General features: G+C 43.9%; 1 long non-coding RNA gene across 3 annotated transcripts; it reads left to right on the forward strand.

Moving 5' to 3' along the window:
- The first annotated feature begins 763 nt into the window (after positions 1–763).
- On the forward strand, positions 764–35,319 carry LOC110351230 (uncharacterized). Of its 3 annotated transcripts, none has more exons than XR_011811959.1 (4): positions 764–1,173; positions 24,177–26,582; positions 27,160–29,979; positions 30,605–35,319. It is a non-coding gene; the product is annotated as an uncharacterized lncRNA (long non-coding RNA). The 3 variants fall into 3 exon arrangements; XR_003499840.3 differs by lacking the exon at positions 764–1,173 and having other exon boundaries at positions 17,074–26,582; positions 30,605–30,693; positions 33,729–35,319; XR_002398360.4 differs by lacking the exon at positions 764–1,173 and having other exon boundaries at positions 17,074–26,582.
- Positions 35,320–72,089: the final 36,770 nt, after the last annotated feature.

The following is a 72,089-nucleotide window of genomic DNA, read 5'->3' on the forward strand; positions in this document are numbered from 1 at the left end:
TCTTTGCTCTTATTCTCGTGCTTGGTGTTATTATTATTATGAAACGCGATATTCAGCTCGGTCCCTGTTTGTCCTCGCCACCAGCGTGTTTCAGAGCGATTATCTCATATCTTTCCTCCCGAAGTAAGCTATCCCTCAGCCCTGGGTCAGGCATTGATCTCCCTGCAATGTAACAAACGGCCGGGTTAATTTTCCCTCATTACCATTTCCATAGCTCAGGCTCCACACACAGGACGGAGCCCTGAGCCCGAGCCCCGGCTGCCTCCGTGTGCGGCTCCCAGGCGGGCAACCCCCGCGCAGACAGACGGACAGACCCCGAGACAGGCGGACAGACAGACAGACAGACAGACCCCCGTGTGCCATGCCCGCTCCCCAGACCCTGGCAGTCCCTCTCCGGGCACCACCACCTCCTCTGCTCCCTTTCTCTCCTGCGTGTCACCTTGCCTGACCCCCCACCCCCTTTGTACGGATTTGTTTTTTTTGGGGGGTATTATTATTTTTTAAACGTTGTTCTGCTCGCTATAAATTAGAAGGATTTTTTTTTTTTTGCTCACCCCGTTTACTTCTTAATCTTTTTTTTTTTTTTTTTTTTTTTTTTTTTTCCTTGAGTCTTTTCATTCACTGGTTGCAAAAGAAAAGGGGGTTGGTCAACACCAAAATGGCAAAGTTCAGCTTGGAAAAAAAAAAAAAAAAAAAAAAAAAAAAAAAACCTCCAGCTACCTACAAAGGGGCTCAGGGCTTTGTAATGGCAGAAAGAAACAAAAATGAAAAGAAAATTGCAGTTGAGGCTAAAGTGTGAGAGTGTGTTTGTGTGTATGTATATCTGTGTGTATTTTTAAAGGTTTCTTTGAACTGCCTTTGTGCTGACTAGGCAAAGCTCCTTGCCAATGCTAGTCACGGTTTAAGGAACTTTGAGTTAACCTCTTATATCGAATGAATCTTTTCATTTGGAAACCAATAAATCTCAATCTCTAGCCACCTTTTGTAGAACAGACTGGGGCTTACCAAGGCAAGGCTGAAGCTTATAATAAAGAAGAGATAAAGTTTGCCAAAGTTTTTTTTTTTTTTTCCTCCCCTTCTTCTTCCTCTTCTTCTCTTGTAAATAAAAGTTTTGGAGATGGCAGCATTTGGAAGCAATCCGGAGAAGGACTTGGATCTATGCATTGTTTCACAGTAAGCCTATTTACTTAAATAGAGTCTTCAGGGATTCAAACACGAAAATGATTTATAGTTTTCCAACAAGTCATTATTTTGGTCAGTTGTTGAGGGTGGGGTTGTGGAAAAGGAGGGGGGTCCATACAGTCTAATAATCAATGTGTGTCTATGGAAAGTGAAAAGGGAGGGGTGGGGAGGGGAGTGTTCCGCAGATAAGTAGGGTTAACACTATAAACATTACAGACAATTGAGTTTTCCCATCTGAGCGGGAGTTTGGGAGAAAAGGGGTCTTCACATTTATCAGGCATTGAAGAGAGTGTGCGGGGGTGAACGAGAGAGAGGGGAAAACATTTCTCAAATCAGCTTCGAGTCACTCCTTTGGTTTCTAACTTGCACTTTTGCATATTGGGTATAATTTCTTTGAAGTACTTTGAAATCCAGCATCGCGTCTAATCTCTGGATGGGAGATGTGACCACAAGAATCAATGTTTTGATTTATTTTTCAGTACTTATTTCCTGTCTAGTCTCCCTCGCTCGCTCGCCCTCTCTCTGATTATGCCATATTTATACGTGTGTATACATTATATACATATTATACGTATAATGCCCCTGTAGACATCTTTTAAAAAATCATTTGCAATTTTTCTTTCACAGAGGCGCAGTTCACTTTTCAACCCCTCTCTTTATCCTGTTTTATTTCAAGACGCTGTCTTCTTTCCTTCTCCAAATTGTTCCCATCCAGGAGTTATTAATTACTCTTACAAGGCGGGAGATTCTTAACTAATAACAAAGTTGTAAATTACCACCTTCCTTCAAATATTTCTCATTTGTCAACCCTGATTGATTTGATTAATATTCCACCGGCTGAGATCATTTCAAGTTGCACTATATAATCAGCAGCACCAGGCTGCTCAGCAGAGCTTCTGCTTTCGGAGAAGATTTCTCTGCAGCCTTTAAGCAGAGGTGAATTGTCCATTTGCTCCAGGGGAGGTAAAAACGGACCTATCTCTAGGACTTTAAGGCACAGAGTCCGAAAATGGTGTCGGGGAATGAAACGAGCCAAGCGTGTCCGTTTGTTAAAAAATAATAATGATAACAAAAAAGAGAGACAAATCCGAAAAAGGGAGGAAAAGGGGAAAGAAACGAATGGTACCCCCCCATGTAAGCCTGGAAGAAAAGCCGGCTGGCAGCCCTGCTTGTGGGGCTGCTTTCAGCGCTCGCTGAACTCTCCCACAGTGCCTCCTCGCCTTGCGCCCGCACTGTCACGTTGCCTGGAATAATACCCCAGCACCTCGATTTCTGTTTTGCTCGTGGCCTCAGACGCACAGAAATGATAACAGCGCGTAAATTAACCCCTTGAAATGCTAGACAATAAACTTGGCTCCAGCCCCCCCCCACCTCCCTCCGCGAGTGGGGCCGCAGTTGTGGTTCCAAACCATCATCTTGCCTTCATTCGGAGCTGTAAATAACGGCGAGCATCTTTTTTTTTTTTTTTTTTTTTTTTTTTTTTTTTTTTTTGTCCTGCTCTTAAGGAAAAAAAAAAAAAAAGAAAAGAAAAAGTCAGCTTTCTGCCCAGGGCCAGAGCCGCACCTACGCCCACGCTGTGCATATGCGCAGCCCGCACCTCGGGGCGTATAGGCACCTATGTATATGTGCTATAGACACCTATATCTATGTGCTATAGGCGCCTATATATGTGTGCTACAGGAGGAAGAGGCTGGATTAAAAGGTGACCCCTGCCCGCCCGAGCTGGGGCGTTGGATGGCGGCTGCTGTCCTTGCGAGCCATCGATAGACGGGCCCTCCGCCACCACTTGAGTTTTAATCTTAATTATATTAAGTGAAGTACCGGGCTGCCGTGGAATTGAACATGATGCATGACGGCTGCCTGGTAAGCGATCGATTGTGACTATCGCCTTTCTCCCCTCTATCGATATTCACAATCCGCCTTATCTGCGGCCGGGGAAGGCAGCGCCGGTTTGGGTGGAAATGTAAAAATGAGAGACTCGAGTGAAATAACATTCCGCCCAGTCACCTGCAATTCAATATGCACACAAGAGACGCCGATGTATATGAGACGATTTTAATTATGATTAGAAGACGCACTCGGAGCGAGAGAATGGATTTGGAGGGAGGGGAGGGGGAGGGGGCCGGAGGAGCATTAATGAAATCTTTCCCCGCGCTGCTAAAAGAAACAAGTGGTTGGTGCCGCCGAGGTGATTTGTCACCCAGCTCCGAAGGGGGGGGCGAGCCGAGCCGAGCATCGGGACTTTCCAGCCCCCCCGCTAAGCGCCTGCCGCGCCGTGCCGTGCCGCGCCGTGCGCGCCCCGCCGCGCCGTGCCACGCCGTGCGCTCCGTGCCGTGCCGTGCCGAGCCGTGCCGCCTGCCTAACAGGCGGCTCCCAGACCACGCCTTTGCCGGGCGCTCCCCCCGGTGCGCCCCCCCTCTCTCCATCCCTCCCCGTTTCTCCCCGGAGCAGCGGCGCGGCCGAGAGCCGGGACGTGAGGCATCAGAGCCGAGCAGCGCCGTGCTTAGGCCCTAAGTAGATTGTATTTGTGCACATGAAACCTTTTGTCTCGGCCTGCGGATCGCCTGCCTTTTCAAACACAGCCGAGAAACAGTTCAGGGTCACTGACAATTTCCAGCCCCGGTGGCAAGGAGGGGGTGGGGGGGGGACGACAGGAGGAGGTGACCCCCGGCCAGCCGCCTCCCGGCCGGTTGTCGCCTCGCCTCTGGGTCGCATTTGGAGCTGGAGAGGAGGCGGGGGGCAAGGAGGGAGCTCGGCCCGGGGTGGGGGGAGCAGCGGGGTGGGACGGGGCGGGATGCGCTGGGATCCCCCCTTGCAGGGCCGGGCTGCGGGAAGTGCTGGCGGCAGGACCCTCCCCGCGGCCCCCTCCCCACAGTCCCGCTCCGGGCAGCCCACCCCCTCCCCGGCGGCCCCGGCCCCGCTGCCCCGGCCGGAGCCCGCCCGTAGCCCCCCCGCCTCCGCGGCGCGGCTCTGTAGGAGCCGGCTATTTTTCTCAGGATGTGACTTCCAAGTGGCATAATCTGTAGGAGTGTGAATCTGTTCGCGTTATGTTTGTCCCTTTCGGTATTTCTACAGGCTCTTTTTTTTTTTTTTTCCTTTTTTTCTTTTCTTTTTTTTTTTTTCCCTCTCTCTTTTTTTTTTCGGTATAAATTAACTCCGACTGAAACCACCAGATTGTTCCGAGGAGACTACCTCCCTAATGACTTCATCTCCAAAAGTTGACTGACACTCTAGCGAACTGCCAACACCTGTTTCCCAGCACCCAGACTCCAGAACCCACCAGACCTCGTAAATTTAGCTTCTCTCTTCTCTCTCCCCCCCCCCCCCCAGCTTAATAGATGACGTGAATATCTAAAGGGAAGGGGGAAGGGAGGGGGAGATGGAACTAGGTCACATTTTAAACTTTTTATTTTTCGTCTCCTCCGAGCGAGATCTGGAGATAAAAGGGCCGGGCCCCAGGGGGCAGAGGGGCCGGGGGCTGCCCGCGGGTCCTGCGGTCTCTGGCTGGGATTTGGGGGCAGAGCTCAGCCCCGGCCCCAGCCCTTTGCTCCCTGGAGGATGCTCCGGGGCTCGGGCCCTTTGATCCCACCTGGGCGGCCGCGATGCTCCGCATCACCTCGACCCGCACACCCCCTCCTCTGCTCGCTCCGGACCTGATTCTGTCTCTCTTCGGGGGTCATGCCAGGCCGGGCTGAGGAGGTAGGGACGGGACGAGGGAAACGAGCCATGCCAGGAGGGGTGCGAAGCCCTGGGACGGATGGGGCTTCGCAGCCGAGGCCTGCAGAACTGCAGCCCGTAGGTGCCAGGACCAGGGGGTGGCGATGCCCCGGGCTCTCCGCCCAGCCTGGGGTCGGGGACAAGACGGCCCCCCGGGCTTCAAGGGCACTGCCCGGCCACATCCCCGCCCAGATTTCCGAGATTTCAGAAGAAATAAATAATTAACCGAACAAAACCGTAATGACAAATGTTTTATCAAAGGATGCGGGGGAATCTTTCCCAGCCGCAGCTTTGCCTGGGGAGGCCGCGGAGTGAAGGGGCCGAGCGGCTGCCCGGGGCCAAACCTTTCCATCCCTCCCCTCTCCGGGCAGGTGGCCTCGGGGGTACACCCCCTTACACCCCCCCATCTCCCAAACCACCCACCCTGCCACCGGGCCCAGCGCTGGAAGAAGGCGAGGAAAACCCCGCGGCGTCCTGGAGCATCTCTGCGGGATGCTCCTTAATCTCAGGAAAATCCCCAGCTCCCTCTTCATCCCCACTCACAGCCCGGGAGGAGCAGGCTCTCTGCCCCCCGCACCCCGGGCACACTCTTTGCATGTCTGGGGAGTCGGGACCTCTCGGGGTTTGGCTCCAGCCCAGCACCCTCGCAGCCGTCTCCATCCCGAGTGGAAAGCCCCGGGAGATTCCCCCCCACATACACACACACACACAAAGTTTGAAGTTTTCTTCTCTAGGAAAGAGCCTCCTGAAATGAATAGGCTGTAAACATAATTAATAGGTGGAATATGCAAAACGTTTGCGGTGTTTAAATGGCTCATGGCAGATCCGCGTGTCTGAGCGAGATACTGAGATGTTGCAAGAGCTGGATATTAATGGGTAGGGTTTACGTAGCTTTAAAAAAAATGAAACCAGGTTTTCTTTTTCTCACTTCTCGCTCTCCCTCTCTCTAATCCAGGAATCATTAGCAACCCCCTCTGGCTACATGTTTTGCATCAGTGAAACATTATGACATAGTTGTAATACAAACTCCGCTGACTTGCTCTGCATCTTGTGGTAGGAAGTGCAATAGCAATAAAAGCATTTTAAAAAAGACTCCGGGCATTAAGTTGTCTACCAGAAACACTCCTTTCTGAACCAAAAAGCAAAAGGGCAGGACGGGCAGGGGGAACGAGGCAACTTCTCAGCCCGTGGGAACTTCCGCCCGCACGGGGCAGTGGGAATTTCTTCCCGATCTTTTTCTCCCTCCTGTTTTTTCCATAATTCTGGCTCAGGGTTCTGCTTCTTCCTCCCTTTGCCCCCACACTGCCCCTTCGCACCCCCGGCTCTCAACAAAACGGGAGCGGGGACGTTATCTCCCTGTAATATTAATTGTCAAAAGCAGCCTTTGCTCAATTATCTCTCTTCCACCTGTCGCAGCTGTTGGGTTATATTGTTCCCGGTACAAATTCTCGCTGGAATTAAAAAATAGAGCGATTTTTTCTCTTCTCTTCTGCCTTCTTTGAAAGAGTCCAATTGTGCTAACTCCGGGCGGGGGCCCGGCCGCTGCGCGTTTGTGCTTTCCCCATTACTCATTAACTAATATTCGCTACTTTCTGGTAAAGTCAAATGGCTCTTAATAGCCCTTTATATTCTCGGAATAACATGTGGATGCTCTTAATCAATACTTAATAGCACGTTTCATGCTAAACACCCGCCATGTGTGACGGTGGGCAGGCATCCCCTGCAAACAGGAGGGCGAAGCGGACCCAGGAGAAATTCGCCCTCCGTTGCCACCCGCACCCAGCGCTGGGCTCTGGCTGCTCCTTCACCACTTTCCTTCCAGCCGGTGCCGCTGCTCGTGTCCCAGGGGAGGTCCCCGACCCCCGACCCCCGGCTCCCGCTCCCCGCCTGCCTGCGAGCGGCCGCGCACGGACCCGTAGGGCGCCGGGCAGCTCCTGGCCCTGCTCCGAGCCTGGAGGGTCTCTTTCTTTCCCATTCCCCTTCTTTTATTTCTTTTTTTTTTTTTTCTTTTTCATTTTTTAATAATTTTCAGTTGAGTCTTCGCAGGGCTCAAACTGTTTTCGAGACTTCATGCTTTCATCTTATTTCTTACCTTTGTTTATTCGCTGCTTTTTATTCCCTTTATCGATACTAGCATTTCGAAGTGTATCAGCTAAGGCTCGTGTATTTTCCCAGCTTTTACTCCCCTCTTGCCCAAAACAAAGGGATTAAAAATATAAAAATATAAAAGTATTCAGGGAAATTTCACAGTTCTACGTTTTCCTTGTAGCTAAACAAATGACTCTGCCTGCTAAGGGCCATTTTGATCAACAGAAGCAAAGTAGTTAAATGCTATATATATTTTGTTCGTGCAGAAATTACGGCAGTGCGACTGTGTCATAACCGTGGAAAGCGATCCTTCGATTTTTCTCATTTGAACCGAACCTAGAAGCCTGTTGTAGCTGTTTGTGTTACAGGACACTTTTGAGGTCAACCCCCCTTAAAGTTTAGGCACCAGAACAAAATAAAATAAGAGAAAGAAAGAAAGAAAAGAAGGAAAAAAATAAATGGTGTTGCAGGGCAGGCGAGAATAGCCATGTGTCCTTTTTTACAGCTCCCGCGGAAGGCCGCAGCATGGGTCACCCCGGGGCCCGGTGCAAACCGAGCCGCCGGTTTTGCCCTTCCCGCGGGCTGCTCCGCAGGTGCGGCGGGGGGCGCGGAGCTCTCCGCGGCTGCAGTGCCCCCGTGCGCAGCGAGGTGGCGCTCGGCGGCGGGCGCGGCGCCGCAGCCCTGGGGCGGCGGAGGCGCGGAGAGGCAGCGCAGAGCTGCGCGGCCGCGGAGCGGCCTCCTCCGAGCATGGCTCCGAGGACCAAAATTGACCTCTTTGTATTTATTTATTTTTATTTTTTTTTATCGTTAAGAATCCCGGCTGGAGGCGGCGAGGAATGTACCTCGCGAAAGGCATCTGGATGCTCACCATCTTTCCGCAGCCGCGGGTTTTACGCGCAGCCCGCACCCGCAGCTTTGGCTCCGCACCCCTTTTTTCAGCTGCGGAGCGCAGCCGGGCCCGGGCAGCTCCCTCCCGGGGCAAAGCCGGGCACCTCTGAGCCTTTTTTGAATTATTTTAGAAGGCGAGCCATCACGCCCACGGCATTAAGTGAAACCAAATGCACGGGAACAACCTGTGTAGTTTGTTTAAAATAATTCCTCCTCTCCCACTGCTTTGCCCCCTGAAAGCGCACTGCTTCGGCTGCGGATTTATTAATAACCGCGTGTTGTTGGCAGTAGTTTGGGATTAAAATACACTACGAAAACCTGAACACGCAGGCAGAAAAACTCCTACAAAGGTGAATTCCCAGCATCGCAAGCAAATCCAAACTAGCCAGTTTTCATGTGGTTGAAGTTCCTGAACGCTTTGACGAATGCTCTCCTTTCGGGTTGAATTTCTGTGATTTGGGATTTTATTTACTATTTCAGCGTCACTAAGGCAGGAAAAAAAAATAATAAAAAGGATCTTTTATGGGTCTGTTCTTTCCCTGAAATACCTGCGTGATCTTGTAACCTTCTCCAAAATGAAAAAAAAAAAAAAAAAGCCTTTCACGGGATATGAAAACCAGTCAGTGAGCTAAGGGGGAGAGATCTTTTCCTGTTTTGCTTTGCTCTGTTTTGTTTTGTTTTCCACATTTTAAACAGCCGCGATAGGGGTGCGGGGAGGAAACGAAGAGTTATTTACTGCTCAGTGCTAACTTCCACCTCTGGTGTGGGCAGCGCCTGTAGGATGCCTCCTGAATGCGTGCGTTTCATCTCTGTCCTCCTCTTCCTCTGTCCACTGACACTTTCTCACCTTCTCTGTAACTTTTGGAGCCTCGTGTGTTGATTTTCTTTTTCTTATTGTTTTTAATCTCCGCGTTAGGCACACAGGTTCCCAACGCAGGTCAGGTCATTAGGAATGTTAACGTCGAGACAAAGAATTATAAACACGATCTCCAAGTCTCTCTCAATTCATTTCTTCAACCGTTTTATTCGGTTTAAGTGATGAAAAGTGACAGTTCTGAAATAGACAGCTTTTAAAAGTAATGAAGTCAGATGACGCTTTAACCTGTCGATTGCTATAAATCAACTTTGAAAAAGATGAATGAACAATATTATTTGCTGGCTTAACTAGGAGTTAATACAGTGTCGCATTAGGAGCTGCAGGAGTCGAGCCGGCGTTGGGTGCTGCAGCCCTGTCCCCAAGCCTTGTCCCCAAGCCTGTCCCCGATGCGCCCCCTCAAAAACAAAAACAAAACCCCCATAACAACAAAAACTAACACTAAAGCAGCAAATATTCCACGCTGCACGAGAACCAGTGTCATTTTCACCGCTTTTATTACGGACCCTTTAAGGGAAAAAGAGGTATTTAAACGATCCCCAACATCCAGCTGGGAAAGGGAGGCATCTGCTATTTTCCTTCATTTCTAGAGGCCTTTTTAGGAGCAAGTCTCGCCGCGTTACTGGTTTTTAAGGCCACACTGATCCGACCACTGACCCCACGTCCGCCAGGCAATGCACGCAGGAACAGTTTCAAAATAAATATGGGCCATTTCCTCTTTTACCTGATTAATTTATTACCTGCGTGCAAATAGGCACGGTGTGGGGGAAAAAAAAATAGGATGAAAAACAGAGGAGGAAAAACAGAGAAGGAAAAGGTCGATCCCTTTCGGAAAAAAAAAAAAAAAAAAAAAAAAAAAAAGCCAATCTGTGCTGGCAGAGGCTGTCTCGGAGAGGGATGGACATCGCTGCTTCCTTCCCTGCGCCTGCAACCCAAAAATATACCAAAGGAAGTAATTAATGCTCCTTTCTAATGAATTATTAGGAATGAATTAACGACGGTGATTACACGTGAGGGGGATTCGCTCCCGCAGGCTCGCCCTGTGCCCTCCTCGAATCCCGCTCCGGGCTGCGGGGAGCGCGGGGGCCCCGTCCCGTCCCCCGCCGCAGCGGGACGGGGCCGCCCCGCGGAGGTTCCGTGGCTTCTGGGAAGTGGGGACACTGCCTGGCTATTCAAAACAGTGGTGTTTTTTGTTTGTTTGTTTGTTTTTTTGAGGTTGGAAAATAGGTTTAAAAGAGATGTGATAAGGAAAAGAAATGACGGGAATTTCGTCTGTATCATAGGGCCGGGATAGATTTTACTTTCTCCTTATATTATTTATTTTATTTTAATATATTTTTCCCCCGAAGACAGGAAATCAAAGCGCTTGTCTTCGGTCGTTCCCCACCCTTGTTAACTTCTCCTGGTGTTGCCAGTGCCCGTTTTGTTCCGGGATGGTCGGGGGCAAGGAGCAGCCGGGCGTTGGCAGCGGGTGCGCGGGGCATGGCCTCGCCCCCCGGCCAGGGGCACCTTGTGCCCGGGCTCCTTCTCTAAATTGCTATCGATTTTAGGATCTTCGGAGCCCTCATCCCCAGAGAAGTCGAGAGAGAAGTTTGTCTGCTGCTTGAAAGGTGACCTTTGGGGAAGTTTCCACACTTTCTCTTTTTAGCGCTCAAGGACTCCATGTGAAGTTCTTGGGCTGACTACTCTCTCTCCAAAGCTGAACCTGTCTCTTCCACTGCTCTTCTCAAGTCCCCTTATCCTTGAAAAGATTGAGACGCAAATAAATTTTCTCCCTTTTTTAAAAAACAATTGATCCCTCTGCACGACGCTCTTCCTCTCTCGAAAAATAATCACCTCTCTTTAGAGAGGAGCTTGGGAGAAAGGCAAAACACTTCTATACCTGTTGCAACCCCCAAAGTGCAGTTTTCCTACTCATTTTCTGTGTCGACCCTCCCCTCACTCCCCACCCTCCCGCAGCGTAAAACCCCAGCCGGTGGCTGGAGGCTGCCGCTGCCTCCCAGACTCTGCCCGACGAGTCCCAGCCTGGGGAGGGGGGGGTCCCGGGTCGTGCTCAGCCCCCCCTCCCGCCGTGCGTTTTTCCAGGCTCTGCGGGGAGATTTCCCCCTTTTATATTTTTTATTTTATTTTTTTATTTTCATTTTTTTCCCACGGAAGATGCAGAGGCAGCGGAGGGCAAAGATTTATTTCTACGGTAGGAGTGTGCGGGGGCGACCTCGGCCCAGTTTCTCTTGTCCGTCCTCCCCCCCCTCAGCAGCCCCTATAGGTGCCCCCCTCCTGCGCCACGTCCCCTGCCCCTGCCCTCTCCAAGGTGCCCGGCCCCGGGGGAAAGGCCACAGGAGGAAACTTTCCCCTCTATGATTGTGTTACCTTTGGCTGAACGTGTAATGAAAATCCTCGGAAAATGTTACACAACACGAGGACAGCCTTTTGGAGCAAAGTTTCCAGAAAAGCCTGCCCGCTTCCCTGGGGGTGACGCTGGGGGCGCATCCTCCGCGGTTCCCCCGTTCCCCACCCGGGGCGCATCCGAAACGTGAGCCCCAAAATACCACCACCAGTCCGCGGCCGCAGACCTCTCCCTCGCCATTACAGTGTTACAAAAAGCATTTAAATTAATCAGGGCGCTCCCCACGGCTGCTAATTAGGCTGGGAGGGAAGCGAAGGGAGGGCTGGCCGGGGCCGCCGGGCAGTACGGCCGCGGGATTTACGCACCGGGAGGCGCACACGGGTTGTGCCTCTCTTCCCTCCCCCCTCCCCCCCATCCCAAATCGGGGCTGGGGAGGTTCTGGGGGTCGGTGCTGAGCCCTCGGGGCGGGCACCTTACTCTGGCGGTGCTGCTCGCAGGAGCGGAAGAATGAGGGGGGTGGCACTGGGGGGGCACACGGGACGCACCGCTTCCCCCGAGCTGTCGCGGAGATCATGCGCTTAGCGAGGGCATTGCAGTTTGGGGTGGGAGGGGAGGGTTGCCATGCCCCCCCCCAATCCAACTCCACCAGGAGCCGAAGCGTGGCTTGATTTCATTTCATTTTATTTTATTTTAATTGCCCAGATCTCGCGATAAGGCAAACCTGGCGAGAGCTGCCTCACTTTCCCCCCGCCCCCTCCCCTCCCCGACCAAAGTTGTGATGAAAAAGCAGAATAAACAAGTCCCCCCCACCCCGCCACCACCCGCTGCCGTGGCAGCACCTCGCTCCGTAGGAGTCGGGGCTGGGGGAGGGGGGGGAGCAGGGGGGTCGCTCCTAAAGCTGCAGCCGAAATCACCCGGAGGGGGTGATGGAAAGAAGCAGAAAGCCCCCAGCAGAGCTCTCCCTAAGTGTCAGGAGCTGGGCATGGCAAGGTTTAAAATCCTCCCTGCCCCACTCCCCCCAGGCTCCAACTCTCCCATTCCCAGCTACAAGGAACCTTTCTCCTCTCCCTTACCATATTATTATTATTATTATTATTATTATTATTATTATTATTATTATTATTATTATTATTATTATTATTATTATTATTATTATTATTATTATTATTATTATTACTATGGCACTCCGGCGCTGCCAAGCGGCACAGCAGCAGGACTATATGTCCTGCTATTTTTTTTTTTTGGGGGGGGGGGGGGAGACATGGCAAAAGGAGGGGCTCCCGGGCGAGGCGGGCTCAGGTGAAGCAGCGCAGCCGGAGGGAGCCGCAGCCCCGCGCCGCCCGCAGCTGCCTCCCGCTCCCCCGCACCGCAGCGCCGGTGGCTCTGCGCTGCGCCGGGTGGGTGGGTGGGAAGCAGGGCGGGGGGGGAGGGCTCGGCGAGCCGTCCAATTTTCCCGTGAAAGAAAAGAAAATAATCAGGGGGGAGAGGGACTGTGGTGAATTGGTGTGAAGGAAGTGGGATTATTGCCTTAATTTTGGACAATGATAAGCGAATGAGGTAAAAACAAAACTCGCTTCATTATATACAACAAAATGTAATTTATACCCAGGGATGCCTGTCCACTGAGATTTACATCATTTGCTGATAGCGATCACACTTATTACTTTTCTTCAAAGACTTTTTTTCCCCCTTAAAAAAAAAAAAAAAAAAAAAAGAGGGCATTTGTGCTAAATTGCCCAATGCTAGTGTGATAACTGTCAAAAGTTTGACATCAAAGGGAACTAATATTATTCAGTTACCAGAGGAGCTGTCTGTCCAAATAAGAATATCTTAATTACTGAATCACAACGGTAGAAAAGGGAACAGATCTGAAAAGGAGAGGGGCTGTGGAGGAGGGGGGGGGAGCTTTCAGTCTGTTCCTTTTTGATGAACCATCTATATTAGGCCACTGTGCGATTCTTAATCATGTTTAGTGGTTTATACCCTTTCTCTCTCCCCACCGGTCCTCTGAACTTTATAACTATATGTAAACACGTTGTCAGTTTGAAAATAATCTTCTCTGGGTTCTTGTTAGAAGAAATTTCAATCTTCTTCAGTTCTAGATTAGGCAGTCTAGTTTTCTCTATCAGTGAATGGACTGGGGTTTCTTGGACAATAATGTGCCAATTGTTGATGGTTTGTGACCCATAAAATGTGAGGGTGACTATTCTGGCTTTGGTATGTAATTATGCAAAACACTTTCTATAAAGGCTTGCCATCTGATCTAATGACAGTCCCTGCGGTCTATTTCAAAAAGGGAGGGTCTCTATATACAGCTCCTGAGAGAAAGAAAAGTAACATTTTGTTTTAATACAAGTTTTATGAGAAAAAATGGATAAATACAGAAACATCTGAACACATAGGCAGGCGTTTTCGGGGCAATTTAAACTAATGACGCGTTATTTTAATAAGTTAATCATAGCAACACCACGGATCTATAACATAGGGGTAAGGGCAAATTATGGGAAATCCCTGTACAAAAAAATTACACTCGGCTCCCGAGCACCTTGGCAGGAAGGGGAGGTAGACCTCGGGTCCACAGCAGCCCGGCGGGCTCCATTCCTCCGTTAGAGGATGCGAAGCAAGGCGGGATGCTGCCCCGGCAGGGCTGTGCCAGTGAGCCAGGCAGTGGGAAGGACACCTCCCATGCCATTAACCAGAGGCTATTTCACCTGAGATCTCAACGCCAACAAAATAAACTAAAATAACCACGACAGGCATAGCCAGCTCTCCAAAGAGTCTGGGGAAAAGGGGTTTCTTCTAAACAGGTGAACGGGAAGGCACGAAGGAGACATGTAAGGACCCTTAAAGAAAAGAGAAAAAAGTTAGAAGCGATTTTTTTTTTTTTTTTAATTCTCCCCCCCCCCTTTTTTCCCCCTTTTGCTTTCTTAAAGGGAGGACGCTAAAGGGCTTCGGCTGCTTTGGTTGCTACCAAGTGACATTGCTGCTACGTCACGGGACAAAACATAAACACTGCTGCCAATTTAAATTGATGTATAAAGATTAATGGGAGATGAAGCATACTAACAACCTGGATTATAATGGCAGGAATAGTTATTATTTCTCCAGAGCACATACATGTATCCAGACAGCCATAGGGAACACACGCTCCTCGCTCGAATTTTCTCTCTCCACATAGGCATGATGTGTGTCCACCGTGACATGTTTAATTCCCCCGTGGACTAAACTAATACGATTAAAAAGAAAGAAAGAAAAAGAAAGAAAGGCTGATTAAAAGGGAGAATCAACAAAATATCAACATGCCACGGAAAGGAAGGAAGAATAGATAATTAGAAGCAAAAGAGGAGCAGGTAATTGTGATCTGAAATTAAATATGATGTTTAAGACGTCTCCTTTGTACTGCAGTGAAGATTTCAGATTCATACACATAATAAACACTCAGGTTGTCATCTGGAGGTGCAAATCTGAAAGATATTCCAACAAATGAAGTGCTGGCAGAGAGAGGTATAAAGAGATCTCCGCCTGTCAGGGGTCAGACAGCCTGAGATTGCTTCTAGAGATCTTTTGAAAATTTCACACGATTGAAGGCTTAGGGGCTTTGCTGCGTTCGCATTTCAAACTCAGATCAGCGGGATCACAATCAAAAATAGAGGTCTGGAAAATTTTGATGCAAAGATGGCCACAGGCTTCAGTGATTTTTTTTTTTTCTCCCAGACAGACACTCTGACATGACTATGATCCCTGGGATGACAGAGTTGTCAGAAAAGAAAGAGAAAATAGCATCTTGTCTTGTAACTTCCTATCAGTCAAAAGGAATTTAGGATCCTCTTTCCAATAAAAGAGAGAGAGAAGGAGCAAGAGGGGGAGAGGGGGAAGACGAGGCTTTTTTATCAAGCAAAGAAAAGTGAAGAGTTCTGTGTTTTATAATTAATATTCCACACCTAAACGTTTCTGATCTCTTCCCTTTACAGTCCTCCCACCCCATCACCTTCTTCTCCTCTACAATTTCAATTTTAGATCAATTCATGTCCTCAGAAACCCTATGCATAACTGAAATAATACCGGCTACATGTAAATTCATGTCTGATACTGTAAAAAATCTATCATATGCGCTTACATGAAATATATTGCGTTTTTTAACTTAAACTTTATTGCAAAGAGATGATTTTTACTACAAAGATCTCATATCATTAGTGTTTTATTTAAATAATCTAATCGTTCTAAGGATTTTTGTTTAAAGTCTAAAAAAAAAAGTCGGAATAACAGACGGAAAGAGAAAATAAAAAGTCTCCTCCTAGGAGCCGAGAAACAGCAAAAGACGGATTAAACAAACGGGAGCTGTGTTAAAACACAGATTCGGTCTATCCCACTTTACAACTCTTTGGGAAAGGTCAGGTGCAATAGGAAGTGTTTTATCATCTCAGCTATTTCAAATTAATTGCTATTGATTTGTTGACCAGGAGGAAGAGGAGTTAACTCAGCTCAGGTCTAATTATTGCGGTTTCGAAAGGAAACGAAGCGGGAAACTTCCCGAAAGCAACGAGGTGGGGTTGGAAACGGGAACTTGCCGGGGTGCTCCCTCCTAATTAGCTGCGAGGAGAGCCCCGAGGGACCTCGGAGCAGGGGAGGGGTCCCCCCTCTGCGGTTTGCTCCTAGGTGCTGTGCAAAGCCCAAATCTGGAGCGATACAAAAAAAAACCTGCCCCGTGTCTCGCATCCCGGCTGGGTTTTTGTTTGTTTAATCGTGCAAACCTTCCCTGGCGCCGGGTGGGCTTCCTCAGGTGAGGGGAGCACAGGGGAGCTGCGAAAATGTGCCCGTGGAGGTTTGCTGCAGGCATTTCTTGCTCTAGGAGAGAAAAGCAAATATTAAAAAAGAAGGAGGAATTTGTATATAAATTTTTCTTCGCTTATAAGGGATGAAAAAGTGTTTGGAGTAACCGGAGTTTCGCAATACCTTTCGAAATAAAAAAATATCCGCCCTGACAAACTGAAAAGCAGAAAATAATCTCTGCAAAACGCCCCAAATGAAGGGGGTTGCACTGCTGTACGTACGATAAGAAAACCAATATTTTAAAAAGCAAAGTTTCCCATTCTCCCCCCCTTCCGAATTTGACAGCGGCAAATGACATCTCAATAATGTACAAAACATACAATTTTTTCTTGCCATCTGAAGTGATCAGATAATTTACAAATAACTCCACGTTTTGCGTGGACTCCACCTTTTCTAAATGAAAGATGATAATTTTAATAAATAAAATTATAGACGAACTTAACGGTGTGAAGAAAAACTTTTGAGATGCGTTTGATGTGCATTTTCCTCTGCTGGGAATATTTCTGGGCGAAGGCACGAAAATGAACCTACGCGGTAGGGGAAGCAATTTCCTGAAGATAATAAACAAGGCTAAAGAATTTAAAATAAAATAAATCGAACAATCAGTGATGGGTTGGTTTAAAGGATGACCAGAAGCATCTTCTGGTGTGGGATTTTTTTCTCCTAAAGAAAGTAATAAAAGATAAGCCAGAATTAGGGGGGTTCATGCGTTTGTGATCTTTTGCTCGTATCTGGATGGCGATGTGCTTGCAATCCAGGATTTCGGGTGCAATGTTGGAAATAGGGGAATAAACACAGAAAGTCTGGGAAAACGAGAGTTAGAATGAAGGCAAATTAAATGCATTCGACGACAGGTGAGAGGGAAAAGAAATAAGTTTAAGAACTATTTTCCTATTTGGAGAAAAAAATAAGTATTATTGCACGAGTACAACAATTCGAGTGCCGAATTTCCGCTTAAAGCTTAACAAAGTGCAGTCGGTGCGGGGAAAAGTACAAAAATTGGTGGCAGCTGGAAGCGGTCGAGGTGCCAGGGAGAGCAGCAGGGCTGTGCTCGCTCCTTGCTTTCCGTCCCAGCCACCAGGCGCTCCGGGGGGGACGGGGGGGGGACGGGGACGGGGACGGGGACGGGGACGGGAACGGACGATCCCCAGACGAACAGCCCAGGAGGGAATCGTTGCTTTTCTGGGCAAGGACGCGGGGCAGGAGCTCAACTCTCAAAGTCTTCCTTGGGAAGAGGGAAAAAATGAAATATTAAACAGCTGTCTTGCGGGCAGGGCGGGGGGCTCCGGGTCGGTGCCCTCTCCTGCGGGTTTTTGCTGGGGCTGAGGGAGAGGAGGCAGAGATTTTGTATTCCTTTCACCTCAGAGCTGGACAAGATTGTCCTGACAACTGCAAAACGTAGGTGCTCGGACCTTTGTTCTGGGGCTGAGGATTGCAGTTTGGAGGTGGCGACCGGTGGTTGCTTTCTTTTTAAAGCAAACAGAACGGTCCTTCACTGGTGAGAGAGGTTTTGAGGTTTTTGTTTAACAAAGTTTTCACAGCTCGAGTTCTTTTTATTATTGTTGTTGTTGTTATTATTATTTTATTTTTTTGGAAACGTGGCCAACAGCTCCCTGCTAAGCGTGGAAATTAATGGGAACCTTTCTGGTGACTCTAGCCCGTTTGGCGAAAGCTTCTCTAACCCGTGTCAGGAGCGGGCGAGAGGGCCCGATCCTGCCTCCCTTACCCAGTGAAATCCACCTGGTTCGCGGCCAGGTCTCTGCCTCTCTGTCTCTGTTTTTGGGTGTGTATTTACATTATCTTACACCCCAAACCGGGCTGCCACCTCAGACCTTCCTCCCATCACTCAACCTCCCCCAGCCACGCAGGACGAGCTCAGCTCCCGCAGCAGGATCAGGCCCCGGCCGGCTATGCCTGCTGGCCGTGACTCCCCGGGCCGGATCCTGCACCCCTCCCGATACCACCGGGGGGGCTGGGGCAAGGATCTCCTCCGGCTGCCACACGGCGAGGTGGAAACAACATCGCTTCCATGTGTCGAACCGCAAACACCTCCTACGGCACATAACGCCTTTTTCATATAGCCGCGAGTAAATTAAATCCTCCTTAAATCTTTCCCTTTGCAACAGGAGCCGGGCAGCTAATATTACATTAATTGAAATGAGAGCTGCGCTCGCTTTATGGGGGGTTTCGCTCGTTTTTTTTTTCACGGGGGGTGATTTAGGGTTTCTTTCGGACCTCACCTCGTCGCCCCGACGTGAAACGCTTCACCTCCGCGCGCAAGCTTCGCGCTGGGCTTGAAAGTAGATGCCCGGTGAAAACCTATACTGACGGCCTGCCACAGACAGACACACAGACACACGGACAGGCACACAGACACTGCTCCGGGCACGGCTGGATTGGGAGCATGCGGTGCTGACACGCACCGCCTGGCATCTGCGCCGCCCCGAGGGATGCGCACCCACGCATGGGCACCCGGCCGTTCGTGGGTGCTTTTGGGGTGCCTGCAGGGGGTCGCCGCATCCCCTTGCTTTTAGGGGAGCAGGGCCCGAGTGCCTGGTCGAGGGGGTTGGGGGTGCCGCCGCGGTTATTCCCAGACACCGAAAGCTACTGCGGAGATTTCCCATGATCTCCCTAATTCCGCGTTTTATATTTTATGATTTCTTGCCAGCATCTCAGTGTGTTTCTGTTTAGATATACTAAGCTCCTTGAAATTAATTAACCTGTGGTCAGCAACAAAAAAAGTAATACCGGTTAAGCTATATTCCTTTACAACGTTTGGTCACAGTTAGTTACAGAATTTTCCAGCTGTGAAGATGATGTACACTATTTACTGTAATTGAATTGCTGTTATAACACCTTTCAAGAGGAAAAGTGATACATGACAAAAGTTTAGCCACCGCAGCGGCCCCCTTTTTATTTTTTTTTTTCCCCCTCTTATCTGGAAGAAAAACTTCAGCCGAGCCGCGGCGGCCCCGCGGAGCGCTGCGGAAACCGCTCCGCACCCGCGCAACCCGCTCCGCATCCGCGCAGCGCGGCCCTGGCTCCGGGCGAGGCTGGGGAGCGTCGGGGGAGGCGGCCGGGTTTGTTTCCTTCCGACTCGAAACGGGTCCTCCAGAGCATCAGAGAGATGATTTTGTAAAGTCAATTCAAAGCAGGCTGTTCATTAGATCCCATTATTATTAAAAGGGGACGATCAGTTGGAAAAAATCTATCTAATTTAGAGGAAAAAAACCACACATTTTAAATAATTTCTGTAACTTTTGCTACCTTTGGCGTTTTTGGCAAGAGAACAAATAAAAACCCCGAGGAGTTAGAAGTGTTTTTTCCCTCTCTCTCTCTCTCTCTTTTTTTTTTTTTTTTTCTTCTCAGTGCCACATAACAGCCTTTCCTCCTTCAACTTCAAAGAGGACTGAAAGGACAAACATTCTGATACAGCTAATAATACACGGAGAGAAAGAATTTGCATTCCTTAGCAAATATAAGTGCTCATTAATAGAATCATGTATTTGGCTAAGAACATCTTGCCAGTACCGCTGGGAGAAAGAAAGTGTTCGTGTGGGAAGGGTTTGAGGAAGAGTTTTGATTGACGTTGGAGGAGCTGCATCTTCCCCCTTTCCCCCAGTCATATGTATTAGGTCAACGATTACTATTAAATAAAAAAAAATAAAATGGGGGGGGGGGAGGTAATAATCATAAAGGAACAGATGGGGACAGAGTGCCCTGCGACTCCTGAAAGGCACAGCAAGGACTCGCAGCCTATAAATTCATCACGATAACGCTAATTGCGCTCTCAGGCTGTGGCGCAGCTCCGAGGGGGTCGCCCTGCGGGATGGGGGCTCGCCCGTGGCCGCCCCCGAGCTCTCTGCGGATCCCCTCCTGGTGTTCCCCCTGCTGAGCCCGGGGGGTTCCTGCTGCATGGAGGGGCATGGAGGGGGTCCGTCGGAGACCCCCAACCTCTGGCAAGCTTCTTCCACCTTCCTCAGGCTTTTCTCTCCCTGGACGGCGGCCCTGACAGCATGGTCCCGAGTTTTGGGAGTTTTTGCCATCGGTACAGGGCTCAGCAGCCCGGCACAGCATCCCTCGGAGGCTGTCCGTCTGTCCTTCTGAGCAGATTCTTCATAATAGGTGGAATTGGAAACGGAGTGTAAAATTCAAGTTGCTTTTTCTGATTAAATCTTTGTCCATTTGGCTGATCTGAAGGTAACTCCAGTGTCCCACACTTGTTTTACCCCAGTGAGAACTCCGGTTTTACTCTCGCTTACCCAACTATAAATCTGGACATATTCTTCCCCGTAAAGAAATCTTCTCCAAGAGGGAATAAAAACTAAGAGGGAATGAAAACTAAAAAGAACTTTGCCTTTCAGGGGGATTATTTGGGAATCTCTCCTCCTGATTTATGCCCCCAGTTCCTGATTCACACCTTGGAGCAAAGAAATAATATAAAACTACCTGGCCAGTGCAGACTGAGCAGGCTGTGAGACAGCGATGCTGGACCAGAACCACAGGGAGATGTAGGGACCATAACTTGATCTCTTGGGTTTCTAGCATCCATTTTTTAAAATGTTACAATCAACAGCATTTTAAAGGTGCATTATATATTTTGAACTGTTATTTTAAAGAACTGGTGGAGTTTGTTATTGCTTCAGTCTCTAACATCAGCTTTGGATATCTTTCTAGGGACTTACCCTCAATCCAGCCTCAAGGTTCAGAACTCGGTGCAGACACTGAGGAAAGATACAACCCTGCACTGGGAGTTTTACTACATCAAACATTGTTGCTAATGGTTCCCTTTTGGCTTCCCCCGCTCAGGTTTATTTAAAGAAGTTGCCTTTCCCTGGGAGTTTCTTCACTTTGACTTGGAAGCAGGATTTTCTTACACATACACGTGAGCGTTTTTGCCTTGCTGCCACCACAGCTGAACATGATTTGCCCGTGCCTTTAGTGAGACCATATTTCATCAGAGATGCACAAGAATGCCAGAGGAACCACACTAGGGAAGCATCACATGTGGTTCTCAGGGATGGCTTGTGGATGGCGAGAGCAGAAACATGCTTCGGCTTCAAAGAAGTCCTGGGTTTTATTAGCATAATCGGTAGAAATTGTCACTTCAGGGGCTTGCTGTTGGTTTAGGCCCAGCGGTCATTGGTCTAATAACCTTCTGACTGAGGTTGGGATTAAAAAGTCAAAAGTTTTTGGTTCATTCAGCAAGCGGGACCCTCCGTCTGAGCACACTGACGTCTGCGTTGACTCTTTGTTCTGCCCCAGTGGTCCCCAGCCCACGCTGGCCCAGGGATAATAATATTAAGAAGGAAAGCACTGTCTTTTTTTTTTTTTTTTCCACTCCTTTCCCCATCCTTTTCAACTCTTATGGCTGCGAGCAGCCTCAGAGGGTCCATAAGGTTAACAAATTGGGAATTTCAACCCCCCTTTGTTTCAGCCTCCCCTGAACCACGCCTGTCGGCTTTGCTGGGGGGGCTGTGAACCCAGGACTCTTCCTGCCTGACAGTCCCCAGACCCCCTGTGCTTGCAGGGCTGGGAGCTGTGGGGCAGCCTCAGCGGGGCCATGCCCCAGGGCGATCTGCGCAGATTTTCGGGGATGAAACAAAATGTTTCAGATGCAATGAATTGGACATCTGTTTCATCAGAGATGGGGGAAAAAAAGGAAAAAAAATAAAAGATAAATTTCATCAGCTCTAATGAGAGATGCGAAGATATTTTGGTATGTTGATAGGCTGCCTCCTGCTCCTCACAGCTGGAACAAACACTCTACCTAATCTATTGGCTCCAAGGAATGATTTTTTTTTTCCCTGGGTAATACCTTTTCTTCACATCAGAGCACTGAGTATCGGTAGCATGCACTTGATGTTTTTCAGTGCTCTCTTTAGCAGTTTTGGGTCATTGCCAGCCTTCAATTTACCTGCAAGTTCCCCTATCTCTAGGCTGTGGATTCATCCTGTGCTGGATTTCGTAGATACAATGACATCTCCCATGCAAGCTATTGTTCTTTAATTCTGCAGCTTTATCTGTGCTAAAAGTCTGTTTTGTTTCTCTGCTAATCTGATCAGGAGATCTGCTTTTACCCCGAATTTGTCCTGTAGGATTCACCTCCTCCAATTGCTTCCCCACCCCATGAGTGTGCTGGGCCAGGCCTGCAGGACTTGGTCCTCCTCACCCCAAGGACATCTCAGCATCACCCATCACCCACAGAGGTCTGTGGCTCAGTGCTGTGTGGCACTCGCATGTGTTGGCTGCTTTATCAAGAGATGTTATCCCTTGTTTTGAGGGATTCCTATTAGTAGCTTCATCTCAGCTCTGAATGGTTTTATGATGTGTTTCTGTACCTGAGCACATTTTTCCCTTTGGTTATCGGTCTGCTTTGTGCACAGGTTTAATTCTCGCTTCTGTATTTGTGCAAACTTCTATTTTCCTGTAAACGTGGTGTATTTTCTGGAGTATTCTAGAATTCCCCTCCAGCTCCTACCTACTCCATTGCTAGGTACCACTTTGCTCCTAGGTGCAACTCCTTTTGCTTTTATTTGCACTTTCCTCCTTGCAAGAGGTGTCAGGAGGCTGTGCTTTGCCCATCCTCTTTTACATACCTTGGGTTGAACAACACCACAAAAGACTTTTCTGCTTCTAACACAAAACACTGGCTTTTCATTCAAAGAGCAGTGGCCAGCGATGGTAGTAGAGCCAGGATTTCAGCCAGGCTCTTGCAGGCTCTTGCATTACCACATTGCCTGTGAGAGGACCGCTGCCTCCAAGTGGGCGATCGCCTTTCACTGGACCGCAGCTCTTCTCTGCACATCCCTTGCAGCTGCCCTGGCAATGGCCCATTTCCAAAGTGCTGTCACCCATGTTTATTCAGTACTTGTCATAGTACCGTCTTCTGGAAGCAGAAGCCAGTCTGAAGCTACTGATAACAGCTTGTTGTGCTGTTGACACAGTTGTGGAGCCTGTGACTCGCCATATTTCTTGTTTTAGGAGAAGCATTCCAGCTCTCTTGCTGTTTTGTTAAGTCTTCCTTTCATTAAATTGTGCTGATGCCACAGAAAATTGTCAGCTGTCCATCCTTTCCCTAGGCAGGGAATATATATATGTATATATATGTATATATGTATGTATAATCACAGCAAGGGGAGGGAAGGGTCAGGTGTTGCTATGGAAAGAGACTATTAATGTGTGACAGAACTGGCAGTGCAGGAGGTGGGAGCTTTCCCCTGCACAAAATAAGCCTTTAAAGGGGAGCTCACGGACAACCCAGACTCTCCAGGGGCACCTGCCCCAAATTTGATAATTTGATAATTTGTTCCTCTCATTATTTCCCTTTGCCGATGGCTCTTCGGCCAGATTTTTATGCATCAAAAAATATCCTAGTCTGAAATAGTCTGGATTCATTCAGAAAACAGATTTCCGTGAGGCATTGGTTTGAATGCTTTGCAAAGGGCTTCATGGCCAGATCCTGAAGGTGTATATATTACTGTAACTTTCTGAAAAGTCCTGTTTACACCAGATGAAGATCTACTTATGTACAAGAAGCAGCTTCACCCAAAAGGAAAGAAGGGTAGGTATGAAGCATGCATGGCCACCCTGTGTGGAGGACACGTTATGAACTGTGGCATCTTGATTGCATTTAAAAGTAATAGGAGTAAAAGTAGATTTTCTAGTTGAATTTTTCATCTATTAAAATTTCAATTCCACTCCAGCCTGTGTGTTTTTATGTCACTAAAACTGTGTGTTTGAGCTCCATGGGTGTATTTTTAGCTTTCTCCTGTCCAGGCCCCAATTAGTGATGGAGCTAAAAGCAAAGAAGCAAAGGAGTTTCTTCCCATGAGGCAGCAATTTTCAATCCATTTCACTTTTCCCTCTGCTGCCATTCTTCTCACTGACCACAGACCTGCCCCTTGGTGTTACCGCTCCTCACAGACCACCAGGTCCCTTCTGGCCAAAGGCTGAAAGCCGGCACTCAGTGCAAGGGGCAGGTGCAGAGGAGCCCTCTGCCTGTCAGGGTCACTGGCCTGGCACAATGCCTACACACAAGCTCATATGCCATGAGCAACGTTTTATTTTGTGCTGCCTGCCAGTCTCAATTTCAACTTTTTTCAAAATTTTCCTTTGCTACAGGAAACGTCAGAGGACTGTGGATTGGGGACTGCTGGCCTACATAGACTGAGAGTTGGTTTAGCTATTAAAGTATTAACATTTCCTTATGTCTTTCTTATCTGTAGCATTTTTGTTTTCTTGCTTCAGAAGTTGTTTGACTGAGTCTGATGTTTCTGTGGTGCTCTGGACCCTTAAATCCTGGTAAGAAACCATCCTGTCTGACTCCTGCCTCTTCCACATCCTCATGATCCAAACATGCTTCCTTCTCCCAGGAGCACACCTCTGTGCATACAGGAATACAAAGAGGGGTGTAGCTGCCTCTCTGGGAATCACACCTGGGAAAAGGGGTGTGGCCTCATCTTGCAGCATTCAGAAACAAATTCAGAGTGTTCTCCACGACCCTTCTCCATACATCACGGTCTTGGCTGTGGGACCAGCTTTCGGAGAAGAGCCACGGAGCCGGCTGCTGCTTGGGGGCCACTTCTCCTTTCCCCTAGCTCTGTGGTAACATTTCCAGTGAGCACAGAGGGGCAAATGGCAGAACACTTGCAAACGTTTGAAGGGTTTTTTGCTGATCAGAGTTCAGTGCTCCAGTTAGTCATTATTTCATAGCAAAGAAGAAATAGAGCCTCAGTGTTCTCTAAGTGATAGACACGGAGTAACAATCACAGGGGCTCTGGTGAACTTCCCGATATTAAGGCAACTAAAGTGCTATTCAGATGTAATCCAATCAACAAGACACTACTCTAAGCAAGATGGGCAGCACAGCAAACTACGCTGATGAGCACCCAGAGCTCCATACCTCCGACGTACAACAGTGAGAATAAAAACTAAAGAAGAACTGGCCTATTTGAAACTTCAGGATAAGGGTCAGGGTGTTTCCTGACACGCGATCATCAGTGGTTACTGGTGACAAGGAGACTGGTGAGAAATGGAGGGAGATGATAAGCAAGTGCTTGTGCTGTGCCTGGGGCTGACAAAAGAAGTCAGAAAGAAACATTTATATTTTCTGGAGCAAAGAGATTAATTAGTGAGAAGAGCTGTTTTTGCAGCACAGAGAGGGTATTCTTCACAAATGGACCTGAATAGTATCTTTATAGAGATGGGGGTCTACATAGGTTTCTATTTCTTCTCTTGGGAAACTGTGTTTTGTTTGCTAGTGAGGGAAGAGCGATCCAATCTCCTTAGTCCTACCAGGAAATCTATCCCCAGTAAAACCAAATCTTAGTAAACAAAAAAGCTATTTTATTGTTGTTGTTGTTTGCTTGTGTGTTTTTTTGTGTGACAACAAATGCCTTGTTATAAAGTGTCCATCCACATCCAGCAAGTGCTCCTTGAAGCCAAACACCTCTGCAGGATAAATTTCAAATGGTGAAGGAAGGGTTACATCACCTTCATCCTACACAGCTGTTGCATACTTTACATTTGGTCCCCATTTCAAATTAAAAGGCAATTTATGAGATAGATTGGCTGCTACATTCAACCCACCTGTTAAGATCTTGGCTATTTTTTAAAGTTCCCAGTTCAGGGACATTTCCTACAGGATAAAAAAGAGGGACCATTGGCCACCTATTGACTGCAGCAGTGTTACAGAGCAGGGATAGTAGGGCAGGAGGGAAAAAGATAGTTGTAGATGTGCCTAAACAGATGATCCAAGCTGGCATCACTGATGAAAAAGAGACTGAGATATAATCGGGAAGAATGACATAGGGAGGAAAAAAAAAAAAAAAAAGAAAGCATATGGGCATCTGGAAAGGGAAGTTAAGAAGTTTGACCTTGCCGTAGGATGGAAGAAAAAAAAGGAGTGCAAAGGATGTCTGGAAGAAAGGCACAAGAGACTGAGGCAAGTGATTTGTCGTTTGGTTTTGGGATGGGTGACAGATGGGAGGCTGTAGTGAGGAAGGGGACACAGCAAGGAGGGGACGGGGCATGCAGCTGACCGAGCGGACCTCAGAGAGGTGGTGGAGGGAAGGTGACAGGCGGTGCGTGTCGGGGGGAGCTGGGGGCAGCTGCCAGCCTGTGTGGGCAATGGGCGGTGAGGATGGTGGCAATACTGTCAGGCATAGCAGCCGATAGGAGTGGGATATGGGCAACAGGGCGGCAGAAAGAGCTCTCAGCCCCCACTGCCACCATGGGAGGGGTGAGCTCAGTTTTGATCTCTCAGTGCAGTTCCTCAAAAGCTGGGGCCATCTGGACACAGTCCTGTCCCTTGTACAAGCTGTCAGCAGCACCGAGGGATTGCTCTGGCAGCCAGAATTGCTGGCTCATCCGAGAGACTCCATGCTCATGGCCAGGAGGGCAGATGGCACCGGATCCACTACAGTGGCTTTGCACCACCTGGTTCCCCTGTTCAGGAGCGTCCTGCAGAGCCAGGTGAGCCTGGCTTCAGGCACTGTGGTATCATTCAGATGGATGGTGTGAGCCACCCCACCATACCACGACCAGTAGACTCCTGAACACCTTCAAGAACACGAGCCCTGGCACAAACGGTGGCGTGGATGTGCTTATTTTCAGCTGGCCTTACATCGGGCTTCACCAAAGCAACAACCTGAGGTGGGTGACAAAGCAAAACAGTGAGAAAGCAGCTGCCACAATGCCTGCAAAAGAATATATATGTGCAGCAATTGATTTCTTCAACCGCCTCTCCTCAGCACTTGCTCAGGGGAGACCTGATGCAGTAATTAAAATTTGGGCTGGTGCTTTGAGTTGCCCAAGTAATGAGTATGAAGAAGAGTAACTGAAAATGTCAGTCATTCCTGCTCACACACACCTGTATATCAGGCATTGTTCTATTCAGGAAATATTTTATTAATACTTAAATATCTCAATAAAAATGGTAGCTTATTATAACAGAGATGATAGGAAATTGGTCAGAAAGTTAAATACTTTTGGGTAAGAAAGTGATGTTGTGTGTTTATTATTGATCTTAGAGCTGTGGAAAATAATGTTGAAGATTGCAGCTCTTCAGCTTTCTCTAAAGGGGAAAAAAACAAAACAAAAAAAGGCTCCAATAAGGATGATATAAAATCATGTTAGAGGAGATAACCTGGGAAGCAAATGGTGACTCTGAATTGGTTCAAGGGTTGGTTCATTCTGGCTGAGGAGCCCTGTCTGTTTCCCCTCTCCTCAGGTACTGCCCTCTCGCAGAAGCCATCCCTGGAAGAGAGATGGGGTCGTGGTCTCCTTGTCCATCCGCAGCCCTTAGGAACTGCTGCCAGAGGAGACTCTGACACTTCTTAGCACTTCAGCCTCAGCCAGAGCAGTGGATTGAATCTCATATGTGCATATATTCCTTCCACTGGAGAACATAAATGTCCAAAAATAAATTACATTAGTTTTTCAGTTAAACTTTAAGAGTTCTCAAGTCCAGGTAAGACTTTCTGGTCAAAACCTAGATCCTGATGTAAGGATCTGGTCAAACACCTAGATTCTGATGTAAGAATAAAAAAGTGAACGGCTGTGAAGGTATTCACAGAGCAAACAGGAAAGCTAAATGAATGGTTTGAACAAACATTTTCTCTGCATCATATATGGGCTCTCTAAGAATTAATTTATTAATCAATTAGTAAGGGGAAGGCAGAAGGAGAAGAAAAAGGAAAAGAAAAAAGACTATAGATTGATATATTTACAACACTTTTCATTTTATTTTGTTACATACCATGAAAATATAAATAACAAATTAATATACAAGTAATTAATGAAGTATCTATACACACAAACATATTGAATTGGTAGAAGGCAAAGAACAGTCCCTACAATTTAGGTTAAACTATGGTGGATGCACTTTATTCAAAGGAGGCTACTGCCTATCACCCAGTGCGTGATTATATATCCTGCACGTTTGGGACTGCATGAATGTGACAACTTTGAAAATAGATTAAATAAATGATCCGATTTATATAGTACAAGTGCCTCTCATGGACCATCCCAAACTTCTCTGGTGGATAGAGAAAAAAGATGAAAACCACTGCCACAGTAGCCCTGACACTGGTGCTTGAAAAAGCACTGTATGGTGAATGTGGTTCATGGGAGGGATGTGTTAGATGCAAATAATAAAGCAGCTACCAATTTAAAATGCATAAACTACAGAAGAGAGGAAGCCATTGCAAAACCTGTTAGCAATAAAATTGGAAAGAGAAATGTTGCTCACCCAGCTGGTTAAATGATGATGGAGAGTAAAACCAAGAGAAAAATAAATACCAGATTTAGAAGCACACTGTGTATCTGGTGCCATTAAGGAAGATCAGCCTGCAACTGCACTGAAAGTGCCTGGTTCCATTGTGTCCAATGTCCATTTGCACAGCACAGAGCCTCTCAGTCACCTCTCCAAGTGCAGCAAGCCTGTAGTGACCTGGCTGTACCTTTGCTTGCAATGCTGAATGAGAGAATTGGACTTAGACTGTCAGAACAATTCATCTTTTGCATCCAAGACGTGGCCCCTCTAAGGATCTGGAGATAGCTTTACAGTCATTAACAAATTAAGTTTCAGGAGTATTAAATGAATACTCAGTGAGTGGCCTCAGTACTCAACATTCATTAATTTCAAAAATAGAGAAGTTTTAAAAACTTTGTCTTTTCCTGATGAGCTCCTACAAACACAGCTTTTGTGTGTCCAAGCTCTCATTATAATCAAAGGAAGCCTGTATGCAAAGCAAGAGTACAGTTGTCACTTTGGTTTACTCATGCTTGTCCCAAAAAATGAAAAGAGGCTTTTCTGACTTTTTTTTCATGCACGTGTGAAGTGTGGTAGCATTTGGAGTTAAACTTCCTATTGTCACATTGGAAACCCAAACTGTGAATGCAAATCCCCTGATGGCTTAGTACCAGGTTTCTGAGTCTCATTGCAGGGACATCTTTGAGAATTTGGCCCCATGTTGCAGTGATAAAGTGACAGATTCCTCTCGTACTTAAATTCTTGTGAGCAGAGTGCCTGGAGGTTTGGCTAGTTTGCCAGGATTAGAGTCTGGGTTTTAAAGAGAGTAGCTTATTTTTTCCCCAAACAGGCATAAAAATAGAGATCTGCTTTTAGAGAAAAACAAATCCACAAAGATACAAAAATGTGGAGTAGTCCCATCTGACTGGTGCTCACATGCTCCCAGCTGAGCCGTGCTCCCCTTGTTAAACTCCTCTGCAAGAAATGGGCCTGACTCCTTCTCTTCTACCATCAGTTTGAGCAGACAGCATCTCTAGAGAAACCCACTTTCACCCTATTTACTTCAGAAATTACACTCAGGTTTCTGTCTCTTACTGAGCCTGAGTGAATACCTTACCTGACTTACCACCTCAGGCTCCCGTTAGGATCAGGTGCACTGGCTTTCCTTCCCCCGTCCTGCTCTTGCATTGTTCTGTCACACAAAAGGGCCTCCTCAGGCCAGGGTCAGGTCCACTACCTCCTTCACTTGTTCGAAGATATCCAATTAAATTCAGTTTAATAACTCTGACCATTTATATGACATATTTCATCTCTGAAGAGATAAAAAATTATTATTAATAATTACTGCTCAGAGTGCTCCCAAGAGGCATGTTCACACTATCACAACCTCATTCCATAGGGAAACTGAGGCAAAGTGTTTTATTGCAGGACCACAGACCAAGTCCTTGCCATATCGCTCGGATGAATGTGATGCTGTGTGGTTTCCCATATGGGGCAAAATCTACTCTTGGATAGATAAATTCACGTGTCTTTTTTGTTTGTTTGTTTGTTTGTTTTTGTTTGTTTTGTTTTGTTTGTTTGTTAGTCTGTTGTTTCTACCGAATATCAGCAGAAGAAAGAGCTGAGGCCACAGAACTGTCAAGTCTCAGCTTCACCCTGGTGTTTCAATTCCTGCTAGAGCCTCAACACCTTTGGCCAAAGTGGAGACTGCATGTGGAGGCAGCAGGACCTTTTGGGCATGGAAACAATGCAGAGGCCGCCCAGTGACTTCCCGGGGCTCTCTGAGTGGGAGCTGTGGTGAGTTCAACTACGGATGCACTCTGGGATGAACTGTCCGTGCAGTCATATCCATGTGGTCATACCAGACTTGTGTGATGGCAACCAGCATCTGGGGCCTCTGGAAGCGAGGGTGAGCAGAGGAAAGGAGGCTGCACACCTGCTGCTCCGCTGGGCATCATGCTTCAAACTCCAGCAACCTTTTTCTCCCTTGGTCTCAAGAGGAAAGCTATATTTGGAGTAGGGCAACATGCCTTGATTTGAGAAATGTAATGCCTTTGAGGAATCTCCAAAGCAAAATTAGCAAATAGAAAAAATCAGAAAAAAAAAAACAAACAAAAAAAAAAAAACAAAACAAAACAAAAAAAAAAAAAAAAAAAAAACCCACACTGCAAAAGCCAAAGCGGGAGACCTACGTTATGTAGTTCCAACATCAAAGGACCATTACCTGTGCTTTCATCTCCTTTTCCTCCTGTGAGTCAAAGGTACAAGATATTACTGCATATTTTAAGCAATTGCTATTTTGAAAGCTTAAATGCCAGCGTAATTCCCCCAGTGGTAACTCCTGTTGTGCTGTTCCAGGCTGGTACTTCCACAGAACGTCTCCCAGTTTTCACATGGTTATCTCCATCTTTGCTTTTGATAGGTTTGTGTCCAATTGATTCAAGAATTCACTCTGGATTTCAACAGTTTCCTATTCCTTGACTGAATGCTTTGAGCACACTCTCAAATGAGGTACGGTAATGGCTTTTGTGTGGCACTTTTTATGCCCTACTTTTCCCTGGTTCCCCATCCTCTTCTCTCTTAAGTGTAGGATTATCTGGCTCACATCTAGACTCTTGCAGTTCAGAGCAGTCTATAATGTAGCCACCTGGAAAAGAACATTTCTTTCTTCTTTCTTTTTTTTTTTCTTTTTTTGTTTTTCCATGTTTCTTTCTTTAGCATGAACTTTGCATTTGAGGATTATTGACAAATCTGTTTGGAAAAGATGCATGAAGAAAAACCTTTATGGTCCATCTTGTGGTAAAAAGCGGGTATTTCTTTGCTCATTTGAATGTCGGAGGATTATTTATGCTGGTGCAATGTTTTGAAGAGATAAAATACTCCCCACTGTGCTACATGCAAATCTCTGCAATGTAAACATAAATAGTTGTTGCACATGCATAATCAAAGACATTTTTATAATTATTGTTGGATAGTTCAGTCCTCTAATAGCATCATCTGGTGTAAATCAGTGTAGGTCTACTGAAGCCTGCAAAGCCCCTACCGATTTGTACCAGATGGGACTCAAACTCTTCACTCTAAGTTTAGTCCTTCTAGGGGAAAAAAAAAATAAAAAAGACAAAGGCCTGATAGTCCTTGAAAATTGAGTTCTTTGTTAATTCATGGAAAGCTAGTAGTGCAAGAGTGGCAGGGACTTTTCTTGATCCGTGTGTATGCCTCAGCCCTTATCTAGGGAGAACATTTCTGTGACGAGGGAAAGCATGGGCTTCTGTGCCAAGTCAGCTCCCGGCCCTCTGCTCAGACTATCGCAAAGATTTGCCAGATAATGCGATGTATAACGTGAACTCCTTTCTGCCGGGACTTGGACTAATACCGCCATCTCTTTAGCATAGGCCACCAGACTGCTGCCAGATGCTAAGAATTTTCAGTTGTTCACAACCTGTGCTGCATTTTTAGATACCTAAAGGTGAAGGTCTCGAAATCCAGTTTTCCATCCCCAGAGCGATCTTGTTTCACTGTCATTCAGCATTATCTTTTCTTCAACATTGTGCACAGCTCAAAGCACTTTCTAAAGCTATTTTGACACCTGATTCTCCTCCACCTGAAGACAACAACTGCAGTCCTTTGGGTGTTCCGTAGGCAAACTTTTCTCCAAGTAAAATACAATACTTTAAAACATTTATTTTCACAAATAGGTTTAGACTACATTATCCAAATAGCTGCTAGTGGAGACTGTCCATGGATGTTCATGTTATAGATAGATACTTCCAAATCACTGATACTATTAATTTGCATACACATATTTTATCTAACTGACATGAAGCAAACTTTGTTTGCATAAAACAAGAAGTGAACAATTAGGGGATTTTCCCCCATCATTTGAATGTCAATAGCAAAAATATCCATTAAATACTGAGTTACTGCTTATTACAAGATAAAATAATGGCCACCTAAATTTCATCAAAAAGCAAGATTTTACAAGAATGAAGAGGATACACACACTATATTCATCTTTCAAATGAATAAAAGTTTGCATTAGTATAACCGGCTCTTTTAGGGTTTTCTGTGAGATTTTTTCCCATTGTCTACATTTTCAGTGAGATTCTCCAAAAAAAATGTTGGTTTTATGTAAGCTTGATGTGGAGCAAACTTTTTTTTTTGCAAGAAGTATGAGCTACTGTTAGCAGCTACTGAAGAGCTCTAAGTCCGATGTGGGTTTAATGTTGTGATGAGTGCCATGGCAGAACAGTCTAACAATATAAGCCTGTTGGACATGTCGTCTGGGCTGTCACGTTCAATTTGCACATGACCTCCTGGCCAAAAAATGGGAAAGAAGTGGTAGAATGTGGGACTGAAAGCTTATATTATTGCTTTGACAGCTTCACTCATCTAGAAGTAATGCAAAATGCAATTTATATTTATACTCTCTGACCTTCTGTACAGAGAGGGAAACTATCTAATGATGGGCCATGGTAGAAGAGAAAGAAACAGATCTCAATACAGCTGGAATTTGTCTACATTTTTTGCTTTTCAACCATTCAATTACAGTCAAAAGATAAATGAAACATGAAGAGTGCATTGGTTAGGTAGTGACACAATTATTTTATAGTGAGTAGGTTCTGGCTTTGAGCCTTGGCAAAGGTTGCCATGCACGCCTTGTTTCACTAGATACAGATAATCTGCTTGCTCCCACCGGACAAATCCCCTCTGCTTGTAGGTGTGTCATTGTGCCCATCACAGAAGGAGAAGAACGACACCAGCATCTCGGTACCACTCTTCCCATGCATTTGAATTTCAGAGAGGCTGACACTCTAATCTTATTAACCATGATAAATCAAGTCAGGCCTAATTGCAAAGGGGACATTATTTGCTCTTGTGGTAAACAGGCACATAGGAAGAAAGCAACACTTTCTTCTCTTCCAAGGAATCGAACATGGATTTGTATCTTCTCAAGAAAAAAAAAAAAAAAAAAAAAAAGGAGAAATCAGCTTTTGGCTTTTGACTCTGACAGAACTGCTTAAGTAAAGACTGGGTAACAGCTGAAGATCCTTAACAACACATATCAGAGTAGCTATCATCCTGCCATAGCCCAGCATCCTTCAGAGGGCTTCACTGCAGCCATGGCTGTTTATAACAGCATGATTTGGCTCAAAAATTCAGCCTCCAGCTGCATCTGTTTCTCCCTTTTCATTCAAAAGAGACACAGCATTTGAAGGAAAAGTTATTTGCAGGAGTGAGCATTGAGAGAAGATAACGGGCATGGAAAACAGAAAGTGCAGGTTTTAAACATCCCAGAGTATTTTAGACAATTACATCTCTTTGGATTCATCACTGCATCTCATTGATCCATCCTGCCCTAAAGAGGAGTTGATCCAAAGTCCATTGACATCAACAGTGAGACTTTCAGGAGTGATTGTAGGCTATGAAACAACCCCACAGTTTCAGTGCTCATATCAGCCAGGCAGTCACTATTTTTTTCTTTTTTTTTTTTCTTTTCCTGTCTTAATTGTTTTAATCTGGACTAACATTTTTCTTTTCTTTCGTAGACTGAATGATAAAAAACAAAGCAAACAAATTTTATTGGACAAAAATTTCAACCTGATATCCAGCTTTCTTTGGAGAATCCTTTTTCAACAGGTATTCATGACTTCTGCCAAATCAGGGCAAGCAGGATTGTTTAAAAGATACGTGATGACAACAATAAACAAGGAAACTGATGGTCAGTGTACAGTGGATATGTCAGAAAAGAATAAAAATGTGGAAACAAAAGCTATAGGAAGGTCATGTTTCATAAATAAATGCAATAAGATGAGACAAGTAAGACAAAATAGTGCAATATGAGAGGCTGAGTGGAAATTAATATGCAATTTATCATTCTTTTGGTTTGGTTCCCAGTAAAAAAGAGTTCTTTGTCCAAACTGTTAGTTACCCTACAGGTTCAAAGCTGCTTACCTCTGCACCTTTTGGAGCAGGATCCAATTATCCATTTACAGTTAAAATGGAACTTAGAATCTGGGCTATTTATGGAGCTACTTTCCCTAGTCCCTGCAGGCTGGTGCAAAGCTGTGGCTTTCTAGAGTGTGGGGCTGTGGTGAAAGCAATGGGCCACACATGAAGCCCAAGACCCTTGGGGTGGCGAGGGGCAGGCCTGGGTGCAAGTGTGGCCATGTGAGGGGCACTGGGTGGCGTGAACCTCACAGTTGGTGCATGGGGTTAAATCAATACCCACCGCCCCTGGGGCTCCCCCAGCCAGAGAGCACTGCAGAGGAGTTGATGGAACCAGGAGGGCTGCTTCCCATCCCTTTTTTCCAAGTGGGCAGCCGGGATAGAAAGGAGGCATTAAATAATGAACTGACCCCCACTGGTGTCACTGTGGGTTTTGCTGGTGGCAGTGGAAGGAGAGGGCTGAGGCCTTTGGTTTGGATGGGGGGGAGGGAACCGCCCCTGGGTAATTGCCAAGTTGCTTTTGCAGGCTGACCACGGTGCAGTGCACAGAGCCCCCTCTCACATGGGCACACTTTGCATGTCTTTTCCAGCTGAGTCACTGAATTGGGGGAAAAGTTGAGCAGTTGACCTGGCATTTTTAGAGGACTGATTTGGAGGGGGGTGGGATACAGAAGGACTATTTCCCCCTCCTTTGTCTATAATTTATTTGTTCCACCAAGCTGCTGAAGTGAAGCAGTTAATAGTGATTTTTGTTTTCCTTCACTATTTTTAATCCACAACCCTGCCCTGTACCTGCCCTTATAATCCCCTAGCATGTGCTGGTGACATCACATGGCCGTCAGCTCCCAGCTCCATCCCTGTGACTGTCATTAACTGTTGCAAGCAAATGAAAAATGACTGGGAGACTCGGTGGCTCCCACCAGTGACCTTGGGTATTATTAGAATGACCTCGCTTTGGCTTGACCATAAAAAAAAGAAAAACCTTCCTTGATATCATCACAGGGGCTGGGGCTGAACTGAAGCTGTTTGCAGTGAGGAGCAGGGACAGGAATGGAAGAACCGTTAAAGAAAGCAAAGTAAATGTTATGGAAAGATCTGACTTAATCAGAGGCATAGCCCCACAACATTACCCCTTGCCAGGATGTACTGGGCTGTGCTGGGGTCACTGTGCACCTTGCTGGGTTTGTTTTTAAGCTGCTTCTTGTTTGATATTGGTTTGCTTGGTCTATAAAAAAAAAATAAATAAAATTATATTTAACTCCTCAAGGACTTGTTGGCCTCACACATTTTATGTTACTGTGTATTTCTCCCATCTTACACACACCTCTATAAACAGAGGAGGCTACAGCCTGGGCAGGCTGCACGCTATCATATGCAGTGAGACACACATAAAACTTGTCTTTATCTGTCTAGATATATACATTTACTCAATGTGCATACACATGTGTATACAGTATGTCTATATATACATGTATATGTATATGTACATAAGTATAGGTACATGTAGAGCATATGTTTATAACTGCATATCTGTGGTTGTGCATTATCCTTAATGTATGTGAATATGGACATAAAGAGATGCATTCCCTCTATGTAATGTATAATTGTGTATATAGCATATGGCAGTCATATCTGAATATTTCATAGTAATAGTAAAGAATAAGAATAAAAGAATAAATGAGAATTGTGCCCAGCAGCCGGGCCATGGGGCAGGGGGATGCTCTGCTGTTCAGGGCCATTCCGGCAGGAACCTGTGGGCTCTGTAGGGGCAGGGGCTGCCCAGGACACCCGGCCCGGGTCCAAGTGAGGTGCCCGTGGGCTGGGGACCACTGCAGGCTGCAAGGCACCACTGCCCTTGGGGTGCATCGCCAGGGGATGGTTAAAGCCCTGGAGGCAGACAAAAGCCACCGCCCGGCCGCTGTCCTGCCTCGCTTCTCTGCTGTCAGCTGGAAATGGATCTGATGCCCTCTGGACTTTAACTCCCTACAAAAAGGGCATTTGATTACGGGTTATGACAAGTTGCAGAGAGACGCGGAGCGCTCAATAAGAAGAAACAGCCAGTGGAATCAAGGGCGAGGGGGGAAACGCTCCAGATGTTGGGAAGACGGAGCGGAGATGCCTTCAAGCGATAGGTGTTAGCAAAGCTCCGAGGAGAGCGGCGGCAGCCGGCACCGCGCAGCCTCCGCAGCGGAGCAGCCTCAGGGGCCGCTGCCCTCTGCTCTGTGGGAGGCGAGGGCCGGGCAGCGCCTGCTTCCCTTATTTATTTTATTTTATTTTATTTTATTTTATTTTATTTTATTTTATTTTATTTTATTTTATTTTATTTTATTTTATTTTATTTTATTTTATTTTATTTTATTTTATTTATTTTATTTATCCTATCCCATTCCATTTTATTTTTCCTCTGGCTATCCATTTGGGTCCGTCTAAGTGTCTGGAGAGCTTTTCTCCACTTTTGCGCCGCGCAGGACAGGCTGTGTACGACTGAGAGGAGGAAGCAGCTGCAGTAGGGTCCCTACCCAGCCCCTTCTCTTTGCTGTCCGGGGCCCCCTGGGGCCGTGCTCGCACCCCGGCTCCCAGCTCTCAGCCCTCGGACCTGTCACGTCGTTAGGAGGATGCCAAGGACCCTGCGGAGTCTGTCGAGCACTCAGTACTTCTGTCTTCAGTGGCATCCTCCTGCACAAACTTCGCAGGTGTTAAAAAAAAAATAAAAATCCCGGCAAATAATAATAACAATAATAATAAAAACCCGACAAGCTTAACAGCTGTTCAAGGACACTTTAAACCATCTGATTTTGCAGGATAGGGCTCCCATCCTAATTCTCCCTGGCAGCTTTTCAAGCGCGCTTATTGCTGGTTGCCAACGGAGGACGGCTCAGCCGCTCCCCTCGAGCCCCGCTCAGCGCTTGCCGGGTGTCTCTGGGAGCGGTTTGGCACCGGGAAAATCAGCTCCCATCTCGGCTGCCGGGGGAGAAGTGCTCGTGTCTGGCAAAAAGAATAATCCTAAAGAAAAAGTTTCCAAGTGTCAGAGTGTAAATCTCAGAGCTTCAGCCGGGATGACTCCGTGTCTTACGGCAGGGGAGCATCACCCGGAGAGCCCCTCGTCCTCCTCCTCAGGACAGAGGCGTGCGACAATCGCAAGGACAGTCCGAGGACAGGCGTGTGGTTTCGGGAACTCAGGGGCGACCTCTGTGCCAGCCTGCGTCCCCCTGCCAGCCTTGAGTCACAGTATTTCAGTGGCAGGACCGGGGGCAGCAGCAGCGGGCACAACCCCCAGGTCCCTGGCAGGTGACTGGCAGCGTCTGACGCCTGCGATTTCTCTTTGGTTCTGTGGTCTGATTGCGGGTTTATATTTATTTCTGAAGTGTTGAACCCCTGGTAACACGAGAGGTTTCCTCCGAAGGAAAAACAAACCTCAACGAAATCCCAGAGCGATGCGCACCGCGTACCAGAGCTGCCTGGAGCTGGAAACGATGCCTGCAGAAGGGCTGAAAGTCACGAGCCTTTAACCAAAAACGTAACAAACCCCGGCCAGTATCACAAGGGCAAATTTCCCATGGGCCTCAAGGTTTGCCCTTATCCTTACTTACACTGATAAGTCCTTTCGCTAAATCCCCCAAAGTTGCTTGCTCTTCCGTTTCATGTATAAAGTTACGGAAACCTGGCAGATAAAGGCAGATGCCTTTACTGTGCTGGATAAACCTTACAGCCACACTGCAGAGGATCAGTTAAAATGTGTTGCTGCTCACATGAAAGACTTTTGAGAAAGTGTATTACTTTAAACCACAGCATGAAGAAAATCACGATATAGGAGGAGGGGGACAGGGGCAGCCCCCAGAAGAATAACGAGGGTCTCCGCTCCGCTGTCACTCCCGTTTTCACCTGGATTTGCGCTCCCGAGAGCAGGTGGTGTGGCTCGGGAAGCCGCTTCTCTTCCCCTTTTCTTGTGTTTTATTTCAAAATGCAGCCGCACGGGCACCGGCACAGGACAGTGTCCCGCACCCAGCCTCACCCCAGAGTCTGGGGGAGTGCGGTTGGACTATGCACGAAGGATGGGGCAGGGAAGGGGAGGGCAGAAAATCCTAAAAGTTTTTCTAACAGCGCACTGAAAAGACAAATTATCAGGGACTAATGGGATTATAATGTATAAACTCTGTACTCTTCGGGGACCTGTATTACCTAAGGAAGGGTGACAAATTTCAGAAGGGTCAACTCTTTGCATCTTCTGCCTAAGGTACAAGTTTTTGCCCACGTTTGCAGCCGCGGATATTTTATTGCATTGTTACTTTGGAGAACACAGCCCAGACCCAACTTTTCTCACGTTACTAATAAACCCCAGGTTCCCTTTGCTTATTCCAAACTATTCGAATTTGAGCTAGCGAGCTGCAAAACTTTTGTATGAACAGAAAAATAACCCATGCAAAAGAACATTATAATGCAGTGGTACAGTTATATCACACTGCATTGGCCAAAAAAACAAACCAAAACAACAACAAAAAAACCCACAAACATATATATATATATATAAATATAAGTATGGGCTTTCACTAGGCTTTAGTTATAATATATATATATATATTTAATATTAGCAAGAGAAGCGAAGGGGCAGTAAACAGCTTCAAAGGTAAAAAAGAGAGGGACTTTTCCATGACAGTCCTAGGGAAGGGAAAGCCGGGCAGGGGCTGAGCGGGACCAGGCGTTTCTTTGTGGGGTCAGGGGCACTGGGCAGCCCGGGAGCCAGGATTTGCCCCTCTGCTCTGGGAAGAGGGGGCATCGCCTTTCCCTGGGTCCCCCAGCCCGTGGATAATAAACTCAAGTGTCTGCCTGTCTCAGCCCTGCCCATCTTCTTTAGCCAACTTGACAAAGTGGAAGAAATATGACATGTGAATTATTAAAGAGGAGGCAGTTGACTCCTAACCTCTGTTGCTTTTTCTCAGAACCCATTACCTGAGAATTTATCTTGCAGGAATTACGGTGTCTGAAAGCTTCGGGAGAAGCAGCAAGGAGGGAGGGGGGCGTTTGGATAAGAGTTTTGAAGAAATACCACTGAAAAGCACCAGGTTTCACCTTAGCATTTGCACCACTCAAGAGATGGATAACGTGTTAGAGAAAACAAGCCATTCCTCCTTAGAAGTGGATCAGTTCGCCACAGGGAGCCGGGGAATAAAATCCGGACTGAATTTAAAACGGCTATCACCACTTAAATACCTTTAAAAGTAGAAGAGGGGAAACGGAGAGCTTTTCCGCGGTTCAAGTTTGTCCTTTAGCCCCGTCCTTAGAGTCAATGAGGGCACTTTCTGGGCACTTGATAAATAGTCCTCAAATCCTGCCCGGCTGAAGCGGGGCTCTCAGCGGGTGCCGCCCAGCCCCGCACCCCTACATACAGCAATTCCTTCCCTGCGGAGCCTTGCTGGAGCCCTGAGAAGCAAAGCATAAACTCCCCGTGCAGGTTTCGAAGCCTGAACACCCCCAAAAAAACTCCCCCCAAAAAAGTTTTCACTGCGCCCATGCAATTGCCCGTACCTGTTGGGCAAAGATGCTGAGGCTGATTGGCTTTTAGCAACTCGTGGTAGAAGGGTATATTGAACATTCCTTTTTAATTCCTTTTATTTATTTATTATTATTATTTATACGGGGGAAAAACCCACTCTGGGAGAGATGTGGGGATTTTTCCGGTCCTTTGGGCATAGATTTGTATCTAGCGCTGCCAAGCTGAATGTAATAATTGAATCTCTCCCAAATCTTGGTGATAGAGCAGTCAGAAATGACTCCATCTGACAGCAGAGCCATGAGGCAAGTGATGGATACTATTGTCCAAGCCTGACCCTCCATTAACACCACCTATCAGCATCTGTATTCTGTCACCAATTCCCATGCCGGAGCCAAGAGGGGTGACTCTAATATTCTGAGCACATTGAAGGCTTCCATGCTGAGTTCAACCCTGCATCAACTAAATGGGTGGAGAGGATGACCTAAACCTTGCTCTCTCTATCTCCACTCGCCTTATTACCCCTCTCCAATCCCATTGTTTTGCAGGTGCCTGCAATTTGCTCCTTATCTCCTCACTGTTTATGAGGGCTCCTTTTTATTAATACAAAAGGAGAAATGTTATTAATATTAATTAACAAAATAAAAAATGAAGCAGTTTTGGGAATCCACCAAATGAATAATCTCATCCCCTAATTGGAGATGAAGTGGGGGGGGAAAGGAGGTGTAAGAGAAACAGATGACCTACTGGGTGACAGGCACAGGTTGGAAGGGTGACATTTTATTGTAAGCCTCCCTATGAAAGGAAGAAAAGGAAAGGACCAGTCAATTTAATGCAGGGACCAAGAGTGCAAGAGTGTTGCTAAGAGACAGAGATGCTGCTAAAGTTCTGTGAGAAGCTGTACCCTGACCTTATGCAAATGGAGGCTTCCAACTCTTTGTGGAAAGGCTGCAAATTCCACCCACTGTGTCACCAATACCTGGCATCGAGCCTTTTATTCAAATGTTCTCTAAAAACACACACGCAGAGGATGTGACAAAGCATGACACATTTAGGGCTGGAAGGGGGGGACGCGGAGGGGGGAGCGGGGAGGGGGAAGGACGGATCTCATGGTGGAAATGTCACCCATCCATACCTCCTAGAGCCTGTCATCCTCCCGAGCCGAGAGACGGACCTAAGGATTCCTAAATTGCCTTAATCCAGACCTATTAAGAGTCATAAATAGCCTCGGTTCCTCTGGCATGGGGGATGATGCTTTGGGAAAACAGAGGAGCCACCGCGACCCGCTCTCTAGGAGATAGCTCTGTGGCCACATCTGCAGCACCTAGAGTTGCCCACTGCCTTCATCCCGGCTTTGATTTCTCCCCATGGTCAAAAAACCGCCGCAGGCACAGCTCAGCCCGGGCCCCGACCCGAGGATCCGGGCAGAGCAGGGGCGAAGCGCTCCCAGCTGAGCTCAGGCACAACCTTCACCCGAGACTCAAGGTGAAGAGAGTGACTCCACAGCGGCTTTTACTTACTGCTATCAGCAGAAAGTAAATACCCACGTGGATCGATACAGCCCAGCTCCTAACACAAAACAAGTGTATTTTTTTTTTTTCCTCCAAGAATCTCAGTAGCAGACCTGCACCAGTGCAATTAAAGTGTTACACCCTGGGGAAAAAACAAAAAAAAAAACAAAAAAAAACAAAACAGGTCATGCCAACTTTCTTCCCAACTATTTTAACACCTGCAGGCGTTAGGCGTGGGGCTCTTAAATCTGGGAGCTCCCAGCGCTGCAGCTCGGAAACCCGCTCGGTTCTTGCCCTTCTCCTTGATCACAGGCAAGTTTGTGTTTTCCCAAGGACCTGAAGGTCTGCAAGGCATAGAAAGGAAGGGCTGTTTGTGTTCAGGGTGAAAAATTGAGCAGAAGGATCCCGGGTAGCCCCTGTCTAATAGGAAAGTGCTCCAGGAGAAAGCCGTCCTGTTGCTCTGAGTTTGCCCCAGCTGAATTCAACACCGCTCTGTTTCCACGCGGTCTGGAAATTATCGGTTTACTTTCATTTCAGTTGATCCTCAGGGCACTTTTGGGACTCTCGCGGCCAATTTTTCTTTCACAGGAGATAGGATTTCTCTGTCTGCCCTAAGCAGCAACCCAGAAGTGACTCAGCTGCGGTCTGCAAAGTAAGTTGATGCCCTATTACTCATCTTTTAGACTCGTACAGTTTGCTTCTGCTCCAAACTGGCTCGAAAAGCAGACCTGGGGGAAGAGGTCAAAAATAAAATAAAAATGCAAGCACTCCGTCCCCACCGGCCACACCTGACCCCCGTCCCTTCGCCGGGTAAAGCCTCTTTGGGCATCTCCTGCCCTGTGGATGCCCCAGAGCAGATGGAAAACGTGACCCAGCCGGAACAATCGACCAAACTGGGGACAGAGGTGGCCCTACGAGGGTATGCTGCTTCCTGGGTGCCACTCGCGCTCCGCAGCTGCTCCCCCGCGCATCCTGCGCGCCCCTGCGCTGCCTCGGGTCCCCTCACCCAGGTGGACGCAGGAAATGAATTTACCGTGCAAATTGCCCGGCATTTTTTTTTTTTAATAGTAAGACTTTTCATAATGTGCACAATATTATTAATATTTCATATTAGCAGTGTGTGTATGCTGAACTTTGTAATGGGAAATTCAATCGCTGCTGTAAATATTAATGGAATATGAAATGAAGCCACCGCTTCCATGTAGCACTGACAGTAAAACGCAGTGAACATGTGGTGGCCCTGGGGCAAGATAGGCCTTTCCTCTTGTCTCTCTCGCTTTATTACATTAGCCCGAGCCTCTCCTTACAGTTCTGGGCTCAGAAGCTGAAGTTCACAGGTCAGCCATGACAAATGTCCCTACGTCTAGCCAAACAAGACCCCCTGGCCTTGCCATTACATCTGCCCAACAAGCCCCTGGAGAGTGCTTAAGGGTGTCTGTTGCAGGTAAAGAGCTCTTTAGCGCAACTTTCCAAACAGGGTGGAGAAGCGTTGGCGCCGGGAGCTCCTTCAGGGCTGCGGGGGGGGTCCCGCTGCCTCCCCACGCCCCCGGGGACCTCAGGCTGCGCAGCCACGCGTGGGCTGCCCCTTCCATGCCCGCTGCTTTCCCGAGCTTTGCTCCCTCCCCGACGGCACCCGCAGGGCTCCGCGCATCCCCGCGACGGCCGGCAGGGCCGCGCAAGAGCCGCGCGGGGCTGCAGGGATGCGCGGCTGCTCCCCAGCTGCAAAGCGCTGGCAGCAGCCTCCTGGACAGACCGTCCTTCCAAGGCTTTTTTGGCTCATCAGCCATTTATTTCAACACTTGGGATGACATCAGCCCGGGACTGTCAGCCTCGTGGGCTCTTTTATTATTATTATTATTATTATTATTTTTCCCCCCATTTCCAGGATTTCTTTTGTATAAACAGCACTTACAACCGCTTCCTTTATGGAGCGGGCATTAATCTTCATTTGTTAGGGGAAGCCCTGTCAGAATTTCCTCCTGCCTCTCCCCTTGGAGGTATTGGCTGCCCGGTGATTTATGCCTTATCTCCCCGTGCCTTGAGGGACTGCGGACGGTGGGAGCGGCCGGGAAAGGGCTTTTAGCCCCCGGCTGCCCCCACCTCGCTGCAAGCATGTTGGGGGCTTCGGGGTCTGCCACCGTGGGCACAAGGCACCCCGCTAGTAATTAAAAAAAAGTGCTTGTCAGCGAGGGGAAAGCGGGAAGGTAACGAATAGAAGGGAATTTCGAAGCGTATTTGGGTGTCAGCCTTTTTTTTTTTTTTTTTTTTTCTCAGTAGCCAAACTTCTTCCACGCTCCCTTATCTGAGAACAGGGGAAACTCATTGCACCCCATTGCCCATCTCGCTCCCACCCTCGCGGTCAGACTCTGTCGGCAACTTTTTGTTTCCAAAATACCCCGGATAACTGAACTGTAGGAAATTCTTTCCTTTTTCTGAGTACCCGTACTGAAGGCATCGGTGTCCGTCCCGCTGGTCAGACCGTCCGGTGGCTGCCCTAAATGCCCAGTCGGGAGCGGAGAGCTCCCGGTGCTCGTCCCTAATTGCACGCCTAGCAAAAATTGTTCTCGGGATCCCTTCAGCCACCCGGGCTGTGAAACCATGAATGAAAAGTAAATAAACTCTAATGCTCAGCCCCGCATCGACTCCGGCCACTTCGAGACCGACTTGTTCTTTTTACAGCTCCTGTATTTTTCCAGCATCGTGGCTCACGTACTTTGTACGGTGTCTGTGGCTTCATTAAAAGCTTTCTATTATTTCCCCCAGGAAAATGCAACTGTCACCTCGCCTTGCCTTTTAAAAAGAGTTGCACTTTCAAAGAATATTTTTCTCCCTTTTTACTAAAAGAAACAGCACTGGATTCAGGTTTTGTAAGTGTTAAATAACTTTCCCAGCGTGTATTAAAGGAAGATTGTATTTTATCAACAGCTGATTGATGCGGCCATGTGATCCTCTCGGTTTGTCTATAGTATCATATTTATTTAACCTGCTGGGGGACTGTGTTCAGGGGCCGCTTGCTCCCGCTGGCAAGAGCACACACATTACACACTACCCCAGGTATTCTGATTGATTGTTCCCACCCCACAGCCTTTGGATCATAATTTAACACAGCAGGTCCTACAGCACAGACGAGGTTTTCGGGAAATACGGTGAAGATTTCTATGAACCAGTACCGCACAGCTACCAGGCTTTTCTGAACTAAAAATCTGAAATACGGAGAGGGGTGTAGGAGTGCTTCTGCAACCGTGATGCGAGCGGTGGCACAAACAATTGCCTTTAGCCTCTTCATTTAATCCGAGCCCTTTATTTTTAACAAGTTCTTCCTGTAAATGAGCATTTCTTGGGACTTTCAAAGCACCTGAGTACAGCAGCATCAGCCACGTCAGATGCTTCATAGCGGCGGTCGGTCAATTATATTCAAGCATATTTAGATGCGGAGAGAGCCAGCCGGCGCTTTCCTCCACACTTTCCCCAGATGAAACAGTTCAGAAAGTGTTTTGGCTGCCAGCTGCTGTTTGCCCCTGGAGAGGGGTTAAAAACAAAACCACCACCCTCCTCCCCCAAAAAGTAATAATAATAATAATAATAAAAGAAAACAGTCCGCGACAGTCCCGCTCTGCAAATTGTTTAACAAGCTCTGTGATGAATTAATTTGCGCTGGGAGGGCTGCTGCCCGGCGGCCGTTCCCCGCAGCGAGGCTGCTGCTGCTCCCCCCGGGTTGCCCGGGAGGGGGGTCCCCGGGCAGGGGCGCGGAGCTGCCGAGCATCTCCAGCAATTTTAATTAAGGTGCTGTTGCCTTTATTTATTTGAACGTTTCCTTAGCGCGTAGTCACGCTCTGCTACGCAAAACAAACTTTCCAACTACTTGTGGGCTTTTTATTATATTTTTTAACATTAATTATTGCTTTTATTTTTTTTTCTCTTCCTTCTGCAGAGTCAGGGATGCGCTCCGGAGCAAGCCCTCGACCCCTGGCTCTCCGTGCCTACGGGTGAAGTTTTCCTCTGCCCTTGGCCGCGCACCTCGGGGAGATGGAGAGCTCAGCTCGCTCCTGAGCGCTCCGGAGGCTGCGCTCTGCTCCCGGAGGAGCCCCCGGCATCAAGCGGAGCCCAGCCTCGAGGCGAGGCCGAGCCTCCGAGCTGGCCTCGGGGCGGGGAGGCTCGGTCGGCCCCGGGAGGTGCCTGCCCCGGGCTGGTAACCCGGGCACAGCCTGGCACCCGGCGCTGTTTACCCATGACTCAGGGCCAGGCGAGGGATGCAAAGGCTTAGCAAGGTGAGGGAGATGGCAAAGGAGGTGCCAGCTAATAGATCGGCTGCAGTCCCGCGGGGCAAAGGAGTGTTGACAGATCACGTTAATCAGTAATTCATTATTAGCAGTATTTTATTTATTTATTTTTTATTTTTTTTTTTGCTGGTACCGGTGACAAATAGCCCCGATCGCCGGGCTCGTAACCCTTTCGTGGCCGGCCGCCTCTCCGTGCTCAGCGGGCATCCTGCTGAGCTTGCCCCTCTCGCCCTTCGGGTAGCCCTGGGGGGGGGGGGGGGGCGATGCCCAGCGGGAGAGGCCGGGCGGGTCGTCTGGTCACATCCCAGTGCATTTCTCCTCTCCAGGCTATTCTTGTTTTGGGACAAATCCTGTAGGTTGCGACTGCCTGTGCTTGGACCCACTTGGACTCGCTTTTGGGGTCCTCTGGGAGGAGGGGACGGTGACCGCTTTCCCTCTACAGCAGGGATTTGCCACAGTACCTGTTCTGTTGACAGAGTAAAGTAAATCCCACTTAAAAACATGATTCCTAGGCTCTGTGAGCATCAAGTATATATGTTTTTAGGGCTTGTTAGCGCCAGGTCATGTTGACCGATTCCTGAATAGTTGCCATTGTGCCGTGCTGGCAAAAGAAACCCGAGCAAACATCGCCCGAGAAAGGCTTGTGGTTTTCCTACACATACGAGCTGCAGCCTCGCACCCCGCCCTGCCTTTCGCTCGGCCTCTCCCTCCCCTTCCTAATCTCTTCCTTTTAAATTTGGCTTGAAAGGGGTGCTATGGGGGGGTGGGTGTCAGGACTCAAGGAGTGGGGAACGCACCTCCCAGGCCATCCCAGAGTGAGCATCCCCTGGCCACAAACAAGAGCGGGACACGGCTATCGGGGTGCCCATCGCTTTGCTCAGCTCCTGAGGGGGGGGGCACGAAGCCTCCCCTCGGGCGGCTGCCGGGCTCTGCCAGGGCGCGGGGCCGGGCGGCGCCCGGGGCGCTGCGGGATGGGGCCGACGGCGGCCCCGCCAAGCTCCCGGTCGTTCTCCTCTCCTCCTTTGGGAGTTATGGGAAGAAAACGACAACGTTTGTTCATTCCAAGCCTCGGCAAACAGCTAAACTAGTTTACACAGTTGGTTTGGAGAAACGAATAAATTGTTTTCTTTAAGTACGCCGTCCTAAGCAAGCACACACTTTAACTAGTTTTCCTATGAGACAGCTTTTTACTAGATTGCTTTTTCATTGCGTGGCTATCGAAATGAGATAATGACCAAAGAGGTGGAACCTAATCAGCCTTTTAGTTGAGTTTAAAGAGTCTAGAGGTAGTTTAAAGGTAGCTTTGGTCATGTTTGCTGGCCAGCTGCGATGTTTGCACTACCACGTTATGATGGGGAGAGTAATGTGTTTGACAGATAAGGGAAAGGGGCTAGCCAAAAAGCAAGGTCAGGTGTGATAAGACTTGACACTTTTACTCATTTTTCACACACATAAAAGGAAACTTTAAAATATGAAGCAAAAGAGAAGCAAAGACTCGACATACTAACATCTATCACAAAAACAGTACATTAACAAACCTTACTTCTTATTTAATTAGCCCAAAACCTTATCATAGTTTGGAACATGTCATGGCATTAAAAAAAAATCTTCTATTTGGTTAGCAAATCAGTATATTCTCAAAAAATGTACTGTTCGTGGGATAATCACACAATTCACTTTTTCCTTTCTGATGTTTTATCTTCACTTTTCAAGTAATGAATAAATAAGTTATAGGGTGAAGATACAAGGCTCTGTGCATGAAATCAATAGTGAAGGGAGTGCATAGGGTTTTAGTAGAGGACAGAAAACCTGGGGAAAACAAAAACAAAACAAAACAAAACAACAAATCCTCACTGAGGAGTTAAAATCTGTACACAACAAAAACACCAGGTACCGATGAAGAAATATAAAGTGAAATGTAACTGAACAATCAATGGCAAAACTCTCATTAACTTAAATAAGGCCTGCCGTGACTTGAATGGTATTTTAGAAATACTTGTGTCCAGGAGAACAGATACATATTATTGATCCTAGATTCTATAAAAATGAATTGATTTTTGCTATATACACAAGAATTCTAAACCAGAACTTATTACATTTTTCTTCCAGGATGCTTTTCTGCCATCTTCAGTTGAAATCTAAGCTACACATTGAAGATCAATTTCTAGCCAACACACACCTTTTCCGAGCAAATGATTTTGGTCCCCATTCAACAAAGTAATAATAAGATAATATTTGCAGAGCTATATAAAACCAATTTTAAAAAGCAGCTTAGACTAGATGTACAAAGGCTCTTACACACCTATGTCCAAAATATGGATTCTCAAAATGCCTGTGCAGCTGCTAATCAAAATAAACCTGAAGCTTGTAGGCACTGCAGATTTTCTCCTTAAGGCCTGGCAAGTCCTAGAATTTGCCCCTTGCCAGTTCTGGGGTTGTCTGTCCCTTGGCAATGCTGCACAGTGCAGTTTTTTCTGCTTTTTTGCTGAGTCCATCAAAACAAGGCCTTTGTGCTCACCCAAGGAGTCTCACTGAGGGGGAGTTCTCAGGGCTTTAAAAGAGAAAACAGACCCGGTGAAGGAAGGGGGCTGACCTGCTGCCTTTTCCCTTCTGGAAGTCCTCATATCATTAGCTCAGAGTTGCCCCAGAGGGGTGATCTATGCTCAAGGTCCTGCTCCATAAGAGAGGATATAAGCTCCTGCCCTAGCTCTGGTGGGAGAAGAAGAGGGAACTGGACCATATGTTCACGAATTCCTCCTGAAACTGTTCCACTTTGCAGAAAAACTGAGCCAGAGAGAACATGCAAGCCTGAAAAACCACTGATGCTTCAAATCTCATCCCTGACACCCCCAATTCCTGATGTTGTTTCAGCTATTAAGGGAGAGGTTTTGGATGTTGAATGGCCCCTTGATTCCTGCTACACCTAAGGCAGCCAGATCCCTGAGAATGGATGGGAAATTCATCTTGGCATAGCTTGCCTGCAAACCTCAGTGCAGAGCTGGCTTTAGAGGTCCCTGAGCAAGAAACTCACATCCCATGGTGCCAGCAAAGTGGTCCTAACTGGGTGGACCCTACATTTTCCCAGAGCTAGCGCACAGGAGACATCTGAGCCCACATATGAAACCTATGACCTTTGGGTCTCTTAACACTTAAAATACTTTGGAAAATAAGTTTTATGCACACCAGAATCACTTAGGCATTTTTTATAATGCCACTCCTAAATGCCTGCTTGACCAAAGCCACTTGAGATATCTCACAGACTTCAACGAGACACCTTATGTCTGAAATAAAATGTGAGACTGAGGCCTCTGCTGAACAGGGATGAGATCACTCACCCTCTTAGAGATCATGAAATGTCTTAACACTCTGCTGAGTCACAGCCATGGCAATAAAAGTACAAAAAGCAGGAAGGTGGAAAGCAGTATCTCAAGTTTAGCAACATCCCTGAAAGAAATACAGCCCAGTATCCTGTGTGAAAGTCCACTTTACTTCAACAAGTATTAGTGTAAGAGTGACTAGGGCTCTTCCTCAGCACTATTGCATGGGACAGATTTTCATCTCAAGCATGGCTTTCTGCTCCTGAGTTCCTTCTGGTGGGTGCAGACTTTCCCTAGAATAATCATCAAGAAACTGTGGCTCCAGCTAGATTACATTTTCCACCAAAACCAAACCAAAACCAAAAAACAAACAAACAAACAAAAAAAAAACAAAAAACAAAAACACAAACCAAAATGGGAATGTAGGACGTCAGTAATAATTTTCTTCCTACAGGGGACACTTTCTACACTTTCTTTTGGTCTCATTTTAATAATCTATATCAGTGTTGTTTTTTAGCTGATTTTAATGTCAACTAGGGATTAATGTGCATTAATTAAATTGACTGTATTTTCTTTAATGAGCACAAAAGGATTTTATGTTAATACTGATGATCCTAATAAGGATTCTGTCTACTTATCTGTATTTTCTCAACATCCTGAAATATTTTATTAGGAAACAAATTAATTTAGTTACTATCACAGGGTGAAAACAAAAGCTATCAGGTGATTGCCAACTGGGTCTGGCATTAGCAAGCTATATGACGATTAAGCTGTAAGAAGTGCACTTAGTTGCAGAGCTGCTTGTTGCAATGCATTATTTTAAAGTTAATTTATGCCTTTTATTTTCTTGTTTGGCATTGACCGACTCTTACCTTGATTTAGAGCCACGGTTAAATGAGCATCTGAGTAACCCTAAAAGAGATGCTGTAAGTGAAACCTGGGTTAGGGTTTGTACCCCTTTCCTGTGGGTGAGCTGCTCACAAGTAGGACACAGGAAGGATTAGCTGGGACCAGATGCTATGGAGTGATTACAAACAGGTAGACAGGTAGTATTGCATGACCCTTTTTCAGCTGTTCAGGTTGATAATGCAAATTAGTTTCTAACTTGTTAAAAACCTGTAATATAATAACAATCATCCACAACAAATGAAAGAAATACATTTATTTACATGCATGAATATATCTGTGTCAATATATTTTTATACATTCACAGCTGTTGCAGGCTTGAAAGACACTTGACTTGCTGAGCAAGCATTTAATAAAAAGCCCATGGAAATGTTAATTAATGGTATTTGGTACTAAATGCTCACTTTGATGCTAAAATGTTATGCTGCACAGATTTAAAATTCATTCTGCATTTTTTGCCCTTGTTACCATCTGCAAATTTCTACCCCACACCCCATTCTCACATCAGGTTGCTGAAATAATTCAGTAGTATTATGGCATATGTCAGTAACAAACAGTAGGGATGGATTCTGATTTTACTACACCTGTTTAACATTGTGGCTCTCAATTACATGGTTTTTGTAAGTTTGCCTCCTTCATCATGGTTTGGGTGACTATCCTGCTCAAAACACATTTGGTTCTACACAAACGTAGGGAGAGGCAACATGCCTCAAGAAAAAAAAAAAAAAAGAAAAAAAAAAAGAGAGAGAGAGAGAACTTCAGCAGCTGTCAGCTCCTAAATAAGAACAATTCCAGTGATTTCATAAGATATATTCTGCTGCACAAAGTTACTCAGGCATAAAATAGTCTGCAAGTAGGGATGTAAGAAACCTGATGGCTGCTCTGTACTGTGAGAATGGGGATCTGTAGGTCTGGGGGACTTAGAGCCCTCTTTGCCCACCCCAAGTGTGGAAAGGATGGGTATGAGTGATCTGTGAATCCCACCAAAGGTAATTCTTGTTCCCTAAGCCCTCTGGTATTGGGAAATTAAGCCAATACAGTGACAAATATACTTTTCAGAGCTGATAATAAAATAATATTAATAAAACAAACTGCAAGATCTTTGAAAATACATGTTTTGAAGAAAATGTGACTTAGATTTGAAAGATTTAATCTGAAGCCATTTAAAAAGCATTGCTGACATGATTACAGAACTACTCATGCTCTCTTTTACATTTGTCCTCAACCAAATTTCCCTGTAAAGGAAATCACAATAATAAATTAAACACAATAAAAACCATTAATTTGACTAAAATGTTGCAAAAGGAACAATTTCTCTAAGAGACCAGATTTTTTTTTTTTTAAGATAAAAATTTCCTCTGAAGCAAAAATAAAAAATTGTATTTTTCTCAGTTGTAAGGAGAGAAAAAAATACCTGCAAGAAATCCAACGATTTTGTGAACTTGCAATAGATATAGGGGTGTTTAGATATAGGTATATGGTTAGGCATTTATTTCTTTGTACCATTTCTTTATGTTTAGTTCAAGTTTTGAATTGAATGTTTATATTGGGTTTTAATAACATTTCTGTTTACCTTGTGTCTTTCTTGACAAATTAACCTTTTCCAACAGTAACTATAAATTACATAATCATATTACAGCATTAATTAATTAAAGATTTTAGTAGATGACCTATAATTAATATAAAATAATTACATAAATTATTGTTACTTTCGACAATCTGGAGCAGAAAGTCTATTTGTAACAGCTCATGCCAGTATTCCTTGGTGTGATTACAGTGTATCTTACAGTGAAATATTCCACTATTGTTTTAACAGTGCATGCAGAAGAATTAATTTTTCTGCCAGAGGGAGAGCACCCCCAGTGCAGGCAGGCAATGGCCCCTACAGAACAGACAGGGGACCAGATCATGGGCAGCACGTTCTGCATGGGCCACTAAGGAGCTCCAAACAGGGAAAATACAATTGATTTCTTCCACCACGTGGCAGATCCCCTCTAGATCTAGCTGAAGGAAAGAGCCATGGTTCACCTCTCTGTGCGTGGATGGTTGGAGTATTCCCAGTGTGGCAAATGAGGCTCCGTGGTAGATGCATTTATCTGCATGTCATTGAGTACACATGGCAATTCCCATGTTTAAATCAGTTGTGTAAAATCGAATTTCAGATACAAATGATCTGCTTTGTGTTGTGGCAAAAAATAGTTTTTGGAAAATGAAAAATGTATTGCCGGATACTATAAAAAACCTGAATATGTTGACATTTACTAACCAGGATTATTTTCCTTCTTTTAATTAAACTCTATTAAAACCAACAAATGCAAATTAATATTTAAAAAACTCCCCCCAAAGAAACCCATCAGTTTCAATTTACATCACTAGTGGACATTTTGAAGGGGAATAATTAATAAACATCCATTCAATCTACTATTTATGACATTATAATTTGACAACTGAAAGAAACCATTTTCCTTTCCAGATGAAAAAGACACCTTCCTACAATTCTCTGTAAGTGTGGTATAGCTCTTTTCACCTAGTCATATAGATGTGCTCTTTTGATGATACCTTCCAGGAAAATATTTCTGGGGCAGGTATTCCCATCCTATGGTGAAAATTAGGGAAGGGAACAGCATGCATTTATACTCATTCAGTGGCTGAAGCAGGAAGTGGTGTTGCAGCTGGTGCAGTGCTGTTCAAAGGTTAGAATGGCTCCTGAGGCTTGCACCACCTATTTCCCACAGCCAACAGAAGTTAATCCATTGTTAGAAAATTTCTTCAGTCCAAAACATGCTTTTTATTATTTTTATTTATTTATTTATTTTTATTGCTGTTGCCCATGCAGGTAGTAGCCTGCTTTGTACTATCTACTGTGAGTGGGCTGTGAGTACTGTGTGAATTGTGGTGGCATTGGATTGCTGCCCTCTAAAGTCACTCTTCTGTATTTGTCCTGGCAGCTTCTGCCACATCCACCCCAGTTGTTTTGGAGTGCCTTGAATACAGGAGTACTAAATGTCCAACTTAGGCTAAGGACTTTAAACCATAACCTGATAAATCAGCCAAAAATTGTCCTTGGGTTAATCCTCTTTAAAGAAGTGGTTGGTGAGGCAATTAGTGACCTATCTTAGGCTCTCCAACAACTGGACTCTGAAGGCAGAACCCACTGGGCATAGACTTGAGGGAGTTTGTATAACTCTCACCTCTGGAGACTTTCTATACATGATAGCCAGATCATAAGTTGGTCAAAAAGTATCTCTCATGAGCTATTTTTCTAATGGTTTTGTATATCTTCATTTCCTGTATGTTCTTCCTGGTTTAGTAAAATACAAAACTCAATACAATTAATTGAGAATTTGGCTTGCTCCATTTCCGGTAACTGAATGAATTCTTACTCATGGAAACAAGGTCAAACCTCCCTAACAAAAAAGAAAAAAGGAGTCTTCCAGCTCTAAGCCATGATCACTTTCCTTCCTTCATGAACTTGGAGATGCATTCACCCCGTAGTTTGAAGGTAAAACTTTCCGTATCATATTTTCAGAAGAAGCAGACATATTTGCTCTGTAGTCCTCCCTAGGGGCATGTTGGGCAGAAATGTCAGCCTGAAAACTGTAGGACTTCCAAGAGAGTAAAACCACAAAGCTCTGATCTGACTATGAATGCGACATTGCATTTCATTATTGGTTTGGCACACATTATAACAGATGAATATAGAAGGCTTCAACTGTATCTTTGAATGTCTGTACACACATCTATCATGAATGATATTTTTGAGGTTCCTGCCTTGGCTAGATGAAGACAATAATCTTTATTTGTGCAAGGATTGCACTGAATATTGGCATGTGCATAAATGGAGGCTGTCATCAGAAAATACTATCCATAAAGATCTGGGGATGTTGCTCAAAGCACACAAATTATGCCTTGTGCACATGCATATATAAATAACTGCATAAGAAAATGGAGGCAGTAGTGTCCAGTTCAGACCATGACCTTATAAAAGCAGCTTCTGTGCAAGAGTCCACTTGACAATTTGCTCTGCTCTAACCACCTCCTTTCACTGCAAACTTAATGAGTGCTCTCAAGTGCATGACAAAAATGAGATGAGAGAGTTTGGGGAAACCTCCTTGTCAGGGAAAACCAGCACCTTGAATTAAAGGCGTCAAGTATTTGAGCTTCTGCAGTCAAAGCTGCATTTTCAGAACATAAAACTAATAACATGCATCAAACTACTGAAATACTATAAAATAAAGGTGAGCAGCCCAGTAAACACAGCCCCTGAAACTGCAGAGAGATGTTTGCTTTTGATCTGCAGGAGTCTCTGCTTCTCTATGTTGTGCTGGAAGAACCACTTGGCTTAACCTGTGGGTGCTGCCTACAGCAATATTTTAGCAATTTGATATTTAAAAATAACAAAACCACCTGACATTTTTATCATACACTTTTTTTTTTGTGTGTGTGTGTGTTAATAAACTAAAGAACAATGGGATTTTTCTTCCTCTTGTTTTGTCCATAAATTGATTTAAGTTACAGTGGGTAGTTGCATTGCACACACTTGTGTAAAACAAGCTGAACTCTAAAAAATAACTGGCTATATACCACTTGAAGATTAATCTTCTGTCTGTTTGAGTATCTGAGGCAACAGGGCACTCACAGCTGGAAAAGACCATTCCAGCTACAGGTTTGTGTTTTTAATAGCGTGTGAAAGCTGCTGTCAGTTTTTTTTTTAATTTTAATTTTAATTTTAATTTTTCCTCTAATATTTATTTATCATCATCATTATCATGAGAATAATTCATTGTAATTCTACTGTACATTTCATCCAAAAACCTCGGAGTGCTTTACAAGCATTAATTATCCTAACTCATGCAACATGTAAATGATGCACAGGGATAATTTAACAACTACTAAAATGAGCTAACTGTGAGGTAGCTCTGCAGAGGTTGTAAATTAGTCTTAGGGGCTACCTGAATGAGTTAGTTGTAGCCAGGGAGAGCTGAACAGTACACTACTGATCTGCAATAGCAAAGTGGCATTAGCAGGCAGAATGCAATTATGATATGGCCAAGTCAAAGTATCAAATAATCACACTATGGTGAGATTCACCCTGAGATGTGTAAGACCTCGTTCATTGCCATGTGTACTGGCATCTTTCTGTTCTCTGCTCACTAAGGATGATGTGCATTGATGCAAACTATGAAAACAAAAAAAAAAAATCTATCTAGGCAGACCAAAAATTCAAGGAAAAGAAGCTTTGTTAATTATTTTTACAGAAAATGAAACCATTCTTTATACATTGCATTTCCAAGGCCATTGGTTCTTGATCTCATCCCAAAGACATCTGCAACAGCACAGGCAATGCCACTGCTGTGCTGGAATATGGGTAATTTTAACTCAAACTCAAAATGCCAGTACTGAGCAACTATCTGCTGAAATGTGACAGTTTCATACAAAAAGGCAGTAAGGCTAAATGTGTATATAGATGCAAATATTTCTATTATATCAATGCAGGGCTGAGAGAAGATGCTCCTTGCATTACTAGGCTCCTGGTATGCTTCTAACCTCCAAGTGGATGGAACATAAACCCATGTTTTTTGTGCTTTTACAAACTGTAATTATGAGACAAAGATCATTTTGCTCTTGAAGGAAATGCTGTTAGTTTTAAATGTTACTTAAGCTATTGTTTATGGAATATTCATGATTTCAAAACAACTTTGCACTAACTGTTAATTTTCTTTCTTTTCCTAAGATTTATTAAAAGGTAATTGGCCATCACTAGTTTCTGTCAGCTGCTCACCTCAAAACCATTGCTGTCTCTGACATCAGTTGGCTGTTGCCATGGGAAAGATTAAGTTGTCTTAATTGCACGTGTTGTCAGTTAAAGACATCAGAGGGGGGGAAAAAAAGCCTATGACCAGAGAATATCTAGACATGCATGTAACGGAAGCTAGAGTAAATATGCAAGCAATGGAAAATATTGCTCATCTAAGATTAGCACGTTCAGTTTCCAAAGGACAGTGCTGAAGGTTAGGTTTAGGGTCACATCCTGTCTCAGCTACAGCAACCCCTGCCTGCTTATTTCAGGGGAAAGACACAGGCCTTCACCAGCTGAGGATGTGTCCCTGGAGTCACACTCAGATGACACATAAGTGTCTTTGTCCCCTGGGCAGACACGGAGTGGTAACCTGTATTCCCATGCAGGCACCTTAGCACAATGTTTGTCAACAGGATTCAAGGTCAATATATATATAAATATAAATGGAGCTTGGGTAATTTGCTTTGATTCATGCACTCAGAACTAAGCAGCAAAGAAGGGGTTAACCATAAAGTATTTCACCTTGAACCTTGCACTCTCTTTATCTAGCACACCATAATAAAAGATCAAGAGTTCCTGCTTATTATCTTATTTTTCCTCCTTGTTCCACTAGGCTAGGGCCCAGACTAGTTATGGATTAACACTGTGATCAATAGTAAGCTTGCTGTCTCACTCTCGGCAGGGGAAAATGAACTCAAAATGCAGTCAAACTCTTATTGATCAAGGATATAGGTCTCACTTTCATTACCTCTGTCTCCTGATAACCCACATATAATGTGATGAGTTGCTAATCTCTCTGATTTTCAATGGACCCTTCACCCTTCCTGTCTGCACAGTAGAGCTTTTATTTTTGCCTCTTCTGTGTAATGCTTGTAGCATTAACTCTCACTCTATTACCATCAAACCTGGTCAATCAGGACTCATAAAATGACTTTCAAACAGAATTGGGCCAACTGTGTTAAGATTGTATTTGGGTATCTCCAAGCAAGGGAGTTACCCTTCAGTAATAAGCAGATCAGATAGGCGGAGGAAAAGACTGTTTCACCTGCAACCCTAGCAAAGATCAGGCAGTAGATGTGTTTAAAACATATGCTGTGCCATAATGAACTTAAGGCTTTTGGAGAACCTTTAGTTTATCATTTTATTCTGTCCAGTATGGATGAAGACCTATATCACGTCCAGTTGGTCTGAAATTGTGGATCCTTGTGTTCCTCAGAGTAGACTTTATTGGGTGTACAATGAGTGCATTTTACATGTGAAGATAACATTTCCCGATCTCAGTGTAAATAAGCCAATCAATGTTTTTGGATAGAGAGATTGTTTCACCACATCACCACAAAACTTGGAATCTTTTTACCAGCTGCTGTGGAGCACTGGATCATACTCCTCTGGAACAAATTACTCAACACCAAGAGAAAGGCAGAAAAGCAGTTTATTGATGGTGGCACTGACAGCCTGAGAAATGTTGAGTGTTTGGTCATCTTCCAGAAATTTTTGGGAAGCTCAAAAACAGACTTTATTTTAGAATTCCAAAATGAAAGCACTTTCCTTCTGGAATGTGATTTGCTTGACTGGAAAAAAGGTTTGTATTGATTTCTTTGCTCAATTTTTAACCCCAAATTATAAAAATGTTCCTTTGGAAGAAATGTCAATATTCTGTATTTATTTTCCATTGGTATTAACAATTGTAATGATTAAACTGAATCAAAATAAAATTCTAGTGATACGCTTGAAAAAAAAAAAAAAAAAAAAAAAGGCCCTAAAAGAATGAGATTTGAAGGGCTTTCATCCAATCTGGAGAAAAAGAGGTTTTGAAATACTGGAATTCCTTGCAAGATGGAACTCCTGGTGTCAGCTAACTCTGTTGTCTTGAAAACAGATAATTTGCTGGTGAGCTAAGTCACTGGATTAAAGTAATCAGAACTGTGTTAGAATGTGTTAATCAATGTCCCCAAGCAGTGCTTTTTTTTTCAGTTTGTTTCAAACAAATAGTCTACATACTTCTATCAGGTAATTGAACCAGGTCCCCTTGCATACAGTGTCACAGGAATTCAAACGACAGTCCTTGTAGATCCAGTCCTTGTAGATCCTACAAAGTGAGTCATTACTAACATAATTATTTGTGTGATCTTCAATCAAGGATGTCATCACATTTTCTTAAACATAATATAGACTAAAAATAAGACATTATTGATTGGTTCTGAAAGAGAAAGGTCTCAAGTTTCATGTGTAGTGTTTGCCTTCAGTGGTAGTTGTCTTTATACATTAGATAACACTCATAACCTTGTAGCCATTGTGAATACAGAGCTTTCTTTTGAAGCTTACATCAATCATATAATTAAGACATCTTAGTACTAGTTTCGCAATCTAGCCAGATTGCGATCTGTGCTCCCTGGGCCTGTTTCTGAAACTTCAATTCATGTTCTTTCTTTTTTGTGTGTGTGCATGTGTCACGTAATTACCACTCTTCTTTCTTTATGCGTTTTCCAGGTACTCTTTGCGGTTGGTCCAAATTTCTTTAGATTAGCCTTCCTGTTAGCTCTAAGTCTTTCCATTTTATTACAAAGAAAAATTAATTGGGTTCTAATAATGAGGTAGGCATGCAGGGCACTTACCAATGAAATACAATTGTTTGTGCATAATAGAAACTCTATGGTGGCATCTGCTTGAACAGCTAAATCAAAAACCAACCAAAATCACTGGTTTGAGATAATTATCTTTGCTGTAAAACAAGCTCAGTCCTATATATTAAGATGAAAGCTCACCCACAGTATCACTAACCAGTAGCATTTATTTATTTATTTATTTATTTATTTATTTATTTATTTATTGGGGAGGGGAGCACAGATGCATTAGTTAAAAAAGCAAAACCATACAAATGTCATCTCAGACCAAAATATTCCCATATTCCAACATTAAACACCTGATCTTTCATTTTAACTTCTTAATAAAAAGGGGGCTGAGCTTCAAAGGGTTTTTTGTCACTTCATACTGGCTTTGCTGCTGTGCCTCCTTTTAGTTTCTTCTGAGACATGCCTTTTGATACCCTACATTCTCTGTTAAATGTGACATATCACCAATTTTTATATTAGAGTTGAAGTTTCTTAAAAATTGCTCATTTAATGGCTTTGGACCTCCCCATGATTTTTTTTTCACCACTTTAATTCTATATTGAATATCAATAAACAGAGGATGAAAAAGGCAGATATGAGGAGGAAAAATAGTTTATAACAGCAAGTATTTTTATAAAATGACAGAGGCCTCCATCATGTAGAAGAAAAGTGACCTGATTTTTTGATGTATAAATCTGAGATATAGTCCTGCATGTGTCAAATGGATATGTCAGAAAAAGTGACAGTGGTATTTTTTCACTTTATGACCCAATCTGATTCTTATCAAAGTCAGATCTGGCCCATAAAGATCATGGACATCAGCTAGATAGACCTAATAAGGCAGGTCTAGTTCCACAGTCTCAAATACATTTTATCATTGAAGACCTAAAGCACACTTACAGATTTTGCCAATAAAATGATGTAAGCCCAGGGTATAATTTTAGAAGACACGCTAATGCCAGCACAGTCCCCAGTACACAAACAATTTTATCTCTAGCAGATACATTCACAATGTATAGGTTTGGTGGAATAGCTGAAGTGGGAAAAAAAAAAAAAAAAAATTAACCCTTAAATGCATAGAAGGCTTGAGTTTAGTACCATATTTATGACACCTTTTTACTCAGCTCTAGGCCCAAATTTTACATTTAGTTATTATTCCCTCTTCCTCCAGAGAGGCAAACAGGGACAGGCCATCACCATGTGAATTAATGAACCAGTGGCAATAATTACAATTATAGTTGACAGTCACACTGCAGTGCTCTACCTACTAGTCATGACACTACAAGCAATACCTGAGAAGAAGAATTAAATTCTCTGGAAATGAAAGAATGAGTTAAAAAGGCATATGGAAATTTACACTAGGGATAATTTAAAGCAACTGCTAAGATTAAAGAAAGAAAGAAAGAAAGAAAGAAAGAAAGAAAGAAAGAAAGAGTATAATCACAAAATGTCCACCAATTAAGCCTCAAGAAAATATCCTTTTTTTTTTTTCTTTCGTGTTTTGAGATACAGAGTTCACCCTAGAGCGCTGAATTTCCATTCATGAGCATAGTACATACATAATTAATGCAATCTGCTGTCTGTTATGACTAGAGATGACAGAAATTTATGTGACAGCTACCAAATATGTATATATTTGGTTGTTGTGTATATGGCTGTTAATAGGTTTGACTGTATCTGGCATTGATAATATGCCACCAATGTGGTGAAGTTAAACCTATCCCACGTCTTTCACGACTGGTGTGTGGTAGGGCTATCCAATTTGAATAGCTCCTTTATGTTCTTTTTCAAACCAAACGTTTTTATTTTTGTCAATAAACTGTGTCATTTATTATAGTTAAGAAAACTCATGTTGTTTGAGGTCTTTATCAGAGTTCCTACAAATCAGGTTAATTGGTGATCAACAGAGCTTTTCTGCCTTTAATGAGGCCTGGTAGCCCAAGGCAAGGCCCAGCTCTTGATAAGGGACTTTCCCTTTCCTTATTCAGGACTCTTTGATCACTTTTTTTTTTTTTTTTTTTTTTACTGGGAGAACAACCGCCGGGAATGTCATTGTTTTTTAATTGCCTGATTACCAAATGTTGGAGATAAAAGATAGATGTTCTCAATTAATAACATTTACATAGATTAGCATCACTAACAAGCCTCATTAGTAGCTGCTGACTTTTGTTTAGACTGCGTCCCATGTCAGTTGTGCTCTGATAGTGCAATGGTAAGTACGTTCTCCATATTAAAATATATTTCTTTCTAATCTATTTCCATTAATCAAGCTATATATGACATTTTAAAATACAAACAGGCTTTCATTAAAGTTAACTCTTACTTCTCAGAATATTCAATGCAAAGTTGGGTATATTAGGGGATTTTGCATCAAAAAAAGCCTTGTCTTCCAGAACATTTGTCAGTCCTGAGGTACATTAACATACTTAGCATACTAAACAAGCCACCCCAGCTAGTAGTTTCAGTTGGTTGCACAGTTCTTCTGCAACTTATGTAGCTAATTTATTTATTAATTTTGAAGTAGCAGATTATTTATTTTTGGTGTGCCTTAGCCTACCCATCTGTAAAATGTATATTGTGATATACATTTTCCTTAGAAGTGCTTTGAGTGCAAGGGTACAAAATATACTGATAGCAATCTGCACTCACAAAGTATATTTAATAAATATCTGTCTTGAAAAAATAAATCTCTAATACACCATTCTGTTAGTGCAAGTGTTATCCCTGAACCCTGAAGTCTGACCTTCCGTTGAGGCCATTCCTCAGTAAAGCACCTCATCCTAATGATTAAATCATAGGAGATGTCAACAGCCTTTAGGTTTGAACTCCAGGGAGAGAAAAGGGGAGTTAGAGTTTTCTTGGGATTGACTTTTCCGTTGGTCAGTGCACTTGTATGTGCTGTTGGGGTAGCAGTAGAAACCTGGCTTTCCCCTTCAAGCAAACCCTCACCGAGTTGGCAGTACTTTAAAAGCGGATGATTTTTGGAAATAAAAATCTATTTTGGAACTTGTGCTTTTCTACTTCAAGAACAAAACAAGACATACATCAAGCAAAAGAAAGAAAACAGCGGAAGAGGACTGTTAGAAAAGGCTGAACGTGTATAGCTTGCCACAAGGGAAGGGAAAATGGTATTCTGGCCGAACTGTCAAAGAAATCAAGCTAAAAGCTGAAAGATATATATAATGCCAAATACTTCAGGAGATAGAGATACACTTCTGCATGTCTTTGTATGTGTGTTTACAATTGAAGATACAAACATGTATGGACTTGTGCAGATTAAAAAATGCTTCTATCTATTATTTTGATCAATGGTCCTCTTTTTTATATTTTCAACACCTACTGCACCGATACACACAAAACCAATATTTTTTTACTCCATCTGCTTGAAAATCTCTAGTGTCATGGCCTTTCCTTCAATGTTGAAGCTGATTTCAGGGTTGCATTAAAAAAAGTAAGCTCTATAGTTCAGTCAAGCATCAACAGTAAAGTGCAAAAGCAGAAGCTTTCGTGCTATCAGTGGATGGATTAAATAAATAAATCAATCAATAGTGGATGTAAACTTTTTTTAATCTCTCTTTTCAGTAGAAAAACTAAGGTATAGATTCTTCTACCCTTACTCTTTAAGACAGAAATAGCTTTGTTGACTTCCACTAAAATCTGTGGTGTAAGATATTTCTCCCTTGCTAGCAAAGAATATCAAAATCCAAAGTCAAAGAGAACTCAGTAAGGATAATGCATTTTTTATTTATCACATTTTTCAGCTTTTTGATCATGTATGTTTCAGTTTTATTGTTTTTAAAAAAGCAGAAAATAAAACTCGAACCTCATTTTATTGATGTATGCATTTTCATACAGTAATACAAAGCATGGAGCAGAAAACAAAGACAAGAAGGACACAGGAATTGGATATTCCTATGTGGCTTTGCAGCATTAGGTGACAAAACTGTGATTAAACACATCTGCATGTATTTCTTTCATAAAGAAGTATCTATTTTGGAGAAGAGGTACTACTATACTCTTAATGTGTGCAAAACCCAAACAGCTAAACAACATCACGCATGGTGTCAACATCCTAACATGACAGATGTGTTCAGACAGTGAAATTCATCTTTGTTCACAGGGCCAATGCAGAGGCTGTGAACCACTTAAGCGCTGTTATGAAGAAGGGACACGGACCACAAACCCACTGCTCGTGGGCCCTTGAACGGCCGACCTATTGCCATCTCTTCAGACTCTGGCTGGGTTTTGAGCCAGTCCTGAGGCAAATGTTTCTGCGCTGTTATCTGTCTCTGGGCTATCTACTCCACAAATACAGTTTGTTATTATTTATATTTTAGTTCATCTCCAACTTTCCTTTTTAAACTTTCACCTTCCTTTTTTTTTTTTTTTTTATACCTAGCACAAAAGAAAAATAAGAAAAAAGATGTGTGTAAATAAGCAAGCCAAGTCCTTTTCTATACTTACTTTCTGAGTTCAGGTAATTCCAGTATTCTGGTCCTCCAAATTCTTTGATTCATGTTCAGCCAACCAGAATATTTTCCCTCTTGACAAGGTATAATTTCAATGGAGCTGTGTTTTGTCTCTGTATGATGCACTTCATATTTTTCATGATTTTGCATCCCTCATACAACGCTCTGTCAATTAAAATGATAGCTACTTATGTGGGACAATAAGTGACTATGAGGGAAGGGATTTGTGGAGGCAATTTACAACCTCTAATTCAGCTCCACGGATGTGCTCCAGCACAGCCACCCCGCGATGGCTGTGCCAGGTAATTTGCTAGAATGCTCCACTGAGGCATCAGCCTGTTGATTGCTTGATGTGTAAGAGGCCTCAGACTGGGTCATATTCAACAATTAGTTTTAGTAAAAAATTGGGAAATTTTCCTTCAACATTTGTTTCAAAATATGTTACACGCTCCCATATTGTAAGGGTTAAAATATGCAGAAAGAAGGAAGCGTAAATAAAATGCAAAAGAAATTAAATCACTCACTGTTTTGGATGAAACAAAACATTGCAGAATAGCCTAAGATTATTTTGTTTGTCACATTGCAAAAAACCTTTACATCTGTACTTAAGTACTCTCTGACACAAATACTATTTAAATCTTTATGTTTAGCCGCAGAGTAAAAAAACCCCACAACTATTTATCACCTACATCTAATCTTGATCACATTTTGTTCTTAGTTAGTAGAATATTCTGAAAAGAAACAGATGGTTTTAACCAGCTTTCCAGTACCAAAATATAAAACTGGTTTAATTAATGTGTAAGCAGTCATGACCATGTACTACATGTGCAGCTCCCCGCAGCACATCTCTCCTCTGTCAGAGAAGCACTGCTGAAATTCTCACATTCCCATTACTCTTGCAAACTTTTAGGCCAGATCTCCAATTGATATAAATCAAAGTAGCCCCACTGGCTTTATGGAGTTGTGCCAGTTCATAGAAGTTGAGGTTCAGTGTTCATGTCTTAGTCCTTTTTTTTTTTTTTTTTCTTCTTTCCAAATGTGTTAAGAAAATAGGGGAATATGAAGGAAATTGCAAATGCTGTTGTAGCATTCATTCATGGTTTGTCCCTTTCAACAAATGCAAATACACCAGAATGTTTATTTATTTATTTGCTGAGTATTGTTCTCATTTAAATGTACACATTGAAATAAAACAGGAGATGTGTTACTGGAATGAAGTACTAAGAAGCATATTCTTACAGAATCTACATAAAGGAGGACAACAGAGAAAATAAATGCCAATAAAATGATTTTTCCACTGTATAGAAAATGAATTTTGCAATTGTATTTTTTTTCATTATTTTATACAATTCCGATTCCCAGGAAAACTGATTTTTGACAAAAACAATCCCGTTTCCTGCTTAAACCACATGCCAGTTCAGGGCAGCTTAGTGGATAATGCAGCCAGAGTTCACCTACAGGACCTCTGCTTGAACCAACTTCAGGTTATAACCTAATTGGCTTCTTCGCCTCAGCTGAGTGTCTCCGGGTCAGCATATGGATCAGTGCCAAGGCATTAGGGAAGCTCGCAGCCCAGTTGCATGGCCCAAAGACAGACAACTTCAGTTACAAGCTCTGCCTGTCCTGACCCTGATCCTTCACTTACACAAATATCCTCTGCCTGTTTTAAAGAAGAAAGAAAATCCACGCTCTCTCCAGATCAAAGCAGTTATTTGTCTTTGTCTTGTAAGGCGTTTGGGCAGGGAAAAGGAATAAAGAGATGTTTTTGTTTGTTTGCTTGCTTTAAATTTGAATAAGGATCAGAACTCTGGGAAAAAAATAAGTCATAGAATCTAAATAAAATTGGTGGAAAAATAATGGTTGTGAGGTAGTGGCTTTGAAGCATTTGGACCCATGTGATCAAACAGTTATGATACCTAGAGAAGAAATAAAAGGACAGGCTTACGAAGTGGGACAGATCCAGGGCCATCCCATTATCCCAGCTAGAGGAGACTATTCTTATTATTCAATTAACACAAACAACAATAAAAAGAGGTTAATTCTTCAGCTTGAATTTCACTATCATGTGGTCTATCCATGATGGAACCGGTTTCAGTGGAGAACAAAATCCCTCCCTCAGCACCACAGTACTGAAATGAGGAACCCATAAAGGGGTATTGGTGGAGAGGGAGGGATCCACACTGAAGGATGGTTTTTTGAAGAAAAGAGAATTTTTCAGTTAAGTGACCTGAAAAATCTCTTTATTCATTTGATTTCCTAACTTAATAAATGTGTTGAGATTCTCTACTATTTGTTCCTGGAAGGGTTCTTTTTAAAAAAATCTTCCATTATTTTTCACTGCTGAAAATTAAATGATCATATTGATTTCTGCAGGAGAAATACTGGTAGACAATGTAAGCCTGATTATATTTTGGACATATTAGACCTGTTTTTTTTTTTTCCTGAAAGTTTCTGGCAAGAATAATTTTTATCCCCCCCCCCCAAAAAAAAAAGTGAGTGAGTACAAAATAATTTATTTTCTATAGGAGTGTAAACTATAGCTACAAAAAGTCACTTCAGGTGAAATTTTAAAATTTTATTTTGCCTCCCCCCTCCCCCCTTCAAATTTCTTTTTGCGTCAGAATTTCTCAGTATTTTGTGGCTTTTGGAAAGAGAGCAGAGGAAAGAGAAGGCTGTCATTTAGTCAGAACCTATTTTTTCCAAACTGGAGGAAGATATTCAAGTTTAGTGGAATGGACAAATGAAGAGGAATAAGAAAGTAATTAAGTGGAGTGGCCTCTGTTCCTGCAAATAAACCAACCCCAAAACACCAAATAAAAATAAAACAAAAAGCAAAACACAAGTTTTTTTGTTTCAAATGCTTTAAAAAGCAAGTGAGTGCAAAAAGGGAAGGAGATTTTTTGGTGTATTTTTATAGAAATGAAGTGCCAGACTTAAAATGATTTAAGACCAGGTATACTGCAATGTAACCAGGTTTAACCAGGTTTAACCACAGGGACACTGAGCAGGACTCCTGTGTTTTATGCCATGGGGCAGTCCCTATTGCAGAGCATCTTCTTGGAGAGCATCCAGATGACATGAGTCAGGAAATGGAGCTACTTGCAGTGGGCCCACTCGTCACCCTCAGTCCAAAAAGTGGCACAGCTGGAACTGAAAGCCAATATAGATTTTGGCAGCCTTGGGGTTATGTGGAAATCTTATATGCTGGATCTCAGCACCAACCTCTGCTCCAGATGAGCGGTGAGTCAGGCCCTTGAAATTCTCTTTTTTTTTTTTTTTTTTTTTCTTTTTTTTTTCTTTTTTCCCTAGAAGCCAAAAAAAATGTGGATTGTTGATTGCGAGCAAGGAATGACTGCTGCAAATACATTTTGTAAGAATCTTGTGGGAACCACCAACAGGATAATTTAAGTCAAAACCTGACTAATGGTAAGAGTAATGGTAAGGGTGCCTCTTACAGCCCATAGCTGCATTATCTTCCAGGTTTGGCAAAAAGGAGTAGACATTGCCATCTCAGCCCTGCACCTTGACACAAGCGCACTGAAACAGCAATGTCAGGCACAAGTGCCACAGGCTGTGGCTCATTTGCTGTGGATTTCCCTGGAATCAGAATTATTTTTTTTTCTACCTTTTGGATATGTCATTTATTAAAGCCAGACATACATCTAGTTTGGGGAATTTCTTGAGTGCTTGTTAGGAATATATTTTTTGAGTCATCTTGCATCATTTGCAATTTCTGATGAATTCAAACACTACATTCGGTCTCCAGAGGGAAACCTCCCTGTCGATAGACCTCATATGATAAGAATCTTGTGAGGGAGCTTTAAAACTCAGGCACTAGTTTTGAATGCTGGAAAAAGCTGCCCAAGAGATAAGAAAAGAGGAGATAAGTGGTAGTTCTCTTAAAAGTGTTTCATGTCACCCTGAGAATCTTTTGAATATCTTATAAAAAGAAGAAGGAAAAGTATAGTAGGAATCAATTCGAATTAAATAACATAGAAAATATTTCCTAGATCAATCAAAATGCATGCTATGTAAATTTGAGCTGCACAACTCCAGTGATTTTTTCATTGCAAGGTTTTCACTGTATGAGTGGGTAGAAAATGCTCCATAGACATTTCTGTCATCTTCCCCTATCACATTGCAAATAATGTTTATGCTTGAAACTTACTGCCTTTTCCTATAGTGAAAAATAAATAGCGAATGTTCTTTTCTACTCACCATGTTATGTGTTTCAGAAACTTCCAGAAATAAGTCAGAACAGCAATATTTATATAGTTAGGCCTGGCATATTTGTGTATATTAGGTAAACATGGTTATTTGGAACCAAGCTGTGCCTGTATGGTTTCCTCATGCTGTTTTGTTGTCTAGAGGCACAACGAGGCCAATTTTTTAGAAGAAAAATGTGCCATATAATTGCCACTTTGTGATGCATTCAACTAAAATTATGGAAAAAAAGAATCTCGGTTCCCCCTTTGATGCATTGTGCTGTTGTTCCACTCGAGCTTTTACGAGCTTTCCAATGCAACTGTCCTGCTCAGTGAGAGAAAATACCTGAATTACATACACAAGTGCACACACACACACGCACGCATACTGATAAGGTTTGTCTAACCCCTGACTTGAGCACACATTTCAAAAATTGCCATAGAGAAAAGGATATGTTTGTTTGAAGGAGAAGAAAAGCAACACTGTTAAGAAAGGTGCGAGCCGACATGGTAAATAAAAGCATCACAAGTGAAGGCACAATTGGAGCAGGAAATAGTTGGGAGATGTGATTCAGCACTTAGGCTAGGAGATTATATTTAACATGAAGAATGGAAAATGTAAGGCAGCTCCTCCTGCTGTATATTCATTCTAATATGTGAAATGGAAAAATGAGGGACCTAGCTCATTTGAGACAGGTGCCACAAAAGGGAATGCTGTGTAGTTCCCAGTATTCACATATTTCCAATAAAACCGTGTGAAAACTAAAGGACAGCATTATTGGTGCAGTAAATCACTCAGCAGATCCATAGGATATCCTGTGGCACCAGGATGATACTTTAAAAGGGTGCAATTACATTTTCTGTATGGATGTTCGTCAGGATAAAGATGGCCCCTTGGAAAACACCTAGCATGGTGTTTTTTTTTTTTTTTTTTTTGACATTGTCACAACAGAAGCACATTAGCAAGTATCTCTTTCCACTGTGTAGACTGTTTATTTATGCAAGAAGAAGACAGGAGTTACAGTAGGGTATTTATGTTTAGCACCAGAGAAAAGCCTGGTTCAGGCTCACACACAGGAAAAATTGTTCAAAGTGTATTTTTCACAGAGAGTTTATCTCTGTAAAGCTGCTGAAGGTAGTAAAATGTTGTGCTACCTGTGATGTAATTGCCATCTGAGCTAAGGGATGGATTTACCTTGTTTATGCTAATGTTTCTGTAAAAACAGTTTGTGCATTTGTGGTGGTTTTGCCATCTAACTTTTTCTGGCTTCTTCACTGTTCTCTCTTGCAGAGCACATCCTGAGAAATGAATTCAACATATCTGCAGTCTTTCTAAAACTGGCACTGGACTTCCAGTGCCTGAATTTTGTTCCCGCAGCATGCTCAGAGTTGAAAGATAATCCATACCTATGAAATAAAAATGAAAGAATAGTATGCAAACTAGGAATTAAAATTTCATTAAAAAAAAAAAATATTTCTTCCTCTTTTGCAAGGAAAATACAGAATTTCAAATGTTTTGAAAAACTAATGCTTTGAAAATATTTAGCTTTGAAGACATCAACACCAAACATTTTACAACAAATGCTTAAATACAACTTTCTGTATTGAAAGCAACATTTGTTTTGTGCTGAAATATTTTTTTTTCAATATATTTGAAAATTCCTTGTTGAAAATGTATTTCTGTAATTTTTGAAAATGTTTATACAGATTTATTGATAGAGCATTATTTCATTACACTGTTAATGGAAAAGAAACCTCTGCATGTGGAAACACATGCCAGAGGATATGTGATTTAAACCAGAAATATTAACATTTGAACAAACCAGTGAAGCAAAAATGAAACAAGAAAATCCAACAGAGGATATATAAAGAAGAGTAAAATGAAGAAAGACTCCACAGCACTTCTCAGCACTGTAGTCAGAGCTGGTAAAGCATACAAAGCATTTCAGCTGATATTAAATGACATTTTTCACATGATTTTTCTCTGAAATTTTGTGGCAAGTTGTACTAATTCAGTTTCATACGAAAATGAAATTCCCCTGAGTCCAGGATCCCATTCAAAGCACGTACTTGTCTCTTGTCACAAGATATCCAACTTACCAATCACGTAGACATAAAAGACCATGAGGATAGCTTCAACAGCTGGAAAGTTCTCCTGATGGCTGGACTCTGATCACAAGGAAATATAACAATATGCCTTTCTACAGAAAGAATCAATCTCTAATAAACACAGACATTTTTCCTTCTTTAATTACCTGCGATTTTCCAAATGTGAGAAATGTGGACACCTACTCCCTGCCATTGGACAGAGGCAGTAGACATGTTTTAATTTTGTAGGGAGCATGGCTTGAGCTGTCTGCCAGTAATTTCAAGACCTACTTTAGATCAGCTACATCAAGGAAGGCTTATGTTCAAATTATTTTTCATATTTCAAGAGACAAGGTTTATGGTACCTCTTGCTCACAGGTGGTCAGTTCAAGGACTCATTAAAAGTTATACAAGTTTCCCATTGATAAATTCATAGAAATTATAGTCCAACTGTCTTAAGAAGTCACAGCCATTAAAGAACATGTGCAGCATTAAAGGGAAATAACAAATTATTATTTAATGAGATGACTAGTCTTGCTATTGTTGCTTTATTTTCAAGTAACACTGAAACAGGCTCCCTGGTGTTTGTAGTTTCTGGCTATCTTTTTTTTCTCCTCATTATTAATTCTTTTTTTCTCCATGCTAATCAGCCAAAGTGCTATGTGTTTGGAAGACTGATTTTTATACTTAATTCCCTTTGGATTTAAAGGTTACTTGTAGAACTAGCCAAAGACTTCGGCAGTAAGTAAAGTCAAGGGCATACCTCATGACCACCACAACGCACACTCACATGCAAAGTTTATGTGACTGTTACACCTCCAGGTTAAAGTTCATTAAGGATTTCCATAAATCCAATGGGTAATGTGCCAAATAAGATTAGAGAAGACTTCACATTATTGCACAATCCAATGAAAATATCATCTGCTAAGCTCCTGCTGGTGTGGACTGGAAGTAGGTAGCTAATATTAGCAGGTGTTTGTCTCAGAGGCAAAGGGAAGGCAGGAACACCTGCTAACATCTATGCAGAAGGTGGGAGCAGCTATAGTAACTTCACCTGTGGCAATGTAAAAATGTAATTTTTAAGAGTGGAAACACTGATCATTGCCCTGTTGTGTCACATTCTGTTTTGTACGCTTGATTATATTACGTTTAATCTCTTCCTGGTTTATATACCCAAATGTATCTTTATTCAAAATTCTGTTTAAGTTTATTTAGCTGTACTTTCAGGATACCTAATTCTAGACATTATATTTTCACATGCAGAATCACATTAATAAATGTAGCAGGTGGATTTTTACATCTGATCTGTGCCTGTTTTATTTATACACATATTTTTCTTTCAAACCTTGACCTGCAAGAACACTAGAAGGAAGAGTGAATTTTGATACCTACATCCTGGCACTGACACAATAATCATTCAATATGTTTGTATTTGAGAATAAAGCAAAATTATTTTTTTTCTTTTTTTTTTTTTTTTTTGGTTCCATGCGGCAGTAGTAGAGGAAGCCTTAAAGAGGCAGGTGCATTTGCATTCTGTCTTTGTCTCCTTCATAAAGGTGGTTAACTAATTGCTTCTCCTTTCATCAGGTCTTAGTCCTTTGTCCCCAGATACAAGTAGAATCAGATTCTGATACCATCTCTGAACTTGATAAGCACCTGACTCCATTAGTCATCCTCTTGAACTCAACGGTCCAGATTTTCAAACAGTATAAATCAACATAGCTGATTCCCATAATCAAAAAAAAAAAAAAAAAAAAAAAGCTAACCTGAGAAGAATATTTGTGGAATAAGGTCCTCCATGGTGAGAGCAAGGGAATCTGAATCATAATATAAAATATTATGAAGCATCCTTATCCAGAAAGCCTTTAGAAAGTAAAGTGGGAATAAATAAGTTTGGAACAATTAGTCATGTTTTTCTTAGATAACATGGTTTGATGCAACTTCATCTAGAGTTCTTTTCAGGAGTAGGAGTGTATATACAATATGCAGAAGAGTAAGCAATTAATTTAAAGCATTTAACCTGTTTAAAGATTGTCCAAGACAGATTATGACTTCTTTCCATGTGGACCTTATTAACAACTGTTGGATAACAAACATCATCTTTGCTGTAACTTGGGAATAACCCTCAATGTTACTTGGAATCTGTCAGCTGTGTGTATTGAATTCTACACTCCTGCTGCTGAGATGGATGACAAATACAAATAAAATGTACTAGCCTGTCTAGATGGACTTTACCTTTATAAACCACCATGTTTGCTTAAAAAACCTTTCTTTCATTGCAGAGCAAGCCTGACTTCACCATGCCCACTGTCTGATTGCCTTGTAACAGTCCCAGAAATACGGCTGCAGTAGTGTTTACAAACAGTTGAATGAAGCAGAGTGAATACAAGATCCTGTCTAGAAGTGACTGAAAGAAAAAATTTGGAATCACAATAAATGAACAATGCCCAGGTATCAATCCTCCAATGTCAATGGGGAGGAATGATGAATTTCCACAGTTGGTGTACAAAAGTGATGTCCCCAGCCACGGCTTTGGCAATCAGTCAGACCTCAGAGTAAATTAATGCAGCCTACAGCTGTTCTAAATTTTGCCACAATAATAATAATAAAAAAAATGCCTGTATCCCATTTCTGGCCTGGTTCTCAATTGCTTGTTGCTCTCCTGGCTCACTGCCATTTGCCTCCCAGTGACCCTGTTATAACAAGGAGGCATGGAAAACATCTCTCATCTCTATTTCTCCCAGATCTTTAACAGCACAGTGGTTGGGAAACATGCACAGAAAGTGAGAGATTTGGTTTTAGTCTCTGCAGGCTGAGGAAGACACAGACTTCAGATCTCCTTTATGCCCAGATCTCCGCCCAGGATATGTCTGGTGTCTCTGGGGCTATGGCCAGCAGACTTCAGCATATACAGAAGGTACAGAGCTTCTAAGCAAGCAGCAGGGACACAGTAGCTCTCACTCAAGTTACTGTCACGTGTCCCTGAAGCAGGGAATCCATCCCCTAGTGTTTATAACTTACATAGTGTACTACACAATTCAACTTTGTTGACTTCTTTTAAAACATGGTTAATCTAATACTGAGTAGATGTAAAAGACCAACCTAATGCATGGTGAGGAAATGCTATAAAAATAGAGTTCTGCTCTTTACAGCTACTTCCAAAAGTACCACCCTATCAGTGAAAGTGGGAAAGGTCTGCTAAGGTGATACATCCCACACCAGCCAGAGATGTAGGTTCAGGAGGGATACGATGAACTTTATAAAACACTTTTAATCTTTGGCCTT

Source organism: Anas platyrhynchos, chromosome 11, assembly GCF_047663525.1.
Source record: "Anas platyrhynchos isolate ZD024472 breed Pekin duck chromosome 11, IASCAAS_PekinDuck_T2T, whole genome shotgun sequence".
NCBI lineage: Eukaryota > Metazoa > Chordata > Aves > Anseriformes > Anatidae > Anas > Anas platyrhynchos.